This window comes from Octopus sinensis, linkage group LG27 (genome assembly GCF_006345805.1).
Source record: "Octopus sinensis linkage group LG27, ASM634580v1, whole genome shotgun sequence".
Taxonomy (NCBI): domain Eukaryota; kingdom Metazoa; phylum Mollusca; class Cephalopoda; order Octopoda; family Octopodidae; genus Octopus; species Octopus sinensis.
In genome coordinates, this window is record NC_043023.1 from 12573537 (window position 1) to 12625221 (window position 51685).

General features: G+C 36.9%; 2 protein-coding genes across 2 annotated transcripts; both read left to right on the forward strand.

Moving 5' to 3' along the window:
• The first annotated feature begins 14482 nt into the window (after positions 1-14482).
• On the forward strand, positions 14483-36576 carry LOC115225170 (zinc finger protein 391-like). Its single transcript, XM_036514298.1, has 4 exons — positions 14483-14671; positions 22373-22624; positions 29540-29875; positions 36210-36576. Exons 1-4 carry the CDS (start codon positions 14638-14640, stop codon positions 36230-36232), a joined length of 645 nt encoding a protein of 214 aa, XP_036370191.1. The 5' UTR covers positions 14483-14637; the 3' UTR covers positions 36233-36576.
• A 674-nt stretch (positions 36577-37250) lies between these two features.
• Positions 37251-47135, forward strand: LOC118768084 (zinc finger protein 436-like; the record flags this gene model as incomplete). The annotated part of the gene is made up of 3 exons (XM_036513886.1): positions 37251-37527; positions 44446-44907; positions 47131-47135. Coding segments are annotated over 3 exons (744 nt in total), but the record flags the coding sequence as incomplete, so codon positions are not given.
• Positions 47136-51685: the final 4550 nt, after the last annotated feature.

Here is a 51685-nt window from a genome sequence, read left to right on the forward strand (position 1 = left end):
TTGTTTCTGAAGAGGATTGTGCTGGATTTTTTTGAGGAATTTGTTATGAGAGAATAAAGGAATGGGAATAAGGAATAAAAGTTTTAAGTGACATTGATTTTGTCTTTGTTGTGTTTTCATCATTATCATCCTCATCCTTCTTCCTCTTGTTCTCCGCCTCATCCTCCTTCTTTTCTTTTTTCTTTCTCTTCTTCTCCTCCTCCTCCTTCTCCTCCTTCTCCGTCTTCTCTCTTCTCCTCCTTTTTCTTCTTTTTTTCTTCTTCTTCTTCTTCTCCTTCTTTCTTCTTTTCTTCTTCTCATGATTTTGTTCTTTGTTGTGTTTTCTTCCTCATTCATCATCCTCATCTTCTCTTCTTCTTTCTCCTCCTCATCCTCTTCTTTTTCTTTTTCATCTTCTTCTTCTTCTCCTTCTTCTCCTCCTCCTTCTTCTCCTTCTTCTTCTTTTCTTCTTCTTCAGTGTCCATTCCTTTGCATGCCTGGGCTTGTGAAATTGTGACCTGAAGGCTGGCAAGCAGAGCAGAGTGCTGCTCCAGTTCCGCTCAGATTTTGCTTGACCTCTTCTTTTCTTTTTCATCTTCTTCTTCTTCTCCTTATTTCCTCTCCTTCTTCTCCTTCTTATTCTTTTCTTCTTCTTCAGTGTCCATTTCCTTTGCAGCCTGGGTGTGATGTGAAATTGTGACCTGAGCTGGCAAGCCAGAGTGCTGCTCCAGGTTCCGCTCAGATTTTGCTTGCTTTCTGGCGTATATGCCCTTAGGATGTCCATTGAGGTGACAAACATTCTGTGCCTTATGAATATGTCCCTCGTTTAAGAAACAGATTGGGGTTATTTACATTTGTGAAGAAAAAAAGATAGCCTTGCCCCCACCCTTAAACCTAAAACAGATTGAAATGCAATAGATCGATACTAGGGTCATAATTATGGGTGAAAATTTCAACAAATCAATGACGTCTATTGAGGTGAAAACATTCTGTGCCGTATGAATATGTCCCTCGTTTAAGAAACAGATTGGGTTTATTTACATTTGTGAAGGAAAAAGATACCCTCCTCCCCACCCCTAACCCTAAAACAGATTGAAATGCAATAGATCGATACTAGGGTCATAATTATGGGTGACAATTTCATATGACACTGCAAGAAAAAACTGCCGTAAAACCGAAAAGATCCGAATGTGTGAGTACACTTTATTGAAAGAATCTTGTAAAAATTTGAAAACTCTTGAAAGTGAAGTTCTTGACAGAAAGGGACAAAGAGGAAACTACAACGAATCCCGCCAGTCAGTAGAGCCACCTGTTGGAGAACTGAAGAAACAACCATATGCAGAGAAATAACTTCTGCAACACTTCAACCCCGGTTCAACATTTAAATTATTAATTAAGGTGCTTAATTACTGATTCACTGGCTCGTTGCTTATTTGTGAATACGGTAAGTTGATAAAGATTAACTTTAAGGCTGTAAAGGTGATAATACTACTACTACTACTAATAATAATAATAATAATGTGAATAATAGAATTCTGTGAACCTCTCGATGTTACAGTAATTACTTTTCGAAGCGGGAACCTGACAACAATTAAGAAAATGTGTCGGTAGCACGTTAAAAGCACCAACTGATCGTGGCCGATGCCGGGCTCCCCTGGCACCTGTGCAGGGTGGCACATAATAAGCACCCAATACACTTCTGGAGTGGTTGGCGTTAGGAAGGGCATCCAGCGGTAGAACACTGCCAGATCATATGAAGACAACTTACAAATTAATTTTCTCAAGAAAGCCAAGAGAAAAATGTTTTATTTTGACACATCTACCAGTAAACGAAATTTTAAAGTGTTTAGTTAACTAGAAATTGTGTTAAAACTGCCGTTCAAAAGGAAAAGATCCCTCAACAACGCTATTGATGAACGAAATATTGTGAAGCATTTTGTCTGGCATGCTAGTGACCCTGCCAGTAAATAATGGGATTATGTGAACCTTCAATGTTAAAGTAATCATATAGAAGTGAAAACGGATCTTTTCGGTTTGAACGGCAGTTTTTTCTAGGTGCCATATGAAATTGTCACCCATAATTACGACCCTGGTATCAATCTATTGCATTTCAATCTGTTTTAGGGGAAGGGTATATTTTTTTTTCACAAACATAAATAAACCAAATCTGTTTCTTAAACGAGGGACATATTCATACGGCACAGAATGTTTTTTACCTCAATAAACGTCAGTGATTGGTTGAAATTGCAGAAATTGAAGAAAAAAAACAAACAAATATCTTACAAACCGTTGAATTTTCTCAATAAAGCCAAGAGAAACAGATGTTATAAACACATTCTACCAGTATACGAAGTTTAAAATGTTTAGTTACGTGGAAATTATTTTAAAAAACTGCGGTCAAACCGAAAAGATCCCAAAAGTATCCAAGCATTGTTCTTTGATGAGAGACAAGTGTGAAGGAGGAAGACTATGATTGGACAGGAGAGAAAATGACGTCAGAAACGGATCGGAAGTGCAACGGCCTGACGTCACATCAGGAAGATATAAGTCAAAGATGCCTTCTTCCTTCGGGGTCTGCGAAGGGGTCCAGTTCGTGCGCTGGAAACGGTCGTAGATTAGAATATGTGAGTGTATATATTCTATATTACCTGAAGGTAAAATCGTTGACAGAATGGACAAAGAAGACACCGGAACGAAACGAACCAGTCATAGAAAATTGAAGAACTATAACCATATAAAGGGATATAACTTTCCTTAATTAATTAATTAAGGTGCTTAATTAAGGATCGCTGACTCGTTGTTTGTATCTGAATACGGTAAGTTGACAAAGATTTATTTTAAGGCTGTAATGATGATGATAATACCAATAATGATAAGGTACTACTAGCGAACAGTGGTCCCGGTGCGCGTATCCGCGCTTGCTAGTCGTAAGTAGTCGAATCTACAATTTTGAAAACTAAGTAAATACATTATTTTTGTAAACAAACTGGCATAGTTTCGGTTGTAGTAGCACAGATTTCCGTCGATTTCCGTAAAAAAACTTTTATTTTTTTACATAAGTAATGAGAGCGAAAGGGACTAAGAGGAAGCGATTTTACGACGAGAAGGTTTCACTTTGAAGTCGGCCTGTGTGTGTTTGATGGGGTGTGGGAGACAGACAGTATGTTGTGTAAGTGAAGTGCTTCTGTTAGTGTGTGCGAAGAGACAGACATACATATACACATACACCGAGTAACATACATACATACATACACACACACACCTACATAGATAGGATACATACACACACACACATACATACATACATACACACACACATACTTACACACACACACACACATAGATACATACACACACACACATACATGCAGACATACATATACACATACACCGAGTAAAAAATTACACTGAATCGACCATACATACATACATACATACACATACACACATACATAGATACATAACATACACACACACACATACATGCAGACATACATATACACATACACCGAGTAAAAAATTACGATGAATCGGCCATACATACATACATACATACACACACACATACTTACACACACACACATACATAGATACATGCATAATATATACACATACATGCATACATACATTACATATACACGAGTAAAAAATCAGTTATTCTCTCTTTCACACATTACTCTCTCTGTCTCTTCGCACACACTAACAGAAGCACTTCACTTACACAACATACTGTCTGTCTCCAACACCCCATCAAACACACACAGGCCGATTTCAAAGAGAAACCTTCTCGTCATAAAATCGCTTCCTCTTAGTCTCTTTCGCTCTCATTATTTATGTAAAAAAATAATAGTTTTTTACGGAAATCGACGGAAATCTGTGCTACGACATGCGAAACTTCGCCAACAAACTAAGGTTAGGGTTAAAAAGTCGTTGTAGGATCGACTACATACGACTAGCTAGCGCGAGTGCGCGCACCGGGGCCACTGTTCGCTTGTAGTACCGCGCGCCTCTCCAAGATAATGACGCTTACTTGAGAGAAAAAGTTAGGAAATGGGAAATATATCCAGAATACATAAAGTATGGAGAAAATTAGAAAGATTGATCTATTTTTTAAATATTTTATGCTAAAATAAATACGGAGAATGGGCACTCGCGAATATAAACAAACATATAAGGGTACTATTTAAGAAGAGAGGTCCCGGTGGGCGCGCCTAGCTAGTCGTGACTAGTCGATCCTTACTTTGTATTTTTGTTTAAAAAAATTATTTTCTTTGTTTGAAAAAATGAGCGTAACTTCGGTATAGGTACCGGAAGTACCAGATACATTTCAAGAAAGTGTCTTTTTTATACATATATGGGGGGGGGGGTTATGGTTAGGTTTGTGTTAGGGGTCGGAGAAAGGGGTTCTGTTATCTTCAGAAATGTAAACAAAGCCACTCACGGTATCTATACCGAAGGATCGCCAAAATTATTTATTTTGTGTTTTAATTACTTTGGTAGGTAGTCGTTGTAGGATCGACTAGTCACGACTCTTTTAAATAGTGCCGGAGAAAATTAGAACGATTAATCTATTTTTTAACTATTTACACTAAAAAATAAAATACGCAGAACGGGCACTCGCGAATATAAACAAACATGTATGTACGTATACGTATGTATTTATGCATATATATGTATTATTATGTATACATATATGTGGTGTGGTGTAAGGGTGAAAGAAATTGAATATTAATTAATAACATCAATTTCGTATGGATTTTGGCGTTTGGTCAGCAAATTATGTTTTTGATATACTCTACCGATGATTCGAAAATGATTGTAAGTAAAATTACGCAATCTATTAACGATGAAACAATTGTATAGAGTTAATCCATTTTCGTTATTTTTCATTTGTCCTGCCCCTTACATTCTTGGCGTGTTGAATTAATGCTTGAGAACAATTCTTTAGTGGTGGATTCCCTTTGCGGATCTATTTCTAGCGTTAGAGTGACCACATGTGGTCCTTATCTTTTACTTGTATGTATATGTTTGTGTGTGTGTATACAAATATATTTGTAGTGAATCTTGCACGCATGAAGTAGATTGGATCCACCATAGCAAAATTTTAATTAACCCTTTCTGACCCCTGCAAACATAGACATTAAATGGAGACAGTGTTGATGTTGTAAGATTTGCCAATGATTAAATGGACGACAGTGTTGATGTTGTAAGATTTGCCAAGTGAATTACGGTTTGTTGTACTATGATTAATGATTCTGTTATCTCACTGCTGTCTTTTTTTTCTATTTCAGAATATAACATCCTGTTGATATGGAAGAAATTACTTCATTCAGATGTGCCTCTGATTTTTATCAGCTCCCATCAACCAAAGGAAGGAGTATCATGTATAGGTCACATAGAGATTCATCACATACATCAAACTCATCTTATAAAGGAAATCTGTGAAAAACAACAGCAAAATCTGTCTGGAATATAGAGGAGATGATTGTTTCCAGGTTAATTAAGCTTGGATGACTTTACAAAGGTGGTTGACAATTGTCACCTCTTGATTAGATATTAAGAAAAATCACAGATGAAAGAAGCATAGCATTGAATTATTCTCTGAAAATAGCAGAAATAATTTTTTTCCTATTTCATAATATCATACCATGTTGATTCAAAGAAATTTCTTCATTCAGATATGTGTCTGATATTTTTATTGACTTTCATCATCAATTAAAGGAAGAACATATATCATAAGGCACATTCATCAATACATCAGCTTCTTTATATAAATAAAATCTTTTACGAACGATGGGGAAATATTTCTTCTGGATGATGGAATTAAGAGAGCAACTTTTTTTTTGTGCCATCTGGAATGTAGAGATGATGATGAACCCTACAGGTTAAGTTTGAGTAACTTACAAAAGAGTTAACCAATTTATATCTTCTGTTTTAGATATTAAAGCAAGATCACCAATGAAAGTACATAACATGTATTATTCTCTGATGCATTTGAACACAACCATTTCATAGAAATGAACAGTTACTATCATTGTGATATGTATAACGAAATTATTCTCTCATAATGAATAATTCAACTAAAGCAAAATCAAAAATCATGATTAAAGAGAGAAGCCATATCAGTGTGATATCTGTGGTAAACTCATTCTCTAAAATGTTGTAATCTAGTAGGGCACAGACGTTTTTCATACTGGGAGACAACCTTATAAGTGTGATATCTGTAGTAAATCATTTTCCTGACAAAAGCTCTTTAATCTCATCACAAAATTAATTCAACTATATCTGCGGGGACAGATGAACCTCACGCACGTGAAAGATGCATACGTGGTAACATGTGGTAATCCATTTCTGAAGTGCTGACTTACCTAAACACAAACGTACTCATACAGGAGAGAAACATATCAGTGTGATATCTGTGGTAAATCATTTTCTCAAAGATCTGATTTACCTAGACACAAACGTACTCATACAGGAGAGAAACCATATCAGTGTGATATATGTGGTAAATCATTTTCTCGAAGTGCTGATTACCTAAACACAAACGTACTCATACAGGAGAGAAACCATATCAGTGTGATATCTGTGGTAATCATTTTTCTAAAGAGCTGATTTACCTAGACACAAACGTACTCATACAGAGAGAAACCATATCAGTGTGATATCTGTGGTAAATCATTTCCTGAAAATAGCAATTTAACTCATCACAAATTATTCATACTGGGGAAAAGCCATACCATTGTGATATCTGGGTGAATCATTTTCTAGAAGTAACAATTTAACTGATCACAAACTTATTCAACAGGAGAGAAGCCATACCATGTGATATCTGTGGTAAATCATTCATTAGAAATAATAATTTGACTAGTCATATACGTATTCATACTGGGGAAAAACCATATCAATGTGATATCTGTGGTGAATCATTCTCTGAAAATGGCCCTTTAAAACAGACACCTACGTATTCATACTGGGGAAAAACCATATGGAGTGTGATATCTGTGGTAAATCATTTTCCCATCATTATACATTAAGGAGCACAAACGTATTCATACAGGTGAAAAACCATATCATTGTGATATCTGTTGGTAATCATTCTCCGAAGTAAATCATTTGTCGGTCACAGACGTATTCATACAGGTGAAAAAAAACCGTATCATTGTGATATCTGTGGTAAATCATTCTCCAAAGTAATCATTTGTCCTGTTCACAAACGTATACATACTCGGGAAAAAACCATATCACTGTGATATCTCTGGTAAGTCATTTTTCTGATAATAGCAATTTAATCAGATCATTCAAACTATTCATACAGGTGAAAAACCATAACGTTGTGATATTTGTGGTGAGTCATCTCCTCAAAAACGCCAATTAATTAAGTACACATCTGAGTATTCATACACAGGTGTAATCGTATCAATATCAAAATTTATTACAACCCGGCAGGACAATGAGACCACAACCCATGGCCTCTACCTGGGATGTAGCCATTCCACTTATGCATACCTTATCTTCTTGTGACACAAAACTCTACTTGTGAAGACCTTTGAGGCAAGTGAGAATCATAATCAAATCAAATCAACCAACATCAATGGAAATTGCAGCTTTTGATACCATGCTGGTGGCATGTAAAAAAAGCACCATCCGATCGTGGTCCGTTGCCAGCTCGCCTGGCCCCCTGCGGCTGGCACGTAAAACCACCATCCGATTGTGGCGTTGCCAGCCCCGTCTGGCACCCTTAATGGTGGCATGTAAAAAGCACCCACTACACTCACGAGTGGTTGCGTTGAAGGGCATCCAGCTGCGTAGAAACATTGCCAGATCAGACTGGGCCAGGTGCAGCCTTGTGGCTTCCCAGACCCCGGTCGAACCATCCAACCATGCTAGCATGGAAAGCGGACGCTAAATGATGATGATGACAAGAATTATGTAGAATATTTTGTCTGCTAAAAGACAGGGTTATTCCTCTTCAAGCTTTGACATTATCAACTTCAGTTCTGGATGTCAACATGAAATTCATGAATCTCAACTACTTCAATATCATTATATATCTAAATATATCAACACAGAGATGACTTTGGTTTCTGAAGAGGATTGTGCTGGATTTTGAGGAATTTGTTTTGAAAGAATAAAGGAATGGGAATAAGGAATAAAAGTTTTAAGTGACATTGATTTGTCTTTGTTGTGTTTTCATCATCATCATCATCATCATCTTCTCTTCTTCTTCTTCAGTGTCCATTTTCTTTGTCAGGTTTGGGTGGGAAAGTGGTGTCCATTTTTCTTTTGCAGGTTTGGGTGGGGTGAAAGTGTGACCTGAGCTGGCAAGCCAGAGTGCTGCTCCAGGTTCCACTCAGATTTTGCTTGCTTTCTTAGGCTGTATCCCCTTAAAGACGTCCTCCATTGAGGTGGAAAACATTCTGTGCATATGAATATGTCCCTCGTTTAAAAACAGATTGGGTTTATTTACATTGTTGGAGAAAAAAGATAGCCTTCCCCCCACCTAAACCTCTAAAACAGATTTAGATGTGCAATAGATCGATACTAGGGTCATAATTTATGGGTGGACATTTCATATGACACTGCAAGAAAAAACTGCCGTTCAAACCGAAAGATCCGAATGGGTGAGTACACTTTATTGAAAGAATCTTGTAAAAAATTTGAAAACCTTGAAGTGAAGTTCTTGACAGAAAGGGACAAAGAGGAAACACAACGAATCCCACCAGTCAGTAGAGCCAACCTATGGAGAACTGAAGGAAGACAATCATATAAAGGGAAATAACTTCTACTACACTTCAACCACGGTCCAAGTAGATTCTTAATGAAGGAGCTTAATTACTGCTTCACGTATCGTTGCTTATTTGTGAAATACGGTAAGTGATAAAGATTTACTTATTTTTGAGGCTTAAAGTGTGATAATCTACTACAATAATAATAATGTAAATAATAGAATCTGTGAACCTCTCGATGTTACAGTAATTATTTTTTTCGATGGCGAGGGAGGGAACCTGACAACAATTAACGAAAAATTATTTGCTCGTCTAATTAATTAACTTCCAAACTGGAATGTGATCCGTTGTTTATGAAAACCTATGATTGACTGTTCCATGTGATATAAGGTAATGACATCTAAAGTGAGTGTAAGTAGGCATAATTATTAGTAAAATGAGGGGGAAACCGATTGAAGCAACCACATTAATTAAAGTTGCCCTGTTGCTTAAGAGGCACTAAGTAATTGGTGAGTGATAATGACTTACTTTAAGGTTATATTAAGAATTAGTAACGATGATGATGGTTTCAAATTTGGATGTGGGCCAGAATCTTTCATGTGAGCGGGAAGTTGAATACATAGAACCCAGTAGTCCTGAAAGGGTTGAAAGACAAAGTCGACTCGGCCGTATTTGAAGTCAGGAGTTTCTGCCGAGGACGGTCTTCGAGGGTCATTCGTTTCGGGGTCCGATGAATAATGATAATAATAATAATAAAATGTTTCTACACTAGGCATAGCCCCGAATTTGGGGGGAAGCGGACAGTGGATTACTGGTACTTAATCCCGTCGATCCGCTGAAGCGGATTTTTAAAGGCAAAGTAACCTCTATGGATTCCTGCTTCGAGAGCAAAGTAGAAAGGATTTTCACTGTGGTTCGTCCGTTTTAAAAAAGGGAACGTTGTTTAGTCGAGAGAGTGTGTTTTGGAGAATTAATGGTCGATGGTAGCCACCCTACACTGTGTAGCAAAAGAAGATATAGACCGACCACGCCCTTGTCCTGATTATTTTAATGTTGTATAGCTCAACAAGGATATTTTCCTTTTGATGGCCAGTTTTCAACACAATTTCTAGTTAACTAAACACTTTTAAACCTATAAGTAGAATTGTTAAAAATAATAAAATTTTCTTCTCTGGTTTCTTGCGAAATTGTAATTTGTAAGTTAACGTAGTTTATTTTTCGAATTTTTAACCAATGAATCACCCTCTATCTAGCAAAATCATTTGCTGCGTCTAAACTGAGACAACATCCTATAGAATTATTTTTTTGTTAATTGTTTAAATATTTTCCATTGCTTCGTTTTAGCCTTTCGTTTTCTTTTTATAATTGTTATCCTTAATATAATTTAACATTAGAAAAAAAAACCGAAAGGCTAAAATTTAGGGTGGGGTAGGTTAGGTTAGTGACAGGATTGTGTCTCAGTTTTAGATGCAGCAAATGACTTCAGCTAAATAGAGGGCATCGGATTGGGTTAAATTCGATAACAAAAACTACTTTAAACTTTCAAATTACAATTTTCTCAAGAAAGCCAAGAGAAAAAAAAATGTTTATTTTGACACATTCTACCAGTATACGAAGTTTAAAAAGTGTTAGTTAACTAGAAATTGTGTTGAAAACTGCCGTTCAAAAGAAAATGATCCCTCACAAAGCTATTGATGAACGAAATATTGTGAAGCATTTTGTCTGGCGTGCTAGTGACCCTGCTAGTAAATAATGGGATTATGTGAACCCTTCAATGTTAAAGTAATCATATAGAAGTGAAAACGGATCTTTTCGGTTTGAATGGTTTTTTTTCTAGTGGGGCCATATGAAATTGTCACCAATAATTATGACCCAAGTATCGATCTATTGCATTTCAATAATTTACGGTTTAGGGTTAGGTTTGGGGGGAGGGTATATTTTTTTCTTCACAATATAAATAAAACCAATCTGTTTCTTAAAACAGGCACAGAATGTTTTTACTCATCATTAGACGTCAGGAATGGTGAAATTGCAGAAAAAAAACAACAATATCTTACAAACTATGAATTTTGAATAAAGCAAGAGAAAAAATTTTATAAACACTTTCACCAGTATCGAAGTTTAAAGTGTTTAGTTACGTGGGAATTATTTTAAAAAAAACTGCCATTCACACCGAAAAAAGATACTTTTTTTCTTCAGAAATGTAAATAAACACAATCTTTTTCTTAAAGAGGGACATATTCATACGAGACAGATGTTTTTTTCCCTACCTCACTAGACGTCATTGATTGGTTGAAATTGCACTAATTGAAGAAAAAACAAACAATATCTTACAAACCGTTGACGTGAATTTTCTAAATAAAGCCAAGAGAAAAAGTTTTATAAACACATTCTTCTACCAGTATACGAAGTTTAAAAGTGTTTAGTTACGAGAAATTATTTTCAAAAACTGCCGGTCAAACCGAAAAGATCCCCAAAAGGTATCCAAGCATTGTTCTTTATGAGAGAGAAGTGTGAAGGAAGGACAATGATTGGACAGGAGAGAAAATGACGTCAGAAACGGATCGGAAGTGCAAGGCCTGACGTCACATCAGGAGAGATATAAGTCAAAGATGCCTTCTTTCTTTCGGTGTCTGCGACGGTCCAGTTCGTGCGCTGGAAACGGTCGTAGATTAGAATATGTGAGTGTATATATTCTATAAACCTTCAAGGTAAAATCGTTGACAGAATGGGACAAAGAAGACACCGGAACGAACGAACCAGTCATAGAAAATGAAGAACTTAAACCATATAAAGGATATAACTTTCCTTAATTGATTAATTAAGGTGCTTAATTAACGATCACTGACTCGTTGTTGTATCTGAATACGGTAAGTTGACAAAGATTTATTTAAGGCTGTAATGATGATGATAATACCAATAATATAAGGTACTACAAGCGAACAGTGGTCCCGGTGCGAGCACTCGCGTATCCGCGCTTGACTAGTCGTAAGTAGTCGATCCTACAATTTTTAAAACTAAGTAAATACGTTATTTTTGTAAACAAACTAGGTTAGGGTAAAAAGTCGTAGGATCGACTACATACGACTAGCTTGCACGGATGCGCGCCGCACCTGGACCACTGTTCGCTAGTAGTACCGCGCACCTCTCCAAGATAATGACGCTTACTTGTGAGAAAAAGTTAGGAAATGGGAAAATATCCAGAATACATAAAGTATGGAGAAAATTAGAAAGATTAATCTATTTTTTAAATATTTTATACTAAAAAATAAAATACGGAGAACGCACTCGCGAATATAAACAAACATACAAGGGTGTAAGAGTTAGCAGTTCTTCTTAAGCTGGATTCGAAATCGAATCCAAGAATCTCGGTCGTCAAATACCAATGCATGTATCGGCGCGAATTAGAATCCCTTTGTTCTGACAAAAAATGATTGATCATCTCCCTTTGACCTCCGACCTGAGCAATGTCAGGACAAAGGGATTCTTAATTCGCGCCTATACATGCATTGGTATTTGACGACCGAAGATTCTTGGACTCGATTCGAATCCAAGCTTAGGGAGAATGCTATCTCCAGGGTACTATTTAGAAGAGAGTCCCAGGTGCGCGCATCCGCAGACTAGTCGTGACTAGTCGATCTTATTGTATTTTTGTTTATTTACTTTGTTTAAAAAAATTATATTCTTTGTTTTGAAAAAATGAGGCGACTTCGGTATAGGTACCGGAAGTACCAGATACTTTCAAGAAAGTGTCTTTTTTCTTTATATATGGGGTTTCGGTTAAGGTTTTTCGGTTAAGGTTTGTGTTAGGGGTGGGAGAAAAAGGGTTCTGTTATCTTCAAATGTAAACAAAGCCACTCACGGTACTTTATCGAAGGATCGCCAAAAAAATTATTTATTTTGTGTTTTATTTACTTTGCTAGGTAGTCGTTGTAGGATCGACTAGTCACGACTAACTAGCTCGAGTGCGCTCACCGGGACCACTCTTTAAAATCGTACCGGAGAAAATTAGAACGATTAATCGAATTTTTTAACATTTTATACTAAAAAATAAAATACGCAGAACGGGCACTCGCGAATATAAACAAACATGTATGTACGTATACGTATGTATTTATGCATATATATGTATTATTATGTATACATATATGTGTGTGGTAAGGGTGGTGAAAGAAATTGAATATTAATAATAACATCAATTTCGTATGGATTTGGCGTTTGGTTCAGCAAATTATGTTTTTGATATACTCTACCGATGATTCGAAAATGATTTGTAAGTAAAATTACACAATCTATTAACGATGAAACAATTGTATAGAGTTAATCATTTTTTCGTTATTTTTCATTTGTCCTGCCCGCTTACATTCTTGGCGTGTTGAATTAACGCTTGAGAACAATTCTTTAGTGGTGGATTCCCTTTGCGGATCTATTTCTAGCGTTAGAGTGACCACATGTGGTCCTTCTCTTATTACTTGTATGTATAATTATATATATGTGTGGTGTGTGTATACAAATATTTTGTAGGAATCTTGCACGCATGAAGTAGATTTGATCCACCATAGCCAAAATTTAATTAACCCTTCACCAAATTTTTCCCACGGCAGAACAATAGAGAAATCTCTATACAGAATGTTGTAAAAGTTTCAATGCCTCAATGGATTCTGACCCCTGCAACATAGACATTAAATGGATGACAGTGTTGATGTTGTAAGATTTGCAATGTTGAATTACTATGTCGTTTAATGATTCTCTTTATCTCACTGCTTCTGTTTTTTCTATTTCAGAATATAACATCCTGTTGATATGAAAGAAATTACTTCATTCAGATGTGCCTCTGATATTTTATCAGCTCCCACCAACCAAGGAAGAGGATATATTATAAGGAGCATTCATCAATACATCAAACCCATCTTATAAAGGAAATCTGTGAAAAACAACAGCAAAATATTTCTTCTGGACGATGGAATTAACAGCAACAATTTGAATCTTTGCTGTCTGGAATATAGAGGAGATGATTGTTTTACAGGTTAATTAAGCTGGATAACTTTACAAAGGGGTAGACAATTGTCACCTCTTGATTTAGATATTAAGCAAAATCTCAGATGAAAGAAGCATAGCATAAATTAATCTCTGAAAATAGCAACACAAATATATTCATAGAAATGAATTTTTTTTCCTATTTGATAATATCATACCATGTTGATTTAAAAGAAATTTCTTCATTCGGGATGTGTGTCTGATATTTTTATTGACTTTCATCAATAAAGGAAGACCATATATTCATAAGGCACACATCATCAAACATCAGCTTCTTTATATAAAAAAATCTTCGACGAACGATGGGGGAAATATTTCTTCTGGATGATGGAATTAAGAGCAACATTTTTTTTGCCATCTGAATGTAGAGATGATGATGAACCTACAGGTTAAGTTTGAGTAACTTTACGAAAGAGTTAACAGTAACATAACATTAATTATCTCTATGGCTTTGAACACAAACATATCATAGAAGGAAACAGCATAACTATCACTGTGATATGTATAAACGAAATTATCTCTCATTAATGAATAATTCAACTACGCAAAAATCTCTGATAAAAGAGAAAAGCCATATCACTGTGATATCTGTGGTAACATAACATTAATTATCTCTATGGCTTTGAACACAAACATATCATAGAAGGAAACAGCATAACTATCACTGTGATATGTATAAACGAAATTATCTCTCATTAATGAATAATTCAACTACGCAAAAATCTCTGATAAAAGAGAAAAGCCATATCACTGTGATATCTGTGGTAATCATTCTCTCAAAGTTGTAATCTAAGAAGGCACAGACGTGTTCATACTGGAGAAAAACCATATCAGTGTGATATCTGTGGTAAATCATTTTCTGAAACAGCACTTTAACTCGTCACAAATTTATTCTATGGGGGAAAAGCCGCATCAGTGTGATATCTGTGGTAAATCATTTTCTGAAAGTGCTTACTTACTAAACAAAACATACTCATACAGGAGAGAAACCATATCAGTGTGATATCTGTGGTAAATCATTTTCTCAAAGTGCTGAATTACCTAGACACAAACGTATCATACAGGAGAAAAGCCCCATCATTGTGATATCTGTGGTAAATCATTCACTAGAAATAGTGATTTGACTAGTCATATACGTATTCATACTGGGGAAAAACCATATCAGTGTGATATCTGTGGCAAATCATTTTCTAAGCCTTTTCTTTAAAAGTCACAAACGTATTCATACAGGTGAGAAGCTTATCATTGCGATATCTGTGGTGAATCATTCTCTGAAAATAGCAATTTCACCAGACACCTGTATTCATACAGGAGAGAAGCCATATTGTTGTAATATCTGTGGTAAATCATTTTCTCAGCCTTCTACTTTAAAAGGGCACAAAACTATTCATACAGGTGAGAAGCCATATCAGTGTGATATCTGTGGTAAATCATTCTCTTACAGTAGTGAATTACCTAACACAACGTATTCATACAGGAGAGAAACAGAATATCACTGTGATATCTGTGGTGAATCATTTTCTTGTAATAGCCATTTAACCAGACACAAACATATTCATACAGGAGAAAAGCCATATCAGTGTGATATCTGTGGTAAATCATTTTCCTGTAAATAGCCAACTTTAAAAGGGCACAAACGTATTCATACAGGAGAGAAACCATATCATTGTGATATCTGTGGTAAATCATTTCTAAGTACATTTAATCAGTCACAAACGTATTCATACAGGAGGGAGAAACCATATCATTGTGATATCTGTGGTTAAGTCATTGTAAAATCATTTCTAGAAGTAACATTTTAACTGATCACAAACGTATTCATACAGGAGAGAAGCCATACCATTGTGATATCTGTGGTAAATCATTCACTATAAATAGTCATTTGACTAGACATATACGTATTCATACTGGGGGAAAAACCATATCAATGTGATATCTGTGGTAATCATTTTCTCAAAATATTAATTTGACTATCCACAAACGTATTCATACAGGAGAGAAGCCATATCATTGTGATATCTGTGGTAAATCATTTTCTCGCAGTAGTTATTTCCACAAACATAAACGTATTCATATTGGGGAAAAACCATATCATTGTGATATTTGTGGTGAGTCATTCTCTCAAAAACGCCACTTAAGTTCACATCTGAGTATTCATACACAGGCGTAATCGTATCAATATCAAAATTTATTACAACCCGGCAGGACAAGTGAGACCATAACCCATGGCCTCTACCTGGGATGTAGCCAGTCCACTTATGCATAGCTTTCCTTCTAGGGACACAAAACTCTACTTGTGAAGACCTGTTGCGGCAAGTGAGAATCAGATTCCAAATCGAAATCAATCAACATCAATAGAAATTGTAGCTGTGATACCAGTGCTGGTGGCACATAAAAAGCACCAACCGATCGTGGCCGCTGCCAGCTTCCTCTGGCACCTGTGCCAGTGGCATGTAATAAGCACCATCCGAACGTGGCCGTTGCCATCACCGTCCGAACTGGCTTCCGTGCCGGTGGCACGTAAAAAGAATCGACTGATCGTGGTCGATGCTAGCCCCCCCCTGGCCCCTGTGCCGGTGGCATGTAAAAAGCACCCACTGCACTCACAGAGTGGTTGGCGTTTAAGAAGGGCATCCAGCTGTAGAAACACTGCCAGACCAGACTGCAACCTGGTTCAGCCTCCTGGCTTCCCAGACCCCAGTCAACCGTCCAACCCATGCTAGCAGGGAAAACAGATGTTATACAATGATGATGAGGAGGATTCTCCATTGTTTCCTGTGAAAGACAGCTGTTCTTTTGTGTACTGGACATTTCCAATGTTTTGTTATTAAACATTTTGTAAAAATAAAATTTTTTGTGCTTGCTTATTCTCTCTTTCTCTTATACTTGTTTCAGTCGTTTGACTGCGGCCATGCTGGAGCTCCGCCTTTAATAGAGCATCTCGACCCCGGGACTTATTCTTTTGTAAGCCCAGTACTTATTCTATCGGTCTCTTTTGCAGAACTGCTAAGTGACGGGGACATAGACTCACCAGCATCGATTATCAAGCAATGCTAGGGGGACAAACACAAACACATGCATATATATACATCTATACAACAGGCTTCTTTCAGTTTCTGTCTACAAAATCCACTCACAAGGCTTTGGTCGGCATGAGGCTATAGTAGAAGACACTTACCCAAGGTGCCACGCAGTTGGACTGAATCTGGAACCATGTGGTTGGTAAGCAAGCTACTTACCACACAGCCACTCCTGCGCCTATATCTATATTGTGATTACATTTTCTTTTGTGTTGACATATTTTGTGCCACATCTTCTGGGTAATCGGTAGCCATCTTATTTCTGGTGCCACTCCAATCTTTCTATTTCCATGCTCCGCTCTCATGGGGTAACCTTATAGTGACGCCTGGTCCCAGACACCATTTTAGGATTTTCATCCACGCATGCGCAGGGGTAAGAGCCTGCCGGAAGCCCCTTATGCACATGTGCAGTCATCAGCATCAGCTAGGCTTGACCGCTGTCCTCTCTCTCTCTTCGCCCCTGCTTCCAACCAAGCCAGACGCAACTTGACCAGCTCCGTGTGGCTGGAATTCTGAAGGCGATCCATGACTTCAGCGAATCTGAGAAGTATGCCTTCACAATCGTGATTAAACTATCTCTGCTGTTTCCGCACCAAGGCGACCTAGCTACTGATTGTCCAGAGATGTAACGCTTGTACAGACAGAAGAATAAATATTGTTATTTGTTCAGAGATCCTTGTTCTATTGATTTTGTTATGGCTTGGTGGGGTGACTGGGGAAATGTAAAGATGTGCACGACCTCCCTTTGACGGTTTGGAATGACCATAGAAAGTGCGAGCCCACGAACTGAAAAATTGTCGATTTGTATAAAGGACACACGCACAGACAGATATTTTTCCGTTTATATATATATTTAATGGCTTTGCGGTGTAACTGGGGAAATGTAAAGATGTGCACGACCACCCTTGGACGGTTTTGAATGACCATAGAAAATGCGAGCCCTCTAACTGAGAAACTGTGGATTTGTATAAAGGACACGCACACACAGACAGACATTTGGCCATTTATATATAGAGAGATGTTGATGTAATTCAGCCTAAGGAGACATCTACAGCTGGCTACACGACATGATCTGTTTATATTCGCGAGTGCCCGTTCTTCATATTTTATTTGTTAGTATAAAATACTTTTAAAAAATGGATGAATCTTCCTAATTTTCAGCAGATTTAAGAATTATCTTTTAAATCTGTAGGTCAAAAGGTAAAAATCCCAGCGCTTCTCTATTTCCTTTCGTAATTGTGCATTATGTTGGGAGCGGCGACATCTTTTCCCTCCCCGTTGTCATTGGAAGAATTAATCAACCTTCGAATATCGAACACGCGACACTACATTCCATCCACTGACGGTTCTCTCAAAGTAGCAACTTAATTATACATGAGAGAAAATAGATCACTGTGATCATCATCATCATCATCGTTTAACGTCCGATTTCCATTGTAGCATGGGTTGCACGATTTCATTGAGGACTGGCGAACCAGGAGGCAGCACCAGGCTCCAATCTGATCTGGCAGAGTTTCTACAGCTGGATGCCCTTCCTAACACCAACAAGCTGTAGAAACTCTGCCAGATCAGATTGGAGCCTGGTGCAGCCATCTGGTTCGCCAACTGTTCTCTTAGAATAATGTGGATCTTTTCGGTTTCAACGGCAGGTTTTTAAATTTCTATGGAACTAAAAAAATTTTAACTTCGTATACAGATAGAATGTATTTATAAAGCATCCTTTTCCTTGGCTTTATTGAGAAAATTCTGTAGTTTGTAACATATTTGTTGTTTTTTTTTCTGCAATTTCAACCAATCAATGACGTCTATTGAGGTCAAAGAAACAGTATGTGCCTTATGACTATGTCCCTCGTTTAAGAAACAGATTGGGATTATTTACATTTTTGAAGGAAAAAATATACCCTTTCCCCACCCCTAACCCTAACACAGATTCAAATGCAATAGATCGATACTAGGGTTATAATTATGGGTGACAAGTTCATATGACACTGCTACAAAAAACTGCCCGTCAAACCGAAAAGATTTTTGTTTACATTTGTGAAGATAACAGAAAGCCTTTTCTCCCCACTTCTAACCCAAACACGTGGAAATTATTTTTAAAAAACTGCCGGTCAAACCGAAAAGATCCTTTTTTTTACACAAAGTAAATAATAAGGCGATGCTTCGATATATAAGTACACACGTGACTTTGTTTACATTTGTGAAGATAACAGAAAGCCTTTTCTCCCCACTCCTAACCCAAACACGTGGAAATTATTTGCAAAAACTGCCGTTCAAACCGAAAAGATCCCAAATATCTTACAAACTATAGAATTTTCTCAATAAAGCCAAGAGAAACAGATGTTTTATAAACACATTCTACCAGTATACGAAGTTTAAAAGTGTTTAGTTACGTGGAAATTATTTTAAAAAACTGCCGGTCAAACCGAAAAGATCCCCAAAAGGTATCCAAGCCTTGTTCTTTAGATGAGAGAGAAGTGTGAAGGAAGGACAATGATTGGACAGGAGAGAAAATGACGTCAGAAACGGATCGGAAGTGCAACGGCCTGACGTCACATCAGGAAGATATAACTCAAAGATGCCTTCTTTCTTTCGGTGTCTGCGACGGGGTCCAGTTCGTGCGCTGGAAACGGTCGTAGATTAGAATATGTGAGTGTATATATTCTATATTACCTTTAAGGTAACATCGTTGACAGAATGGGACAAAGAAGACACCGGAACGAAACGAACCAGTCATGGAAAATTGAAGAACTATAATCATATAAAGGGATATAACTTTCCTTAATTAATTAATTAACAATCACTGACTCGTTTGTATCTGAATACGGAAAGTTGACAACGATTTATTTTAAGGCTGTAATGATGATAGTAATGCCAATAATGACAGGGTACTACTAGCGAACAGTGGTCCCGGTGTGCGCACTCGCGTATCCTCGCCTGCTAGTCGTAAGTAGTCGATCCTACAATTTTTAAAACTAAGTAAATACGTTATTTTTGTAAACAAACTAAGGTTAGAGTTAGAAAGTTGTAGGATCGACTACATACGACTAGCTTGCACGGATGCGCGAGTGCGCGCACCTGGACCACTGTTCGCTAGTAGTACCGCGCACCTCCAAGATAATGACGCTTACTTGTGAGAAAAAGTTAGGAAATGGGAAATATATCCAGAATACATAAAGTATGGAGGAAATTAGAAAGATTAATCTATTTTTTAAATATTTTATACTAAAAAATAAAATACGGAGAGCGGGCACTCGCGAATATAAACAAACATATAAGGGTACTATTTAAGAAGAGAGGTCGCGGTGGGGCGCGCTAGCGTGTCGTGACTAGTCGATCCTTACTTTGTATTTTTGTTTTATTTATTTTGTTTAAAAAAATGAGCGTAACTTCGGTATAGGTACCGGAAGTACCAGATACATTTCAAGAAAGTGTCTTTTTTATATATATATATATATGGGGGGTTATGGTTAAGGGTTGTGTTAGGGGAGGGAGAAAAGAGTTTATGTTATCTTCAGAAATGTAAACAAAGCCACTCACGGTACCTATACCGAAGGATCGCCAAAAAATTACTTACTTTGTGTAAAAAAATTATTTATTTTGTGTTTTATTTACTTTGCTAGGTAGTCGTTGTAGGATCGACTAATCACGACTAACTAGCGCGAGTGCGCGCACCGGGACCACACTTTTTAAATAGTACCAGAGAAAATTAGAACGATTAATCTATTTTTTTAACTATTTTATACTAAAAAATAAAACACGCAGAACGGGCACTCGCGAATATAAACAAACATGTATGTACGTATACGTATGTATTTATGCATATATATGTATTATTATGTATACATATATGTGTGTGTGTAAGGGCGAAAGAAATTGAATATTAATTAATAACATCAATTTCGTATGGATTTTGGCGTTTGGTTCAGCAAATTATGTTTTTGATATACTCTACCGATGATTCGAAAATGATTTGTAAGTAAAATTACACAATCTATTAACGATGAAACAATTGTATAGAGTTAATCCATTTTTTCGTTATTTTTCATTTGTCCTGCCCGCTTACATTCTTGGCGTGTTGAATTAATGCTTGAGAACAATTCTTTAGTGGTGGATGACCTTTGTGGATCTATTTCTAACGTTAGAGTGACCACATGTGGTCCCTCTCTTAATACTTGTATATATATATATATATATGTGTGTGTGTGTATACAAATATATTTGTAGTGAATCGTAAAGTAGATTGGATCCATCCTTGCCAAAATTTTACTTAACCCTTCACAAAAATTTTTCCCACGGCAGAACAATAGAGAAATCTCTATACAGAATGTTGTAAAAGTTTCAATGCCTCAATGGATTCTGACCCCTGCAAACATAGACATTAAATGGATGACAGTGTTGATGTTGTAAGATTTGCAATGTTGAATTACTATGTCGTTTAATGATTCTCTTTATCTCACTGCTTCTTTTTTTTTCTATTTCAGAATATAACATCCTGTTGATATGAAAGAAATTACTTCATTCAGATGTGCCTCTGATATTTTATCAGCTCCCATCAACCAAAGGAAGATGATATATTTATAAGGAGCATTCATCAATACATCAAACTCATCTTATAAAGGAAATCTGTGAAAAACAACAGCAAAATATTTCTTCTGGACGATGGAATTAACAGCAACAATTTGAAGTCTTTGCTGTCTGGAATATAGAGGAGATGATTGTTTTACAGGTTAATTAAGCTTGGATAACTTTACAAAGGGTTAGACAATTGTCACCTCTTGATTTAGATATTAAGCAAAATCTCAGATGAAAGAAGCATAGCATTAAATTATTCTCTGAAAATAGCAACACAAATATATTCATAGAAATGAATTTTTTTCCTATTTCATAATATCATACCATGTTGATTTAAAAGAAATTTCTTCATTCAGATGTGTGTCTGATATTTTTATTGACTTTCATCAATTAAAGGAAGACCATATATTCATAAGGCACATTCATCAAAACATCAGCTTCTTTATATAAATAAAATCTTCGCCGAACGATGGGGAAATATTTCTTCTGGATGATGGAATTTAGAGCAACATTTTTTTTGCCATCTGGAATGTAGAGATGATGATGAACCTACAGGTTAAGTTTGAGTAACTTTACAGAAGAGTTAACCAATTTATATCTTCTGTTTTAGATATTAAGCAAGATCACCAATGAAAGTAACATAACATTTAATTATTCTCTGATGCATTTGAACACAAACATTCATGGAAATGAAACAGATACTATCATTGTGATACGTATAACGAAATTATTCTCTCATAATGAATAATTCAACTAAAGCAAAAATCTCTGATAAAAGAGAGAAGCCATATCACTGTGATATCTGTGGTAAGTCATTCTCTCAAAGTTGTAATCTAAGAAGGCACAGACGTGTTCATACAGGAGAGAAACCATATCAGTGTGATATCTGTAGTAAATCATTTTCTGACAAAAGCTCTTTAACTCATCACAAATTTATTCATACTGGGGAAAAGCCGCATCAGTGTGATATCTGTGGTAAATCATTTTCTCGAAGTGCTGACTTACCTAAACACAAACGTACTCATACAGGAGAGAAACCATATCAGTGTGATATCTGTGGTAAATCATTTTCTCAAAGATCTGATTTACCTAGACACAAACTTACTCATACAGGAGAGAAACCATATCAGTGTGATATATGTGGTAAATCATTTTCTCGAAGTGCTGAATTACCTAAACACAAACGTACTCATACAGGAGAGAAACCATATCAGTGTGATATCTGTGGTAAATCATTTTCTCAAAGAGCTGATTTACCTAGACACAAACGTACTCATACAGGAGAGAAACCATATCAGTGTGATATCTGTGGTAAATCATTTTCTGAAAATAGCAATTTAACTCATCACAAATTTATTCATACTGGGGAAAAGCCATACCATTGTGATATCTGTGGTGAATCATTTTCTAGAAGTAACAATTTAACTGATCACAAACTTATTCATACAGGAGAGAAGCCATACCATTGTGATATCTGTGGTAAATCATTCAGTAGAAATAATAATTTGACTAGTCACAGACGTATTCATACTGGGGAAAAACCATATCAATGTGATATCTGTGGTGAATCATTCTCTGAAAATAGCCCTTTAACCAGACACCTACGTATTCATACTGGGGAAAAACCATATAAGTGTGATATCTGTGGTAAATCATTTTCCCAGCATTATTCATTAAAGGAGCACAAACGTATTCATACAGGTGAAAAACCATATCATTGTGATATCTGTGGTAAATCATTCTCTAGAAGTTGTCATTTGTCTCGTCACAGACGTATTCATACTGGGGAAACACCATATCATTGTGATATCTGTGGTAAATCATTCTCCAGAAGTAATCATTTGTCTGTTCACAAACGTATACATACTCGGGAAAAAACCATATTACTGTGATATCTCTGGTAAGTCATTTTCTGATAATAGCAATTTAATCAGTCACAAACCTATTCATACAGGTGAAAAACCATAACGTTGTGATATTTGTGGTGAGTCATTCTCTCAAATACGCCAATTAAGTACACATCTGAGTATTCATACACAGGTGTAATCGTATCAATATCAAAATTTATTACAACCCGGCAGGACAAGTGAGACCACAACCCATGGCCTCTACCTGGGATGTAGCCAGTCCACTTATGCATACCTTATCTTCTTGTGACACAAAACTCTACTTGTGAAGACCTTTTGAGGCAAGTGAGAATCAAAATCGAAATCAAACAACATCAATGGAAATTGCAGCTGTGATACCAGTGCTGGTGGCATGTAAAATGCACCATCCGATCGTGGATGTTGCCAGTCCCGCCTGGCCCCCATGCCAGTGGCACGTAAAAAGCACCGGCCGACCGTAGCTGTTTGCCAGCCCCATCTGGCACCTGTGTCCGGTGGCACATAAAAAGCACCCACTACACTCACGGAGTGGTTGGCGTTAGGAAGGGCATCCAGCCATAGAAACATTACCAGATCAGACTGGGCCAGGTGCAGCCTTCTGGCTTCCCAGACTCCAGTTGGACTGTCCAACCCATGCTAGCATGGAAAGCGGATGCTAAATGATGATGATGACAAGAATTATGAATATTTTGTCTGCTAAAAGACAGGGTTCATTCCTCTTCAAGCTTGACATTATCAACTTCAGTTTCCTGGATGTCAACATGAAATTCATGAATCACAACTTCAATATCATTTATATATCTAAATATATCAACACAGAGATGACTTTGGTTTCTGAAGAGGATTGTGCTGGATTTTTGAGGAATTTGTTATGAGAGAATAAAGGAATGGGAATAAGGAATAAAAGTTTTAAGTGACATTGATTTTGTCTTTGTTGTGTTTTCATCATCATCATCCTCATCCTTCTTCTTCTTGTTCTCCGCCTCATCCTCCTTCTTTTTCTTTTTCTTCTTCTTCTCCCCCTCTTTCTTCTCCTCCTTCTCCGTCTTCTTCATCTTCTCCTTTTTCTTCTTCTTCTTCTTCTCCTTCTTCTTTTTCTTCTTCTTCAGTGTCCATTTCCTTTGCATGCCTGGGTGGGAAATTGTGACCTGAGCTGGCAAGCCAGAGTGCTGCTCCAGGTTCCACTCAGATTTTGCTTGCTTTCTTTGGCTGTATGCCCTTAGGACGTCCATTGCGGTGAAAAACATTCTGTGCCTTATGAATATGTCCCTCGTTTAAGAAACAGATTGGGTTTATTTACATTTGTGGAGAAATAAAGATAGCCTTCCCCCCACCCCTAAACCTAAAACAGATTTAAATGCAATAGATCGATACTAGGGTCATAATTATGGGTGACAATTTCATATGACACTGCAAGAAAAAACTGCCGTTCAAACCGAAAAGATCCGAATGTGTGAGTACACTTTATTGAAAGAATCTTGTAAAAATTTGAAAACCCTTGAAAGTGAAGTTCTTGACAGAAAGGGACAAAGAGGAAACTACAACGAATCCCACCAGTCAGTAGAGCCACCTATTGGAGAACTGAAAGAAGACAACCATGTAAAGGGAAATAACTTCTGCTACATTTCAACCCCGGTTCAACAATTAAATTCTTAATTAAGGTGCTTAATTACTGATTCACTGACTCGTTGCTTATTTGTGAATACGGTATTTTGATAAAGATTTACTTTAAGGCTGTAATAGTGATAATACTACTACTACTACTAATAATAATAATGTGAATAATAGAATTCTGTGAACCTCTTTATGTTACAGTAATTATTTTTCGAAGCGGGAACCTGACAACAATTAAGAAAATGTGCTGGTAGCACGTTAAAAGCACCAACTGATCGTGGCCGATGCCGAACTCCCCTGGCACCTGTGCAGGTGGCACATAAAAAGCACCCACTACACTTCTGGAGTGGTTGGCGTTAGGAAGGGCATCCAGCTGTAGAAACACTGCCAGATCAAACAGAGACAACTTACAAATTACAATTTTCTCAAGAAAGCCAAGAGAAAAAAATGTTTTATTTTGACACATTCTCCCAGTAAACGAAATTTTAAAGTGTTTAGTTAACTAGAAATTGTGTTGAAAACTGCCGTTCGAAAGGAAAAGATCCCTCAACAAAGCTCTTGATGAACGAAATATTGTGAAGCATTTTGTCTGGCGTGCTAGTGACCCTGCCAGTAAATAATGGGATTATGTGAACCCTTCAATGTTAAAGTAACCATATAGAAGTGAAAACGGATCTTTTCGGTTTGAACGGCAGTTTTTTCGAGTGGTGCCATATGAAATTGTCACCCATAATTACGACCCTGGTTTCAATCTATTGCATTTCAATCTGTTTTAGGGGTTGGGTATATTTTTTTTTCACAAATATAAATAAACCAAATCTGTTTCTTAAACGAGGGACATATTCATACGGCACAGAATGTTTTCACCTCAATAGACGCCATTGATTTGTTGAAATTTTCACCCATAATATCGATCTATTGCATATCAATGTTTTAGGGGTGGGGGAAGGGTATATTTTTCCTTCAGAAATGTAAATAAACCCAATCTATTTTTTAAACGAGGGACATATTCATACGGTACAGAATGTTTTTTACCTCAATAGACGTCAGTGATTGGTTGAAATTGCACTAATTGAAGAAAAAAACAACAAATATCTTACCAACAGTAGAATTTTCTCAATAAAGCCAACAGAAAAGGATGTTTTATAAACACATTCTACCAGTATACGAAGTTTAAAAGTGTTTAGTTACGTGGAAATTATTTTAAAAAACTGCCGGTCAAACCGAAAAGATCCCCAAAAGGTATCCAAGCATTGTTCTTTAGATGAGAGAGAAGTGTGAAGGAAGGACAATGATTGGACAGGAGAGAAAATGACGTCAGAAACGGATCGGAAGTGCAACGGCCTGACGTCACATCAGGAAGATATAAGTCAAAGATGCCTTCTTTCTTTCGGTGTCTGCGACGGGGTCCAGTTCGTGCGCTGGAAACGGTCGTAGTTTAGAATATGTGAGTGTATATATTCTATATTACCTTGAAGGTAAAATCGTTGACAGAATGCGACAAAGAAGACACCGGAACGAAACGAACCAGTCATAGAAAATTGAAGAACTGTAACCATATAAAGGGATATAACTTTCCTTAATTGATTAATTAAGGTGCTTAATTAACGATTGCTGCCTCGTGGTTTCTTTCTGAATACGGTAAGTTGACAAAGATTTATTTTAAGGCTGTAATGATGATGATAATAGCAATAATGATAAGGTACGACTTGCGAACAGTGGTCCCGGTGCGCGCACTCGCGTATCCGCGCTTGCTAGTCGTAAGTAGCCGATCCTACAATTTCTAAAACTAAGTAAATACGTTATTTTTATAAACAAACTAAGGTTAGGGTTAAAAAGTCGTAGGATCGACTACATACGACTAGCTAGCACGGATGCGCGAGTACGCGCACCGGGGCCACTGTTCGCTAGTAGTACCGCGCACCTCTCCAAGATATTGACGCTTACTTGTGAGAAAAAGTTAGGAAATGGGAAATATATCCAGAATACATAAAGTATGGAGAAAATTAGAAAGATTAATCTATTTTTTAAGTATTTTATACTAAAAAATAAAATACGGAGAACGGGCACTCGCGAATATAAACAAACATATAAGGGTACTATTTAAGAAGAGAGGTCCCGGTGGGCGCGCTAGCTAGTCGTGACTAGTCGATCCTTACTTTGTATTTTTGTTTTATTTACTTTGTTTTAAAAAAATGATCGTAACTTCGGTATAGGTATCGGAAGTACCAGATACATTTCAAGAAAGTGCCTTTTTTTTTTTATATATATGGGGGTTTTGGTTAAGATATGTGTTAGGGGTGGGGGAAAAGGGTTTCTGTTATCTTCAGAAATGTAAACAAAACCACTCACGGTACCTATACCGAAGGATCGCTAAAAAATTATTTACTTTGTGTAAAAAAATTATTTATTTTGTGTTTTATTTACTTTGCTAGGCAGTCGTCCTAGGATCGACTAGTCACGACTAACTAGGGCGTGTGCGCGCACAGGGACCACTCTTTTTAAATAGTACCGGAGAAAATTAGAACGATTAATCTATTTTTTTAACTATTTTATACTAAATAATGAAATACGCAGAACGGGCACTCGCGAATATAAACAAACATGTATGTACGTATACGTATGTATTTATGCATATATATGTATTATTATGTATACATATATGTGTGTGTGTGTAAGGGTGAAAGAAATTGAATATTAATTAATAACATCAATTTCGTATGGATTTTGGCGTTTGGTTCAGCAAATTATGTTTTTGATATACTCTACCGATGATTCGAAAATGATTTGTAAGTAAAATTACACAATCTATTAACTATGAAACAATTGTATAGAGTTAATCCATTTTTTCGTTATTTTTCATTTGTCCTGCCCCCTTACATTCTTGGCGTGTTGAATTAATGCTTGAGAACAATTCTTTAGTGGTGGATTCCCTTTGCGGATCTATTTCTAGCGTTAGAGTGACCACATGTGGTCCCTCTCTTAATACTTGTATATATATATACATATATATATATATATATGTGTGTGTGTGTGTGTGTGTATGCAAATATATTTGTAGTGAATCTTGCACGCATGAAGTAGATTGAATCCATCCTTGCCAAAATTTTAATTAACCCTTCACCAAAATTTTTCCCACGGCAGAACAATAGAGAAATCTCTATACAGAATGTTGTAAAAGTTTCAATGCCTCAATGGATTCTGACCCCTGCAAACATAGACATTAAATGGACGACAGTGTTGATGTTGTAAGATTTGCAATGTTGAATTACTATGTCGTTTAATGATTCTCTTTATCTCACTGCTTCTTTTTTTTCTATTTCAGAATATAACATCCTGTTGATATGAAAGAAATTACTTCATTCAGATGTGCCTCTGATATTTTATCAGCTCCCATCAACCAAAGGAAGATGATATATTTATAAGGAGCATTCATCAATACATCAAACTCATCTTATAAAGGAAATCTGTGAAAAACAACAGCAAAATATTTCTTCTGGACGATGGAATTAACAGCAACAATTTGAAGTCTTTGCTGTCTGGAATATAGAGGAGATGATTGTTTTACAGGTTAATTAAGCTTGGATAACTTTACAAAGGGGTAGACAATTGTCACCTCTTGATTTAGATATTAAGCAAAATCACAGATGAAAGAGCATAGCATTAAATTATTCTCTGAAGATAGCAACACAAATATGTTCATAGAAATGAATTTTTTTCCTATTTCATAATATCATACCATGTTGATTAAAAAGAAATTTCTTCATTCAGAGGTGTGTCTGATATTTTGATTGACTTTCATCAATTAAAGGAAGACCATATATTCATAAGACACATTCATCAATACATCAGCTTCTTTATATAAATAAAATCTTCGACGAACGATGGGGAAATATTTCTTCTGGATGATGGAATTAAGAGCAACATTTTTTTTGCCATCTGGAATGTAGAGATGATGATGAACCTACAGGTTAAGTTTGAGTAACTTTACAAAAGAGTTAACCAATTTATATCTTCTGTTTTAGATATTAAGCAAGATCACCTATGAAAGTAACATAACATTTAATTATTCTCTGATGCATTTGAACACAAACATTCATAGAAATGAAACAGATACTATCATTGTGATATGTATAACGAAATTATTCTCTCATAATGAATAATTCAACTAAAGCAAAAATCTCTGATGAAAGAGAGAAACCATATCACTGTGATATCTGTGGCAAGTCATTCTCTCAAAGTTGTAATCTAAGAAGGCACAGACGTATTCATACTGGGGAAAAACCATATCAGTGTGATATCTGTAGTAAATCATTTTCTCAAAATAGCAGTTTAACTCATCACAAATTTATTCATACTGGGGAAAAGCCGCATCAGTGTGATATCTGTGGTAAATCATTTTCTCGAAGTGCTGACTTACCTAAACACAAACGTACTCATACAGGAGAGAAACCATATCAGTGTGATATCTGTGGTAAATCATTTTCTCAAAGAGCTGAGTTACCTGGACACAAACGTACTCATACAGGAGAGAAACCATATCAGTGTGATATCTGTGGTAAATCATTTTCTGAAAATAGCACTTTAACTCATCACAAATTTATTCATACTGGGGAAAAGCCGCATCAGTGTGATATCTGTGGTAAATCATTTCCTCGAAGAGCTGATTTACCTAGACACAAACATACTCATACAGGAGAGAAACCATATCAGTGTGATATCTGTGGTAAATCATTCTCTGGAACTGCTGATTTACCTAGACACAAACGTACTCATACAGGAGACAAACCATATCAGTGTGATATCTGTGGTAAATCATTTTCTGAAAATAGCACTTTAACTCGTCACAAACGTATTCATACTGGGGAAAAGCCATACCATTGTGATATCTGTGGTGAATCATTTTCTAGAAATTACAATTTAACTGATCACAAACTTATCCATACAGGAGAGAAGCCATACCATTGTGATATCTGTGGTAAATCATTCACTACAAATAGTTCTTTGACTAGTCATATACGTATTCATACTGGGGAAAAACCATATCAGTGTGACATCTGTTGTAAATCATTCTCTACCAGTGGTGACTTAAATAAACACAAACGTACACATACAGGAGAAAAGCCCCATCATTGTAATATCTGTGGTAAATCATTTTCTAGAAGCAGACATTTGTCTGGTCACAGACGTATTCATACTGGGGAAAAAACATATCAGGGTGATATCTGTGGTAAATCATTCTCTCTTAATAGCAATTTAATCAGTCACAAACATATTCATACAGGAGAGAAGCCATATCATTGTGATATCTGTGATAAATCATTCTCTCACGGTAGTGACTTGCCTAAGCACAAACGTATTCATACAGGTGAAAGACCATATCATTGTGATATTTGTGGTGAGTCATTCTCTCAAAAAGGCCACTTAAGTACACATATGAGTATTCATACACAAGTCTAACAGTATCAGTATCAAAATATATTACAACCCGGCAGGACAAGTGAGACCACAACCCATGGCCTCTAACTGGGATGTAGCCAGTCCACTTATGCATACCTTACCTTCTTGGGACACAAAACTCTACTTGTGAAGACTTGTTGAGGCAAGTGAGAATCAGAATCAAAATCGAAATCAATCAACATCAGTGGAAATTGTAGCTGTGATACCAGAGCTGGTGGATCGTAAAACGCACTATCCGATCGTGGCCATTGCCAGTCTAGCCTGGACCCTGTGCCGGTGGCACGTAAAAAGCACCATCCGAACATGGCCGTTGCCATCACCGCCTCAACTGGCTTCCGTGCCGGTGGCACGTAAGAAGCACCGACCGATCGTGGCCGATGCCAGACTCCCCTGGCCCCTGTGCCGGTGGCACATAGAAAGCATCCACTGCACTCACAGAGTGGTTGGCGTTTAGGAAGGGCATCCAGCTGTAGAAACACTGCCAGATCAGACTGCAACCTGATGCAGCCTCCTGGCTTCCCAGACCCCAGTCAACCGTCCAACCCATGCTAGCAGGGAAAACAGATGTTATACAATGATGATGAGGAGGATTCTCTATTGTTTCCTGTGACAGACAGCTGTTCTTTTGTGTACTGGACATTTCCAATGTTTTGTTATTAAACATTTTGTAAAAATAAAATTTTTTGTGCATGCTTATTCTCTCTTTCTCTTTCTCTTTTACTTGTTTCAGTCGTTTGACTGCGGCCATGCTGGAGCACCGCCTTTAATAGAGCATCTCGAACCCGGGACTTATTCTTTTGTAAGCCTAGTACTTATTCTATCGGTCTCTTTTGCCGAACTGCTAAGTGACGGGGACATAGACACACCAGCATCGATTGTCAAGCAATGCTAGGGGGACAAACACAAACACATGCATATATATACATCTATACAACAGGCTTCTTTCAGTTTCCGTCTACCAAATCTACTCACAAGGCATTGGTCGGCCTGAGGCTATAGTAGAAGATACTCACCCAAGGTGCAACGCAGTGGGACTGAACCTGGAACAATGTGGTTGGTAAGGAAGCTACTTACCACACAGCCACTCCTGCGCCTATATGTATATTGTGATTACATTTTCTTTTGAGTTGTCATATTTTCTGCCACATCTTCTGGGTAATCGGTAGCCATCTTACTTCTGGTGCCACTGCAATCTTTCTATTTCCATGCTCCGCTCTCAAGGGGTAACCTTATAGTGACGCCTGGTCCCAGACACCATTTTAGGATTTTCATCCACGCATGCCCATGGGTAAGAGCCTGCCGGAAGCCCCTTATGCACATGTGCAGTCATCAGCATCAGCTAGGCTTGACCGCTGTCCTCTCTCTTCGCCCCTGCTTCCAACCAAGCCGGACACAACTTCACCAGCTCCGTGTGGCTGGAATTCTAAAGGCGATCCATGACTTCAGCGAATCTGTGAAGTATGCCTTCACAATCGTGATTAAACTGTCTCTGCTGTTTCCGCACCAAGGCGACCTAGCTACTGATTGTCCAGAGATGTAACGCTTGTACAGACAGAAAAATAAATATTGTTATTTGTTCAGAGATCCTTGTTCTCTTGATTTTTTAATGGCTTTGCGGGGTGACTGGGGAAATGTGAAGATGTGCACGACCACTCTTGGACGGTTTTGAATGACCATAGAAAGTGCGAGCCCTCTAACTGAAACATTGTGGATTTGTATAAAGGACAGGCACACACAGACAGACATTTGGCCATTTATATATACAGAAATGTTGATGTAATTCAGCCTAAGGAGACATCTACAGCTGGCTACACGACATGATCTCTTTATATTCGCGAGTGCCCGTTCTCCATATTTTATTTGTTAGTATAAAATACTTTTAAAAAATGGATGAATCTTCCTAATTTTCTGCCGATTTAAGAATTATCTTTTAAACCTGTAGGTGAAAAGGTAAAAATCCCAGCGCTTCTCTATTTCCTTTCGTAATTGTGCATTATGTTGGGAGCGGGGCCATCTTTTCCCTCCCCGTTGTCATTGGAAGAATTAATCAACCTTCGAATGTCGAACACACTACACTACATTCCATCCACTGACGGTTCTCTCAAAGTAGCAACTTAATTATACATGAGAGAAAATAGATCACTGTGATCATCATCATCATCATCGTTTAACGTCCGATTTCCATTCTAGCATGGGTTGCACGATTTGATTGAGGACTGGCGAACCAGGAGGCAGCACCAGGCTCCAATCTGATCTGGCAGAATTTCTACAGCTGGATGCCCTTCCTAACACCAACCAGCTGTAGAAACTCTACCAGATCAGATTGGAGCCTGGTGCTGCCATCTGTTCTTTGGGAATAATGGGGATCTTTCCGGTTTGAACGGCAGGTTTTTAAATTTCTAGTAAAACTAAAACAATTTTAAACTTCGTATACAGATAGAATGTATTTATAAAGCATCTTTTTCCTTGGCTTTATTGAGAAAATTCTGTAGTTTGTAACATATTTGTTGTTTTTTTTCTGCAATTTCAACCAATCAATGACGTCTATTGAGGTAAAAAAACACGTGCCTTATGACTATGTCCCTCGTTTTTGTAGCGGTGTCATATGTAATTGTCACCCATAATTATGACCCTAGGATCGATCTATTGCATTTCAATATGTGTTAAGGTTAGGGGTGGGGGAAGGGTATCATTTTTTATTCTAAAATGTAAATAAACCCAATCTGTTTCTTAAACGAGGGACATATTCATAAGGCACATAATGTTTTTTTCACCTCAATAGACATCATCGATTGGTTGAAAGTGCAGAAAAAAACAACAAAGATGTTACAAACTACAGAATTTTCTCAATAAAGCCAAAGAAAAAGATGCTTTATAAATACATTCTATCTGTATATGAAGTTTAAAATTTTTTTAGTTACCTAGAAATTTAAAAACCTGCAGTTCAAACCGAAAAGATCCCCATTATTCCCAGAGAACAGATGGCAGCACCAGGCTCCAATCTGATCTGGCAGAGTTTCTACAGCTGGATGCCCTTCCTAACACCAACAAGCTGTAGAAACTCTACCAGATCAGATTGGAGCCTGGTGCAGCCATCTGGTTTGACAACTGTTCTCTGGGAATAATGGGGATCTTTTCGGTTTGAACGGCAGGTTTTTAAATTTCTAGGTAACTAAAAAAATTTTAAACTTCATATACAGATAGAATGTATTTATAAAGCATCTTTTTCTTTGGCTTTATTGAGAAAATTCTGTAGTTTGTAACATCTTTGTTGTTTTTTTCTGCACTTTCAACCAATCAATGATGTCTATTGAGTTAAAAAAAAACATTATGTGCCTTATGAATATGTCCCTCGTTTAAGAAACAGATTGGGTTTATTTACATTTTAGAAGAAAAAATGATACCCTTCCCCCACCCCTAACCTTAACACATATTGAAATGCAATAGATCGATCCTAGGGTCATAATTATGGGTGACAATTACATATGACACCGCTACAAAAACTTCCGGTCAAACCGAAAAGACCCTTTTTTTTTACACAAGGTAAATAATAAGGCGATGCTTTGATATATAAATACACACGTGACTTTGTTTACATTTGCGAAGATAACAGAAAGCCTTTTCTCCCCCACTTCTAACCCTAACACGTGGACATTCTTTTAAAAAACTGCCGGTCAAACCGAAAAGATCCCAAATATCTTACAAACTATAGAATTTTCTCAATAAAGCCAAGAGAAAAAGATGTTTTATAAACATATTCTACCAGTATACGAAGTTTAAAAGTGTTTAGTTACGTGGAAATTATTTTTAAAAACTGCCGGTCAAACCGAAAAGATCCCCAAAAGGTATCCAAGCATTGTTCTTTAGATGAGAGAGAAGTGTGAAGGAAGGACAATGATTGGACAGGAGAGAAAATGACGTCAGAAACGGATCGGAAGTGCAACGGCCTGACGTCACATCAGGAAGATATAAGTCAAAGATGCCTTCTTTCTTTCGGTGTCTGCGACGGGGTCCAGTTCGTGCGCTGGAAACGGTCGTAGATTAGAATATGTGAGTGTATATATTCTATATTACCTTCAAGGTAAAACCGTTGACAGAATGGGACAAAGAAGACACCGGAACGAAACGAACCAGTCATAGAAAATTGAAGAACTATAACCATATAAAGGGATATAACTTTCCTTAATTAATTAATTAAGGTGCTTAATTAACGATCACTGACTCGTTGTTTGTATCTGAATACGGTAAGTTTACAAAGATTTATTTTAAGGCTTTAATGATGATGATAATACCAATAATGATAAGGTACTACTAGCGAACAGTGGTCCCGGTGCGAGCACTCGCGCTTGCTAGTCGTAAGTAGTCGATCCTACAATTTTTAAAACTAAGTAAATACGTTATTTTTGTAAACAAACTAAGGTTAGGGTTAAAAAGTCGTAGGATCGACTACATACGACTAGCTTGCACGGATGCGTGAGTGCGCGCACCTGGACCACTGTTCGCGAGTAGTACCGCGCACCTCTCCAGGATAATGACGCTTACTTGTGAGAAAAAGTTAGGAAATGGGAAATATATCCAGAATACATAAAGTATGGAGAAAATAAGAAAGATTGATCTATTTTTTAAATATTTTATACTAAAAAATAAAATACGGAGAACGGGCACTCGCGAATATAAACAAACTTATAAGGGTACTATTTAAGAAGAGCGGTCCCGGTGAGCGCGCTAGCTAGTCGTGACTAGTCGATCCTTACTTTGTATTTTTGTTTTAAAAAAATGAGCGTAACTTCGGTATAGGTACCGGAAGTACCAGATACATTTCAAGAAAGTGTCTTTTTTTTTTATATATATGGGGTTTTTTGTTAAGATTTGTGTTAGGGGTGGGAGAAAAGGGTTTCTGTTATCTTCAGAAATGTAAACAAAGCCACTCACGGTACCTATACTGAAGGATCACCAAAAAATTACTTATTTTGTGTTTTATTTACTTTGGTAGGTAGTCGTTGTAGGATCGACTAGTCACGACTAACTAGCGCGAGTGCGCGCACCGGGACCACTCTTTTTAAATAGTACCGGAGAAAATTACAACGATTAATCTATTTTTTTAACTATTTTATACTAAAAAATAAAATACGCAGAACGGGCACTCGCGAATATAAACAAACATGTATGTACGTATACGTATGTATTTATGCATATATATGTATTATTATGTATACATATATGTGTGTGTGTGTAAGGGTGAAAGAAATTGAATATTAATTAATAACATCAATTTCGTATAGATTTTGGCGTTTGGTTCAGCAAATTATGTTTTTGATATACTCTACCGATGATTCGAAAATGATTTGTAAGTAAAATTACACAATCTATTAACGATGAAACAATTGTATAGAGTTAATCCATTTTTTCGTTATTTTTCATTTGTCCTGCCCGCTTACATTCTTGGCGTGTTGAATTAATGCTTGAGAACAATTCTTTAGTGGTGGATTCCCTTTGCGGATCTATTTCTAGCGTTAGAGTGACCACATGTGGTCCCTCTCTTAATACTTGTATGTATATGTGTGTGTGTATACAAATATATTTGCAGTGAATCTTGCACGCATGAAGTAGATTGGATCCACCATAGCCAAAATTTTAATGAACCCTTCACCAAAATTTTTCCCACGGCAGAACAATAGAGAAATCTCTATACAGAATGTTGTAAAAGTTTCAATGCCTCAATGGATTCTGACCCCTGCAAACATAGACATTAAATGGACGACAGTGTTGATGTTGTAAGATTTGCAATGTTGAATTACTATGTCGTTTAATGATTCTCTTTATCTCACTGCTTCTTTTTTTTTCTATTTTAGAATATAACATCCTGTTGATATGAAAGAAATTACTTCATTCAGATGTGCCTCTGATATTCTATCAGCTCCCATCAACCAAAGGAAGATGATATATTTATAAGGAGCATTCATCAATACATCAAACCCATCTTATAAAGGAAATCTGTGAAAAACAACAGCAAAATATTTCTTCTGGACGATGGAATTAACAGCAACAATTTGAAGTCTTTCCTGTCTGGAATATAGAGGAGATGATTGTTTTACAGGTTAATTAAGCTTGGATAACTTTACAAAGCGGCAGGCAATTGTCACCTCTTGATTTAGATATTAAGCAAAATCTCAGATGAAAGAAGCATAGCATTAAATTATTCTCTGAAAATAGCAACACAAATATATTCATAGAAATGAATTTTTTTCCTATTTCATAATATCATACCATGTTGATTTAAAAGAAATTTCTTCATTCAGATGTGTGTCTGATATTTTTATTGACTTTCATCAATTAAAGGAAGACCATATATTCATAAGGCACATTCATCAAAACATCAGCTTCTTTATATAAATAAAATCTTCGCCGAACGATGGGGAAATATTTCTTCTGGATGATGGAATTTAGAGCAACATTTTTTTTGCCATCTGGAATGTAGAGATGATGATGTACCTACAGGTTAAGTTTGAGTAACTTTACAGAAGAGTTAACCAATTTATATCTTCTGTTTTAGATATTAAGCAAGATCACCAATGAAAGTAACATAACATTTAATTATTCTCTGATGCATTTGAACACAAACATTCATGGAAATGAAACAGATACTATCATTGTGATACGTATAACGAAATTATTCTCTCATAATGAATAATTCAACTAAAGCAAAAATCTCTGATAAAAGAGAGAAGCCATATCACTGTGATATCTGTGGTAAGTCATTCTCTCAAAGTTGTAATCTAAGAAGGCACAGACGTGTTCATACAGGAGAGAAACCATATCAGTGTGATATCTGTAGTAAATCATTTTCTGACAAAAGCTCTTTAACTCATCACAAATTTATTCATACTGGGGAAAAGCCGCATCAGTGTGATATCTGTGGTAAATCATTTTCTCGAAGTGCTGACTTACCTAAACACAAACGTACTCATACAGGAGAGAAACCATATCAGTGTGATATCTGTGGTAAATCATTTTCTCAAAGATCTGATTTACCTAGACACAAACTTACTCATACAGGAGAGAAACCATATCAGTGTGATATATGTGGTAAATCATTTTCTCGAAGTGCTGAATTACCTAAACACAAACGTACTCATACAGGAGAGAAACCATATCAGTGTGATATCTGTGGTAAATCATTTTCTCAAAGAGCTGATTTACCTAGACACAAACGTACTCATACAGGAGAGAAACCATATCAGTGTGATATCTGTGGTAAATCATTTTCTGAAAATAGCAATTTAACTCATCACAAATTTATTCATACTGGGGAAAAGCCATACCATTGTGATATCTGTGGTGAATCATTTTCTAGAAGTAACAATTTAACTGATCACAAACTTATTCATACAGGAGAGAAGCCATACCATTGTGATATCTGTGGTAAATCATTCAGTAGAAATAATAATTTGACTAGTCACAGACGTATTCATACTGGGGAAAAACCATATCAATGTGATATCTGTGGTGAATCATTCTCTGAAAATAGCCCTTTAACCAGACACCTACGTATTCATACTGGGGAAAAACCATATAAGTGTGATATCTGTGGTAAATCATTTTCCCAGCATTATTCATTAAAGGAGCACAAACGTATTCATACAGGTGAAAAACCATATCATTGTGATATCTGTGGTAAATCATTCTCTAGAAGTTGTCATTTGTCTCGTCACAGACGTATTCATACTGGGGAAACACCATATCATTGTGATATCTGTGGTAAATCATTCTCCAGAAGTAATCATTTGTCTGTTCACAAACGTATACATACTCGGGAAAAAACCATATTACTGTGATATCTCTGGTAAGTCATTTTCTGATAATAGCAATTTAATCAGTCACAAACCTATTCATACAGGTGAAAAACCATAACGTTGTGATATTTGTGGTGAGTCATTCTCTCAAATACGCCAATTAAGTACACATCTGAGTATTCATACACAGGTGTAATCGTATCAATATCAAAATTTATTACAACCCGGCAGGACAAGTGAGACCACAACCCATGGCCTCTACCTGGGATGTAGCCAGTCCACTTATGCATACCTTATCTTCTTGTGACACAAAACTCTACTTGTGAAGACCTTTTGAGGCAAGTGAGAATCAAAATCGAAATCAAACAACATCAATGGAAATTGCAGCTGTGATACCAGTGCTGGTGGCATGTAAAATGCACCATCCGATCGTGGATGTTGCCAGTCCCGCCTGGCCCCCATGCCAGTGGCACGTAAAAAGCACCGGCCGACCGTAGCTGTTTGCCAGCCCCATCTGGCACCTGTGTCCGGTGGCACATAAAAAGCACCCACTACACTCACGGAGTGGTTGGCGTTAGGAAGGGCATCCAGCCATAGAAACATTACCAGATCAGACTGGGCCAGGTGCAGCCTTCTGGCTTCCCAGACTCCAGTTGGACTGTCCAACCCATGCTAGCATGGAAAGCGGATGCTAAATGATGATGATGACAAGAATTATGAATATTTTGTCTGCTAAAAGACAGGGTTCATTCCTCTTCAAGCTTGACATTATCAACTTCAGTTTCCTGGATGTCAACATGAAATTCATGAATCACAACTTCAATATCATTTATATATCTAAATATATCAACACAGAGATGACTTTGGTTTCTGAAGAGGATTGTGCTGGATTTTTGAGGAATTTGTTATGAGAGAATAAAGGAATGGGAATAAGGAATAAAAGTTTTAAGTGACATTGATTTTGTCTTTGTTGTGTTTTCATCATCATCATCCTCATCCTTCTTCTTCTTGTTCTCCGCCTCATCCTCCTTCTTTTTCTTTTTCTTCTTCTTCTCCCCCTCTTTCTTCTCCTCCTTCTCCGTCTTCTTCATCTTCTCCTTTTTCTTCTTCTTCTTCTTCTCCTTCTTCTTTTTCTTCTTCTTCAGTGTCCATTTCCTTTGCATGCCTGGGTGGGAAATTGTGACCTGAGCTGGCAAGCCAGAGTGCTGCTCCAGGTTCCACTCAGATTTTGCTTGCTTTCTTTGGCTGTATGCCCTTAGGACGTCCATTGCGGTGAAAAACATTCTGTGCCTTATGAATATGTCCCTCGTTTAAGAAACAGATTGGGTTTATTTACATTTGTGGAGAAATAAAGATAGCCTTCCCCCCACCCCTAAACCTAAAACAGATTTAAATGCAATAGATCGATACTAGGGTCATAATTATGGGTGACAATTTCATATGACACTGCAAGAAAAAACTGCCGTTCAAACCGAAAAGATCCGAATGTGTGAGTACACTTTATTGAAAGAATCTTGTAAAAATTTGAAAACCCTTGAAAGTGAAGTTCTTGACAGAAAGGGACAAAGAGGAAACTACAACGAATCCCACCAGTCAGTAGAGCCACCTATTGGAGAACTGAAAGAAGACAACCATGTAAAGGGAAATAACTTCTGCTACATTTCAACCCCGGTTCAACAATTAAATTCTTAATTAAGGTGCTTAATTACTGATTCACTGACTCGTTGCTTATTTGTGAATACGGTATTTTGATAAAGATTTACTTTAAGGCTGTAATAGTGATAATACTACTACTACTACTAATAATAATAATGTGAATAATAGAATTCTGTGAACCTCTTTATGTTACAGTAATTATTTTTCGAAGCGGGAACCTGACAACAATTAAGAAAATGTGCTGGTAGCACGTTAAAAGCACCAACTGATCGTGGCCGATGCCGAACTCCCCTGGCACCTGTGCAGGTGGCACATAAAAAGCACCCACTACACTTCTGGAGTGGTTGGCGTTAGGAAGGGCATCCAGCTGTAGAAACACTGCCAGATCAAACAGAGACAACTTACAAATTACAATTTTCTCAAGAAAGCCAAGAGAAAAAAATGTTTTATTTTGACACATTCTCCCAGTAAACGAAATTTTAAAGTGTTTAGTTAACTAGAAATTGTGTTGAAAACTGCCGTTCGAAAGGAAAAGATCCCTCAACAAAGCTCTTGATGAACGAAATATTGTGAAGCATTTTGTCTGGCGTGCTAGTGACCCTGCCAGTAAATAATGGGATTATGTGAACCCTTCAATGTTAAAGTAACCATATAGAAGTGAAAACGGATCTTTTCGGTTTGAACGGCAGTTTTTTCGAGTGGTGCCATATGAAATTGTCACCCATAATTACGACCCTGGTTTCAATCTATTGCATTTCAATCTGTTTTAGGGGTTGGGTATATTTTTTTTTCACAAATATAAATAAACCAAATCTGTTTCTTAAACGAGGGACATATTCATACGGCACAGAATGTTTTCACCTCAATAGACGCCATTGATTTGTTGAAATTTTCACCCATAATATCGATCTATTGCATATCAATGTTTTAGGGGTGGGGGAAGGGTATATTTTTCCTTCAGAAATGTAAATAAACCCAATCTATTTTTTAAACGAGGGACATATTCATACGGTACAGAATGTTTTTTACCTCAATAGACGTCAGTGATTGGTTGAAATTGCACTAATTGAAGAAAAAAACAACAAATATCTTACCAACAGTAGAATTTTCTCAATAAAGCCAACAGAAAAGGATGTTTTATAAACACATTCTACCAGTATACGAAGTTTAAAAGTGTTTAGTTACGTGGAAATTATTTTAAAAAACTGCCGGTCAAACCGAAAAGATCCCCAAAAGGTATCCAAGCATTGTTCTTTAGATGAGAGAGAAGTGTGAAGGAAGGACAATGATTGGACAGGAGAGAAAATGACGTCAGAAACGGATCGGAAGTGCAACGGCCTGACGTCACATCAGGAAGATATAAGTCAAAGATGCCTTCTTTCTTTCGGTGTCTGCGACGGGGTCCAGTTCGTGCGCTGGAAACGGTCGTAGTTTAGAATATGTGAGTGTATATATTCTATATTACCTTGAAGGTAAAATCGTTGACAGAATGCGACAAAGAAGACACCGGAACGAAACGAACCAGTCATAGAAAATTGAAGAACTGTAACCATATAAAGGGATATAACTTTCCTTAATTGATTAATTAAGGTGCTTAATTAACGATTGCTGCCTCGTGGTTTCTTTCTGAATACGGTAAGTTGACAAAGATTTATTTTAAGGCTGTAATGATGATGATAATAGCAATAATGATAAGGTACGACTTGCGAACAGTGGTCCCGGTGCGCGCACTCGCGTATCCGCGCTTGCTAGTCGTAAGTAGCCGATCCTACAATTTCTAAAACTAAGTAAATACGTTATTTTTATAAACAAACTAAGGTTAGGGTTAAAAAGTCGTAGGATCGACTACATACGACTAGCTAGCACGGATGCGCGAGTACGCGCACCGGGGCCACTGTTCGCTAGTAGTACCGCGCACCTCTCCAAGATATTGACGCTTACTTGTGAGAAAAAGTTAGGAAATGGGAAATATATCCAGAATACATAAAGTATGGAGAAAATTAGAAAGATTAATCTATTTTTTAAGTATTTTATACTAAAAAATAAAATACGGAGAACGGGCACTCGCGAATATAAACAAACATATAAGGGTACTATTTAAGAAGAGAGGTCCCGGTGGGCGCGCTAGCTAGTCGTGACTAGTCGATCCTTACTTTGTATTTTTGTTTTATTTACTTTGTTTTAAAAAAATGATCGTAACTTCGGTATAGGTATCGGAAGTACCAGATACATTTCAAGAAAGTGCCTTTTTTTTTTTATATATATGGGGGTTTTGGTTAAGATATGTGTTAGGGGTGGGGGAAAAGGGTTTCTGTTATCTTCAGAAATGTAAACAAAACCACTCACGGTACCTATACCGAAGGATCGCTAAAAAATTATTTACTTTGTGTAAAAAAATTATTTATTTTGTGTTTTATTTACTTTGCTAGGCAGTCGTCCTAGGATCGACTAGTCACGACTAACTAGGGCGTGTGCGCGCACAGGGACCACTCTTTTTAAATAGTACCGGAGAAAATTAGAACGATTAATCTATTTTTTTAACTATTTTATACTAAATAATGAAATACGCAGAACGGGCACTCGCGAATATAAACAAACATGTATGTACGTATACGTATGTATTTATGCATATATATGTATTATTATGTATACATATATGTGTGTGTGTGTAAGGGTGAAAGAAATTGAATATTAATTAATAACATCAATTTCGTATGGATTTTGGCGTTTGGTTCAGCAAATTATGTTTTTGATATACTCTACCGATGATTCGAAAATGATTTGTAAGTAAAATTACACAATCTATTAACTATGAAACAATTGTATAGAGTTAATCCATTTTTTCGTTATTTTTCATTTGTCCTGCCCCCTTACATTCTTGGCGTGTTGAATTAATGCTTGAGAACAATTCTTTAGTGGTGGATTCCCTTTGCGGATCTATTTCTAGCGTTAGAGTGACCACATGTGGTCCCTCTCTTAATACTTGTATATATATATACATATATATATATATATATATGTGTGTGTGTGTGTGTGTGTATGCAAATATATTTGTAGTGAATCTTGCACGCATGAAGTAGATTGAATCCATCCTTGCCAAAATTTTAATTAACCCTTCACCAAAATTTTTCCCACGGCAGAACAATAGAGAAATCTCTATACAGAATGTTGTAAAAGTTTCAATGCCTCAATGGATTCTGACCCCTGCAAACATAGACATTAAATGGACGACAGTGTTGATGTTGTAAGATTTGCAATGTTGAATTACTATGTCGTTTAATGATTCTCTTTATCTCACTGCTTCTTTTTTTTTCTATTTCAGAATATAACATCCTGTTGATATGAAAGAAATTACTTCATTCAGATGTGCCTCTGATATTTTATCAGCTCCCATCAACCAAAGGAAGATGATATATTTATAAGGAGCATTCATCAATACATCAAACTCATCTTATAAAGGAAATCTGTGAAAAACAACAGCAAAATATTTCTTCTGGACGATGGAATTAACAGCAACAATTTGAAGTCTTTGCTGTCTGGAATATAGAGGAGATGATTGTTTTACAGGTTAATTAAGCTTGGATAACTTTACAAAGGGGTAGACAATTGTCACCTCTTGATTTAGATATTAAGCAAAATCACAGATGAAAGAGCATAGCATTAAATTATTCTCTGAAGATAGCAACACAAATATGTTCATAGAAATGAATTTTTTTCCTATTTCATAATATCATACCATGTTGATTAAAAAGAAATTTCTTCATTCAGAGGTGTGTCTGATATTTTGATTGACTTTCATCAATTAAAGGAAGACCATATATTCATAAGACACATTCATCAATACATCAGCTTCTTTATATAAATAAAATCTTCGACGAACGATGGGGAAATATTTCTTCTGGATGATGGAATTAAGAGCAACATTTTTTTTGCCATCTGGAATGTAGAGATGATGATGAACCTACAGGTTAAGTTTGAGTAACTTTACAAAAGAGTTAACCAATTTATATCTTCTGTTTTAGATATTAAGCAAGATCACCTATGAAAGTAACATAACATTTAATTATTCTCTGATGCATTTGAACACAAACATTCATAGAAATGAAACAGATACTATCATTGTGATATGTATAACGAAATTATTCTCTCATAATGAATAATTCAACTAAAGCAAAAATCTCTGATGAAAGAGAGAAACCATATCACTGTGATATCTGTGGCAAGTCATTCTCTCAAAGTTGTAATCTAAGAAGGCACAGACGTATTCATACTGGGGAAAAACCATATCAGTGTGATATCTGTAGTAAATCATTTTCTCAAAATAGCAGTTTAACTCATCACAAATTTATTCATACTGGGGAAAAGCCGCATCAGTGTGATATCTGTGGTAAATCATTTTCTCGAAGTGCTGACTTACCTAAACACAAACGTACTCATACAGGAGAGAAACCATATCAGTGTGATATCTGTGGTAAATCATTTTCTCAAAGAGCTGAGTTACCTGGACACAAACGTACTCATACAGGAGAGAAACCATATCAGTGTGATATCTGTGGTAAATCATTTTCTGAAAATAGCACTTTAACTCATCACAAATTTATTCATACTGGGGAAAAGCCGCATCAGTGTGATATCTGTGGTAAATCATTTCCTCGAAGAGCTGATTTACCTAGACACAAACATACTCATACAGGAGAGAAACCATATCAGTGTGATATCTGTGGTAAATCATTCTCTGGAACTGCTGATTTACCTAGACACAAACGTACTCATACAGGAGACAAACCATATCAGTGTGATATCTGTGGTAAATCATTTTCTGAAAATAGCACTTTAACTCGTCACAAACGTATTCATACTGGGGAAAAGCCATACCATTGTGATATCTGTGGTGAATCATTTTCTAGAAATTACAATTTAACTGATCACAAACTTATCCATACAGGAGAGAAGCCATACCATTGTGATATCTGTGGTAAATCATTCACTACAAATAGTTCTTTGACTAGTCATATACGTATTCATACTGGGGAAAAACCATATCAGTGTGACATCTGTTGTAAATCATTCTCTACCAGTGGTGACTTAAATAAACACAAACGTACACATACAGGAGAAAAGCCCCATCATTGTAATATCTGTGGTAAATCATTTTCTAGAAGCAGACATTTGTCTGGTCACAGACGTATTCATACTGGGGAAAAAACATATCAGGGTGATATCTGTGGTAAATCATTCTCTCTTAATAGCAATTTAATCAGTCACAAACATATTCATACAGGAGAGAAGCCATATCATTGTGATATCTGTGATAAATCATTCTCTCACGGTAGTGACTTGCCTAAGCACAAACGTATTCATACAGGTGAAAGACCATATCATTGTGATATTTGTGGTGAGTCATTCTCTCAAAAAGGCCACTTAAGTACACATATGAGTATTCATACACAAGTCTAACAGTATCAGTATCAAAATATATTACAACCCGGCAGGACAAGTGAGACCACAACCCATGGCCTCTAACTGGGATGTAGCCAGTCCACTTATGCATACCTTACCTTCTTGGGACACAAAACTCTACTTGTGAAGACTTGTTGAGGCAAGTGAGAATCAGAATCAAAATCGAAATCAATCAACATCAGTGGAAATTGTAGCTGTGATACCAGAGCTGGTGGATCGTAAAACGCACTATCCGATCGTGGCCATTGCCAGTCTAGCCTGGACCCTGTGCCGGTGGCACGTAAAAAGCACCATCCGAACATGGCCGTTGCCATCACCGCCTCAACTGGCTTCCGTGCCGGTGGCACGTAAGAAGCACCGACCGATCGTGGCCGATGCCAGACTCCCCTGGCCCCTGTGCCGGTGGCACATAGAAAGCATCCACTGCACTCACAGAGTGGTTGGCGTTTAGGAAGGGCATCCAGCTGTAGAAACACTGCCAGATCAGACTGCAACCTGATGCAGCCTCCTGGCTTCCCAGACCCCAGTCAACCGTCCAACCCATGCTAGCAGGGAAAACAGATGTTATACAATGATGATGAGGAGGATTCTCTATTGTTTCCTGTGACAGACAGCTGTTCTTTTGTGTACTGGACATTTCCAATGTTTTGTTATTAAACATTTTGTAAAAATAAAATTTTTTGTGCATGCTTATTCTCTCTTTCTCTTTCTCTTTTACTTGTTTCAGTCGTTTGACTGCGGCCATGCTGGAGCACCGCCTTTAATAGAGCATCTCGAACCCGGGACTTATTCTTTTGTAAGCCTAGTACTTATTCTATCGGTCTCTTTTGCCGAACTGCTAAGTGACGGGGACATAGACACACCAGCATCGATTGTCAAGCAATGCTAGGGGGACAAACACAAACACATGCATATATATACATCTATACAACAGGCTTCTTTCAGTTTCCGTCTACCAAATCTACTCACAAGGCATTGGTCGGCCTGAGGCTATAGTAGAAGATACTCACCCAAGGTGCAACGCAGTGGGACTGAACCTGGAACAATGTGGTTGGTAAGGAAGCTACTTACCACACAGCCACTCCTGCGCCTATATGTATATTGTGATTACATTTTCTTTTGAGTTGTCATATTTTCTGCCACATCTTCTGGGTAATCGGTAGCCATCTTACTTCTGGTGCCACTGCAATCTTTCTATTTCCATGCTCCGCTCTCAAGGGGTAACCTTATAGTGACGCCTGGTCCCAGACACCATTTTAGGATTTTCATCCACGCATGCCCATGGGTAAGAGCCTGCCGGAAGCCCCTTATGCACATGTGCAGTCATCAGCATCAGCTAGGCTTGACCGCTGTCCTCTCTCTTCGCCCCTGCTTCCAACCAAGCCGGACACAACTTCACCAGCTCCGTGTGGCTGGAATTCTAAAGGCGATCCATGACTTCAGCGAATCTGTGAAGTATGCCTTCACAATCGTGATTAAACTGTCTCTGCTGTTTCCGCACCAAGGCGACCTAGCTACTGATTGTCCAGAGATGTAACGCTTGTACAGACAGAAAAATAAATATTGTTATTTGTTCAGAGATCCTTGTTCTCTTGATTTTTTAATGGCTTTGCGGGGTGACTGGGGAAATGTGAAGATGTGCACGACCACTCTTGGACGGTTTTGAATGACCATAGAAAGTGCGAGCCCTCTAACTGAAACATTGTGGATTTGTATAAAGGACAGGCACACACAGACAGACATTTGGCCATTTATATATACAGAAATGTTGATGTAATTCAGCCTAAGGAGACATCTACAGCTGGCTACACGACATGATCTCTTTATATTCGCGAGTGCCCGTTCTCCATATTTTATTTGTTAGTATAAAATACTTTTAAAAAATGGATGAATCTTCCTAATTTTCTGCCGATTTAAGAATTATCTTTTAAACCTGTAGGTGAAAAGGTAAAAATCCCAGCGCTTCTCTATTTCCTTTCGTAATTGTGCATTATGTTGGGAGCGGGGCCATCTTTTCCCTCCCCGTTGTCATTGGAAGAATTAATCAACCTTCGAATGTCGAACACACTACACTACATTCCATCCACTGACGGTTCTCTCAAAGTAGCAACTTAATTATACATGAGAGAAAATAGATCACTGTGATCATCATCATCATCATCGTTTAACGTCCGATTTCCATTCTAGCATGGGTTGCACGATTTGATTGAGGACTGGCGAACCAGGAGGCAGCACCAGGCTCCAATCTGATCTGGCAGAATTTCTACAGCTGGATGCCCTTCCTAACACCAACCAGCTGTAGAAACTCTACCAGATCAGATTGGAGCCTGGTGCTGCCATCTGTTCTTTGGGAATAATGGGGATCTTTCCGGTTTGAACGGCAGGTTTTTAAATTTCTAGTAAAACTAAAACAATTTTAAACTTCGTATACAGATAGAATGTATTTATAAAGCATCTTTTTCCTTGGCTTTATTGAGAAAATTCTGTAGTTTGTAACATATTTGTTGTTTTTTTTCTGCAATTTCAACCAATCAATGACGTCTATTGAGGTAAAAAAACACGTGCCTTATGACTATGTCCCTCGTTTTTGTAGCGGTGTCATATGTAATTGTCACCCATAATTATGACCCTAGGATCGATCTATTGCATTTCAATATGTGTTAAGGTTAGGGGTGGGGGAAGGGTATCATTTTTTATTCTAAAATGTAAATAAACCCAATCTGTTTCTTAAACGAGGGACATATTCATAAGGCACATAATGTTTTTTTCACCTCAATAGACATCATCGATTGGTTGAAAGTGCAGAAAAAAACAACAAAGATGTTACAAACTACAGAATTTTCTCAATAAAGCCAAAGAAAAAGATGCTTTATAAATACATTCTATCTGTATATGAAGTTTAAAATTTTTTTAGTTACCTAGAAATTTAAAAACCTGCAGTTCAAACCGAAAAGATCCCCATTATTCCCAGAGAACAGATGGCAGCACCAGGCTCCAATCTGATCTGGCAGAGTTTCTACAGCTGGATGCCCTTCCTAACACCAACAAGCTGTAGAAACTCTACCAGATCAGATTGGAGCCTGGTGCAGCCATCTGGTTTGACAACTGTTCTCTGGGAATAATGGGGATCTTTTCGGTTTGAACGGCAGGTTTTTAAATTTCTAGGTAACTAAAAAAATTTTAAACTTCATATACAGATAGAATGTATTTATAAAGCATCTTTTTCTTTGGCTTTATTGAGAAAATTCTGTAGTTTGTAACATCTTTGTTGTTTTTTTCTGCACTTTCAACCAATCAATGATGTCTATTGAGTTAAAAAAAAACATTATGTGCCTTATGAATATGTCCCTCGTTTAAGAAACAGATTGGGTTTATTTACATTTTAGAAGAAAAAATGATACCCTTCCCCCACCCCTAACCTTAACACATATTGAAATGCAATAGATCGATCCTAGGGTCATAATTATGGGTGACAATTACATATGACACCGCTACAAAAACTTCCGGTCAAACCGAAAAGACCCTTTTTTTTTACACAAGGTAAATAATAAGGCGATGCTTTGATATATAAATACACACGTGACTTTGTTTACATTTGCGAAGATAACAGAAAGCCTTTTCTCCCCCACTTCTAACCCTAACACGTGGACATTCTTTTAAAAAACTGCCGGTCAAACCGAAAAGATCCCAAATATCTTACAAACTATAGAATTTTCTCAATAAAGCCAAGAGAAAAAGATGTTTTATAAACATATTCTACCAGTATACGAAGTTTAAAAGTGTTTAGTTACGTGGAAATTATTTTTAAAAACTGCCGGTCAAACCGAAAAGATCCCCAAAAGGTATCCAAGCATTGTTCTTTAGATGAGAGAGAAGTGTGAAGGAAGGACAATGATTGGACAGGAGAGAAAATGACGTCAGAAACGGATCGGAAGTGCAACGGCCTGACGTCACATCAGGAAGATATAAGTCAAAGATGCCTTCTTTCCTTCAGGGTCTGCGACGGGGTCCAGTTCGTGCGCTGGAAACGGTCGTAGATTAGAATATGTGAGTGTATATATTCTATATTACCTTCAAGGTAAAACCGTTGACAGAATGGGACAAAGAAGACACCGGAACGAAACGAACCAGTCATAGAAAATTGAAGAACTATAACCATATAAAGGGATATAACTTTCCTTAATTAATTAATTAAGGTGCTTAATTAACGATCACTGACTCGTTGTTTGTATCTGAATACGGTAAGTTTACAAAGATTTATTTTAAGGCTTTAATGATGATGATAATACCAATAATGATAAGGTACTACTAGCGAACAGTGGTCCCGGTGCGAGCACTCGCGCTTGCTAGTCGTAAGTAGTCGATCCTACAATTTTTAAAACTAAGTAAATACGTTATTTTTGTAAACAAACTAAGGTTAGGGTTAAAAAGTCGTAGGATCGACTACATACGACTAGCTTGCACGGATGCGTGAGTGCGCGCACCTGGACCACTGTTCGCGAGTAGTACCGCGCACCTCTCCAGGATAATGACGCTTACTTGTGAGAAAAAGTTAGGAAATGGGAAATATATCCAGAATACATAAAGTATGGAGAAAATAAGAAAGATTGATCTATTTTTTAAATATTTTATACTAAAAAATAAAATACGGAGAACGGGCACTCGCGAATATAAACAAACTTATAAGGGTACTATTTAAGAAGAGCGGTCCCGGTGAGCGCGCTAGCTAGTCGTGACTAGTCGATCCTTACTTTGTATTTTTGTTTTAAAAAAATGAGCGTAACTTCGGTATAGGTACCGGAAGTACCAGATACATTTCAAGAAAGTGTCTTTTTTTTTTATATATATGGGGTTTTTTGTTAAGATTTGTGTTAGGGGTGGGAGAAAAGGGTTTCTGTTATCTTCAGAAATGTAAACAAAGCCACTCACGGTACCTATACTGAAGGATCACCAAAAAATTACTTATTTTGTGTTTTATTTACTTTGGTAGGTAGTCGTTGTAGGATCGACTAGTCACGACTAACTAGCGCGAGTGCGCGCACCGGGACCACTCTTTTTAAATAGTACCGGAGAAAATTACGATTAATCTATTTTTTTAACTATTTTATACTAAAAAATAAAATACGCAGAACGGGCACTCGCGAATATAAACAAACATGTATGTACGTATACGTATGTATTTATGCATATATATGTATTATTATGTATACATATATGTGTGTGTGTGTAAGGGTGAAAGAAATTGAATATTAATTAATAACATCAATTTCGTATAGATTTTGGCGTTTGGTTCAGCAAATTATGTTTTTGATATACTCTACCGATGATTCGAAAATGATTTGTAAGTAAAATTACACAATCTATTAACGATGAAACAATTGTATAGAGTTAATCCATTTTTTCGTTATTTTTCATTTGTCCTGCCCGCTTACATTCTTGGCGTGTTGAATTAATGCTTGAGAACAATTCTTTAGTGGTGGATTCCCTTTGCGGATCTATTTCTAGCGTTAGAGTGACCACATGTGGTCCCTCTCTTAATACTTGTATGTATATGTGTGTGTGTATACAAATATATTTGCAGTGAATCTTGCACGCATGAAGTAGATTGGATCCACCATAGCCAAAATTTTAATGAACCCTTCACCAAAATTTTTCCCACGGCAGAACAATAGAGAAATCTCTATACAGAATGTTGTAAAAGTTTCAATGCCTCAATGGATTCTGACCCCTGCAAACATAGACATTAAATGGACGACAGTGTTGATGTTGTAAGATTTGCAATGTTGAATTACTATGTCGTTTAATGATTCTCTTTATCTCACTGCTTCTTTTTTTTTCTATTTTAGAATATAACATCCTGTTGATATGAAAGAAATTACTTCATTCAGATGTGCCTCTGATATTCTATCAGCTCCCATCAACCAAAGGAAGATGATATATTTATAAGGAGCATTCATCAATACATCAAACCCATCTTATAAAGGAAATCTGTGAAAAACAACAGCAAAATATTTCTTCTGGACGATGGAATTAACAGCAACAATTTGAAGTCTTTCCTGTCTGGAATATAGAGGAGATGATTGTTTTACAGGTTAATTAAGCTTGGATAACTTTACAAAGCGGCAGGCAATTGTCACCTCTTGATTTAGATATTAAGCAAAATCACAGATGAAAGAAGCATAGCATTAAATTAATCTCTGAAAATAGCAACACAAATATATTCATAGAAATGAATTTTTTTCCTATTTCAGAATATCATACCATGTTGATTTAAAAGAAATTTCTTCATTCAGATGTGTGTCTGATATTTTGATTGACTTTCATCAATTAAAGGAAGACCATATATTCATAAGGCACATTCATCAAAACATCAGCCTCTTTATATAAATAAAATCTTCGACGAACGATGGGGAAATATT

Bases quoted from the DNA above. Each gene is read 5' to 3' on its own strand.
- LOC115225170 (XM_036514298.1), top strand. From the start codon at position 14,638: ATGGGGGAAAAGCCGCATCAGTGTGATATCTGTG. The intron at 14,672-22,372 runs GTAAATCATTTT...GTGATATCTGTG, and splicing joins GCATCAGTGTGATATCTGTG to GTAAATCATTTTCTCGAAGT. The intron at 22,625-29,539 runs GTAAATCATTTT...GTGATATCTGTG, and splicing joins ATATCAGTGTGATATCTGTG to GTAAATCATTTCCTCGAAGA.